A 71,080-nucleotide genomic window follows, 5' to 3' on the forward strand; every position below is an offset into this window, starting at 1 on the left:
GTGTCTGTCCCCTTGGCCATGGGAATTGTCTCTGCCACTGAGGCCCAGGAGAAGCCATGTTGTCCTCATGGCTCTGGGGCCTCGGTGCCTCCTTGCAGCCCCGTGGGGAAGCTGGAAGTTGTTGTCCCAGTGTTGTCCTTCCCTGGGCCTTGCACACCCACATCCCACGGTCCCAGGAAGAGCCCTGAGCCGTGTGTGAGGGACAGGATCCCCCTTCCCATTGCCTGCAGGTCATGGCTTCTCTTTTCTGCTTGAGAAAGCAAACCAAGGGGTTTCTCAGCATCAGAGCTGAAGAAAAGACTCAAAGGAGACCTCATGGTGGCTACAGCTTCCTCATGAGGGGAGAAGGAAGGGAAGGTACTGATCTCTTCCCTCTGGTGACCAATGACAGAACACAAGGGAATGGAAGTAAGATGTGCCAAGAGGTTTAGGTTGAACATGAGGAAAAGCTTCTTCACCCAGAGGTGCTGGACACTGAACAGGCTCCCAGGGAGGTGTCACGGCCCCAGCCTGACAGTGGGCTCCATGATCCTCGTGCGCCCCTCCCAACCCAAAAGATTTTATGATTCTATTAAATACTAGGTCAAAAGTCCATGTTTTCACTGTATGGATGAGTTGCAAACATACACATCATGTACATGTCCACTGTGTGCATGTGGTGAGATGAACCCAAGGGAGCACAAATGCTATCAGTTTTTCCTTGGGGTGCCATACAGGTCAGTGGGACAGAGATGGTGTTCAGGGGTCTCTTCCAACCTGCGATATTGTAGGATTCCATGAATCTTTTCCTTGGAGAGCTCTTTCACATCAGAATAGACAGAGGAAGAAGAGAAAAATAATAAGAGTCAGAAGCAGAGATGTAAAATGCCCCAGTGTAAATACAGCAGCTCCTCTGAGGAACGTTTCTCCACTCAAACCCTTGATAGGAAATCTATTGGATACATTTGATGAAAGCAGCTCAGTTTGATCTGCTCACACACTGGACCACAAGGAGGGTGATGTCTGGGTACGATGCCATGTGGTCACTTGTGTCTCAGGAACTCATAGTCCAGTAGGAAGCCAATGGCTGTGCAGGGCACTGTGAGGTCACTTCTGCCTCTGCAGGGGACAGGCCAACAGCAGGAACATGGCTGGGAAAGGACTGTGAGGTCACACATACCAGACGAGCAATCGGGCCCAGTCAGCATGGCTTTGTGAAAGGCAGGTCCTGCTTGACCAGCCTGATCTCCTTCTATGACAAGGTGACCCGCTGAGCAGATGAGGGAAAGTCTGTGGTGGGGAGTGAATGCGCCACACAGGCTGTGGGTGTTGTGTCCTTAGACTGCAGTAAAGCCTTTGACACCGTATCCCACAGCATCTCCTGGAGAAGCTGCAGCTCCTGGCCTGGATGGTGTAGCTGTGATGGGTAAAGAACTGGCTGGAGGGCTGGGCCCAAAGAGTTGTGGTGAATGGAGCCAAACCGAGTTGGTGGCCGGTCAGGAGTCGTATCCCCAGGACTCAGTATCGGGGACAGTTCTGTTTAATCTCTTTATCAATGATCTGGATGAGGTGATCAAGGGCAATCTCAGTAAGTTTGTAGATGACACCAAGTTGGGTTGGAATGTTAATCTGCTGGAGGTTGGGAAGGCCATACAGAGGGATCCTGGCTGACTGAGGCCAGTTGTCTGAGTTTCTATGAGGCCAAGTGCTGGGTCAGGCAGATGGGTCATAACAACCTCCTGCAACAGTACAGGCTTGGAGAAGAGCGGCTGGAAAGCTGCTGTCAGAAAAAGACGTGGGGGTGTTGATTGACAGAGCCTCTTCTGAAGAGCAGGACGCCTGAGCAGCGGTGATTGGACATGTGTAGGTGTGGGAGAGGGTCAGGGCTGACCCTGCTCTGCTCTGTTCCTCTCTCACACTGCCCACGCTTGGATGGACCTCAGATATAATCCATGAACCTGGTGGATCCATGAACCTCCTGGAGTGATGGGTATGGATCCAAATAGAGGATTCAAGCAAGTGTGGGACTGGGACATTGAGGTGATTGGTGACCATTGCCAGGTGTATGAAAGAAGCTGGATGAGTTGTGAGGAACTCACAGGCATTTGCAGCTCCACAGAAAACCAGAGCCTTGCAGTTAAAGCGACAGCACTTGACATAAAACCCAGGCCCAAAGCATGAAACACTCACACTGACCACAGGAAAAGCCTTGTAAAACATTTGAGAAAAATCTACCAGGTCTCAGGGGTCAGGGCTCACCCATTGTGATGATGAACAAGCATCAAGGGCTGACATGGCATCAGAGCCACCTCCACATGGCCCTCACCACCTTTAACCAGTGTCTCCAAGTCTTTCCTTCACCAGCCTCCAGGGACAGGGACCTGCACTGGTTGTTTCCTTCACAGCTGTGTCAGTGATGGCCCTTCATGGGGTCCCACACACCCTCAGAAACTTGGGGTTTGCTTCTGCCTTTCACTTCATCAGAGGTTTGTTCATTGTTTCAGTAGCTGCAGTTCAGGATCATGGCAGCAGAGGGCTCATTAACATTGAAAATGCTCTTACAAGCCAAGGCTCTGTGCAGCATTTTCCTATAGGCTTCAAGTCTTGTGTGGATGATTAGGGAGATTTCAGGAACAGCCAAGCAGAGAGTATTTCCACAAGAAACAGCAATAAAGCAAAATTTCTTCTATTTCCTTCCCTGCTCGCCCTTCCCTCCCTTTCCAGAACAGGTGGCATCGACAGCTTCCTGTTCATATTGATGTGGAACGTCTCAGGATAAGACTGAATGTATTGGAAACGTGGGTGCCTAAATCACCATGTGAGTGAGGAGATAGGCCAGGACACCTCAAGAGGAATCACACAACTCTGGACCAATACATGGAAGTTCTTGGGAATCTCAGGTGCCACAGCACAGTGATACTTGTGTTCAGGGAGCTGGTCAAGTGACCCATCTCCTGTTCTGTAACGGTGTCTGAGTTTGCTCAGGTCACCCCTGACTTGAGCCCCATCCACTGCTGGGTGTTCTCCAGACTCCTGCCTTCAGGAACAAAGTCCCAGGAGACCTTGCTGGTGACGATGGAGGCAAAGAAGCCATGAAGAACCTGAGTCCTGTCTGATTCTACTCTTACAAAGTTGAGCAGCAAGCCCACGTTAACCCTGTCTATTCTTTAACTGCAAATGAAGCAGTGTCAGCTCATCTTGCTGCCCTCAGCCTCCCTTGCAGGTATCAAGTCCAGGGGAACTTGGCATCATCTCTACATCCATGGACAAGGTTTCTAAATTCCTTCTTTGCAGCTTCCCCTGCTTCCACCTCCTGTGTGCTGCCTTTTTGCCCTACAGCTCCACCAGTTCAGACAAACACCCTCATGATATAAATGCTTCTTTTCATGTGTACTTGGGGAGATCATTCCTGTGCTTGGAGCAGGCTGTCCTGTAAGGCTTGTCAGATTTCCTGAGCTCCTTCACCCTTCAGACCGACTTCCACGTCGCCACATCGCCCACCATTCCCCAGTATGTGAAAGCCTTCTCCTCTGGAGCCCACCAGCCTGTGCTCTGCTGCTGGCCTTCCTCCCTCCCCTCTGCTGCCTGGGACACCACAGTTTCCTGGTCACGACAGCCAAGGTGGACACTGATGTTCACATCCCTCACCAGCTCTTCCTTGTTTCCCAGTTCCCAATCCAGGTGAGCGTCACTGTTCTTGCCCCACCAGGCAGACATGTTAATAAGTTGGCTCAACATCCTCTGGGCTGTTGGCACCTGCAGCTTTGCATGGCCAACGAATGTCAGGGCAATTACAGTTCCCCATAGGAACCCGCTCATTGTCTGGTGACTTCCTCAGGTTACTGACAGAAGATCTTTTCCAATCTTCTCCATGAGCAAGTTGTTTGTAACACCCAACAGGTTGTCATCCTGTACTGGGTTTACATGGCAAAGTCCTGGAACTGGGGGTGAGTGTGGGTGTGTTACAGTTGTCACCTCTCCGAGAAGACAACAAGAGTTTGACCAACGTCAGACAGAGACAATTTCAGCTGCTCCAAGATGGACCCACTCCTTGCCAAATCTGAGCCACTCAGTGATGCTGGCAGCACCTCTGGGATATTGTATTTGAGAAAGGGTGAAAAACGCTGCACAACAGCAGGTGGGAGAGAGGAGGGAGGAAATGTGAGAGAAAAGCACTGCAGACACCAAGGTCATATCCCATAGCACCCAAGCAGGTCCCTCAGCAGGCCAAAGCTTGCTCTCCTGAAATCCTGCTCCTTGCCTTGTGATCATCTCCCAGGAGCCTCAGCTCCACTTTCCCATCCCTGGCTGTTCCATCCTGACCAACTCTTTGTGGTTTGTAAGTGTGAAGTCCCACAGGGCACCTCACCCCACTGACTCCTCAGTCACCGGTGTCGGGAAGATGTTGTCAATGAGCTCCAGCCCCTCCTGGATGGCTGGTACCTTGCAGATATTGGGATATCTCAGGTCTGCCACGAGGACACCGCCCTGGAAACATGAGGTTTCTTTCATTTGTCTGAAGGAGGCCTCATCTTCTTCCTCTGCCTGATCAGTGAGTCAGTAGCTGATGTCCAGTCACCACAACATTGCCCATGTTGTTCTGCCCTCTCTTGCTGACTCCTCAACCTTCAGCTGACATTGTCTGTCCCCAGGCAGAGCTCCACACATTCCTGCTGCTTTTCCACATGAAGAAAAACTACCCCTTTGAATCCAGACCTCTGGTATTATAAGTACCAGACCCCCAATAGCCCACACTTTCTCCAGGAGATGGTGTTTGTAGTGCCCTGCAGCTCCTTATCCTGTTGTCTTGGGAGAGACACCCTAATCAGGTTAAACCATCTGCATGAAAACATCAATAGCTGAGTAAATGGAGCTTCAGTCCAGGGAGAGCAGCAACTTTGAGAAAATCTGGTGTTCACTCAGGTTCGGGTTTGATAAGAGGAAGTAACCAGTTCTATCCAGGGGCAGGAGAACAAACCCATCCATAAGGACAGAGCAGGACCTGACACGCTGAGCAGTGACCCTGAGGAGAAGGGCCTGGGCACTCCAAGGTCCCCACACCAGCCCGTGGTGCACGCTCACCATGAACAAGGCAGCTGCACACAGGGCTGCATGAGGAGGAGCGTGGGGACCCAGACACCCGGAGTTCTCATCCCATTCGGTTCAGCACTGGTGTGACCCCACACACACGGGGGTGTGCCAGTGTGCGGCTTCCCAGTTTGGAGAAGCAGGGAGGAACTGGAGAGTGCAGGGCTCTGCCAAGGCAGGTTCAGCACCTTGTGCACATGGTGTGGGATGCTGAGGGACCTGGGCTGCTTTGGCCCAGCAGCGCTGGGGAGGCTGCAGCAGTGCAGGAGTAGCCTGAGCGTGCTTGAAGGGTGGTTTCAGAGGTGGTGGAGGTTTTCTGCATAGTGGGAAAGAGCATGAGAAAGAAAAAATGGCCCGAAGTGCATCTGGGGAGGTCCAGGCTGGACATGAGCAACAAGGAATGTGACTGGAAGGGCAGTGCTGTGGTGGAGCAGGTCAGCAGAGGGAGTCTGCATCAGCCCAAGGCTTTGTGCTTCAAGGAACAGCTGGGGAGGATGCAGAGATCTCAGCAAAGGGAGGAAGATGCTCAGACAAGAGCAAGGTGGGGCAGCAGGGGGGATGTCTGCAGCCTGCAGGGAAAGAGGTGCAGGGGATGCCACAGCACAGGACAGGCTGTGGTGGAGATGATCACGGGACATAAAGAGGCTGAAAGCCCCACCAGACATGAGCTCCTTCTCCCCTTGGCTATGGCTGCTGTCTGCACCTCTGATGCCTGTGAGGAGACACCTTGTCCTTCCAGCACAGGGGCCTCATGGCCTCCTTGTCCCCAGCCAGGAACCTGGGAGCTGTGGGACCGTAGTCCTGTCCTTGGCCTTGCACAGCCCCACATCACACTGTCCAGGAAGGGCCATGGGCAACGTGGGAGGGACAGGATCTGCCTTCCCAGGCTGGGGGTCAGGGCTTGGTCCTTTGGTTAATGAAACACATTCAGGTTTACTGATCATCAGAGCTACTTTCCGCTTCATTACCCTTTGTTCTGCTTCAATTTTTCTGTCCCAAATGACTCTGGGGATGGTTTCTCAGTTGTATCCCTCAGTAGGATTCATTAACATTACAAGAAACTTTGAAGTTTAGATCTGAGTTTGACTTCTTCAACTTGCCCTCAGGGTCTGAGGTCCATGGACTCAGCAACAAAGCCACCAGAGGGGTCATTAAAGCGCCTTGGGCTGCTCCTGTGCTGCTGAGCTGGGCTGGGCTCCTGGGACAGAGGGAGCTCCTGGCAAGCGGCAGCGCTGCAGAGAGACAGCTCTGCCCAGGAGCAGCTCCTCTGCACACGCAGCAGGGCTGAGGGCTCTGCCTGGGGATCTCAGGGAGACGAGCAAGGCAGAGAGAGATTAAAGGTGGTCAGGACTGGGAGGATGACTGAGAGCTCACTGGAGGAGAAACCTTTGCAGCCCTTGCCATGGTAAGTCTCTGGGTGCAGGGCAATGCAGCTGTAGCTCCTGGAGGCATCTCCTAAAACTGGCACAGGCACAGCTGGTGGGATCTGTAAGGAGGGGATCTTGTCAGGCAATATTGAACAGCTGTGAAGCCAGGTGAGCACCCAGGAGTGCCCAGGGCTGTCCTGCAGAGCAGGATGTCTTAAGAGAAGGTCCACACAAGCATTACGACACAGATTTCCAGAGCCTGTCTTTTGAGTTTCCTCTCTCAAGGGGTGGGGGGTGCAAAAAAGGATAAAAGGAAAATGAGCTCTCATGCTTAAACAAGTCACTGAGACTCCTGAACTGCAACTCTGAGTGATCAGCACATCTGCCAGAAGACTCATGACATCCCTTCACCACCCCAGCCAGAGCTCCAGATGAGGGGGAGGGTGTATGAGAAATAGCTTTGATTTTGCTCAGAGAAGTCTCCCCTAACTTGTCACTGCCTTTTCTTCTTTGGTCAGTGTCCTATGTCGAGAGGCAGCAAATGTCCAACAGCAGCTCCATCACCCAGTTCCTCCTCCTGCCGTTCGCAGACACACGGGAGCTGCAGCTCTTGCACTTCTGGCTCTTCCTGGGCATCTACCTGGCTGCCCTCCTGGGCAACGGCCTCATCATCACCACCATAGCCTGGGACCAGCACCTCCACACCCCCATGTACTTCTTCCTGCTCAACCTCGCCCTCCTCGACCTGGGCTTCATCTCTACCATTGGCCCCAAGTCCATGGCCAACTCTCTGTGGGACACCAGGGCCATCTCATACACAGAATGTGCTGCCCAGATCTTTTTTTTCTTTTTCTGTGCTACAGCAGAGTATTCTCTTCTCACCATCATGTCCTACGACCGCTGCGTTGCCATCTGCAAACCCCTGCACTACGGGACCCTCCTGGGCAGCAGAGCTTGTGTCCACATGGCAGCAGCTGCCTGGGCCACTGGGTTTCTCTATGCTCTGCTGCACACGGCCAATACATTTTCACTGCCACTGTGCAAGGGCAATGCCCTGGACCAGTTCTTCTGTGAAATCCCCCAGATCCTCAAGCTCTCCTGCTCAGACACCTACCTCAGGGAACTTGGGATTCTTGTGGTCAGTTGCTGCTTAGCTTTTATGTGCTTCATTTTCATCATGGTGTCCTACGTGCAGATCTTCAGGGCCGTGCTGAGGATCCCCTCTGAGCAGGGACGGCACAAAGCCTTTTCCACCTGCCTCCCTCACCTGGCCGTGGTCTCCTTGTTTGTCAGCACTGGCATATTTGCTCACCTGAAGCCCCCCTCTGTCTCCTCCTCATCCCTGGATCTGGTGGTGTCTGTTCTGTACTCAGTGTTACCTCCAGCAGTGAACCCCCTCATCTACAGCATGAGGAACCAGGAGCTCAAGGATGCCATGTGCAAACTCGTATATAAGTGTTTTCTGGAGCAATAAACTGCCCCTCTGCTTCTGCATAGGAGTTTTAAAGTAACTTATTACAGGCTTAGCCTGTCATCTGGATTTTCTGTTTTGGTGTGTTGGTTTTTTATTGTTATAATGTTTTCATCCCCTTTCCAATTCTCTGTCTGCTTTTCTTTTATAACCACTGGCTGTATAAATGAGGAGCCGTGCTCTCCTTCTGTTTAAACAAAATAAAGGTTCTTATAGTGACTTGTTTTTCACTGTATCCCTCCTGCAAAGCTATTTTGGAGCTGCAGGGACAGTTCCTATGTGCATGGGTAGAAGGGAAAAGAGTTCAGCATGGCAGCACTGCCAGGGAGCACCAGTGCTTGTTCTTCCAGAGCTGTTCTGGTTCCACTCCCACACTCTCCTTCTCATCCCTTGTGTTGGTGCAAGGCCTGAGTGCTCTGGCAGCTTGGTCCCCGTCCTGCTGTGTGTCAGTGCTGTGAGCGCAGGCAGGGACAGGCAATGGGCACTGCTGTGACAGAGCTGGCCTCAGAACAGCCTTTCCAGATAGAAAGGTGATCTCCTCAGGGCAGGGCTTCAAGGTTTAGGTCTTTTTACAAAGGTTCTCTCAAGAACATGCCCAAGAAAGTGACCCACATATGAAACACCATTGTTCAGCTGAACAGTGTGTGCGTGCAGGGCTGGCACACAGCAGTGTCCTCTCACAGCCAGGCCTCCTGCCAGAGACCTGCAGGACCAGCAGAGCAGGGGCTGGGCTGTGCCCCTGTGCACTGGACACCCCACAGAATCTGCCCCAGGGCATCGTCATCGTCTGGCCCCGCACTGCCAGCCCTGGCCTCTCTCCCCAGCTCACAGACATTGCTCTTCCCTCCATGGATGGACACTGAATGAGTAGGTCAGAAATCCATGTCTGCATTGTAGAGATGAGATGTGAGCATGCACATCATGTACGAGAGGTGAGATGAATCCAGGTGAACACTAACGACAGCAGCTGTTCCTGGGGGTTCCATGAAGGCCTGTGGCACAGACTGTGTCTCAAGGTCACTTCACATTGGGAGTAACAGCCCAGGGGAAACAACCCACTGGGATCTTCTTCCTTGAACTGATGTCCCCGTGTCCATTCCTCATGATGTAGGACACCTCAGATGAGTGCAGAGCAGGAGGCACAGCACAGGGCTGAGGTTTCTCCCATCCCTTTGGAGTGGCAACAGGAGGCCAGAAAGAAACTGAGACTACGGCCTTTATGTGCAAAAGGGTCAGACTCTGTCTGTGAGCATCCCTGGGTGCAGAAGGAGTCCTGAGACCAACTCAGATATGGATGCCTGTTGGAACCGTGGCACTTCTGTGTGTGATTCCAGGAACAAACCTCAGTGGCCCAGTGAGGTTCATCTCAGCTGCTGGGACAGGCTCATTTCAAGTGCTCTGTCGCCCTTGCCCATGATTCTGGATTGTGCTACCAAGAGTGACAGCAGAATCAGAGAAGTTCTGAGGTCCTCAGGAAAGGAAGATGTCAAATCCATCTTCAAGAAGGGCAGGACGGAGAATTTGAAGAATGAAGGGGTGGTCAGCATACCTCTGTCCCTGGAAAGGGGATAGGTCATGTCTTCCTGCACCAGTTTCCAGGAACCTGAAGGACAAGGAAGGGATTGCTGAACAGAAATGAGCGGAAAACCCAATGAGTCCCAAGAAATGCTCTGGACCCATTCCAGAGCTTTAGACCCCCAGGAAAGAGCTCAGTGACGGTGCAGCCCATCCAGCTGCATCTGTGTCCCTCACTGAGCAGCACAACCAGTGTGCAGTCACCCCATGGTTCTGCAGGCAATCTGCTCTGCAGAGCATCACTGCCGGTTTGGGGCCCAGTGGGGAGAGTAGGATGGGACCAGGAGCACCAGAGCAGATCAGAGGAGGAATGGGGGAGGTCAGACAGGAGCTGACCTGGGCTGGAAATGGCCTTGGAGAGAAAAATGCTGGTGTTCAACTGCCCCAAGATTATACCCAGAGTTTGGGGTGCAGGGCCAGAAGTCCTTGCTGTCCTGGTGCTTCACCAGGCTTGGGAAGTAGCTGGAGAAGGATTGGTGTCCCCCACTTGCCATCTCTTAGTGCATCATCCATCATGAAGGGTGGCATGGAAAGCAAGTCTGGGACTCTGTGTCAGGACTTGCACTGAAGAAAGTATTCACCCAGGAGCCACATCATGTTGCTCTGGTACTTCAGTGCTGGTGCTCATCACATGTCCTTAAGACAAACTTATGCACCCCTCTTGTCAACCTTACCCCAAAACTCACCCCTAGACAAGGCTCCTGAGCTGGGGCTAAGCTGGAGAACTGGGGTCCAGCTGTGACCAGAGGAAGGACAAGGCCTGTCCTGGGTCCTCTAAAGGGCTGGCAGCCTCTGTGGCCTCCACCAGAAAAGGCAGCATGCAGGAAACTGTAGACCATCCCCAAGCCCTTTGGAGGCTCCTAAGAAGAGTTCTTCTCTCCAAATATCCAGCTCATCTTCTTGCTGCATGAACAACCAGGAAAAAGTGCCCAGGACCCTCATTCCAGTCCCCATCTCCTCCACCCTATACAGGAAGTGCTCTCCCTCTTGTCACTGAGGTGGTTCCAGGGACCCAAGAGACATCTGTGGGGAAGAGACGTTGGGTAGGGTTATGGTGTCCTTCAGTGCTCCTCATGGTACCTCCTGCTGGGCTTTGTGTCACTACTCACAACCCTCTGAGCCTGGATGTTCAGCCAGTTCTCAGTGCTGCTAAACAGGAATATGCCCATGAGCACACTGGGCTGCACTGGGAGGGGCGTGGCCACCCAGACAAGGGCACTTATTGTCCATTGTGACTCAGCACTGGTGTGGTCACATCTGGAGGCGTGTGTCCCAGTATGAGGTTCCCCATTCTGGAGGAACAGGGAGGAGCTGTCGTGTGTCCAGAGAAAGTCTGGGTCATGTGTGGAGATGCTGAGAGACCCAAACTTCTTTAGCCTGGTGAAGGGGAGGCTGAGGAAACGTGCTGGTTTTACTGAAATTGAGTTAATTTCCTTCATGCATTTTGAACCTCTCTCCTTCACAGCCAGTACAGTCTTTTGTTTAGATTTACTATGACAGTAAATTCCCTGGGATAGAGTTAATTCTGTCTTTCAGCAGCTTTTCAGTGTTTGCCATTTGCTATGAAAGGAATGTCAGAATTCACTGAGATCTCGGCTGTTGTCAGGGAAACCAAGGACTTCTTTGGCCATCCAGCTGGGGATGCAAATTGGCAGGAGGGGTCACAGACAGGACAGCACCGTGATTGACATCCGGGTCAATCAACGAGCTGTTCTCTACCATTAGTGTCATGCTCGGTATAAAGCTGGAGATGCCCTTTCCAGCCAGTTAGTTTTGGTTTGCCGGCTACTTTGGTTGACTCTGTTTGGAGGTTCCATTCTATTGGGAGTTCAGTGTTAGTTCAGTTTTATGGTGTTTTCCTGATTTTTATTTGGCCCTTGGGCCTCTCTGCCTTTTGCACTTTTACTTTCTCTTGCTGGGATCAGCTGTTCAGGACCAGGGTTCTCTCTTATTTGGGGCTGCCTGTTCAGCACAGCTGGAGTTATGTGGGGGATTGCACTGAGTATCATATATTTTACTTTATGTGTATTTTAGTATAAGCATATTAGAAGTAGCAATGTATTATTTTCATTTTTTTTATTATATTTTGTCTAAACCCACAAGTTTCCCCTTCCCTTTCCATTCTCTCCCTTATCCCACTTGGAGACTGGGAGCAGGATGTGAGCAGCTCTCATGGTCTTGGTTGGTGGCTGTGGTAAAACCATGACAAGAAAGTGTAGTAGTAGCTTCAGAAATGTTGAAAATCTCTTTACAAGATGGTAGAGGAAAACAGCATGAGAAAGGAAAACCATCAGAAACTGCAGCTCTGGAGGTCCAGAGTGGAGCTCAGGATAAAGAAATGTCATTCTGAGCACAGTGCTGTGGTCATTCAGAAGAACTCTGGATCAGCCATGACTTTGTGTTTCCAGGAACAGCTGGTGAGGATGGACAGACAGCAGCACAGGTGGGGACACACTGGGGTGAGAACAAGGTGAGGAATCACATGGAGTGTCTGCAGCCTGTGGGGAAACAGCCACAGGCCTGGGACAGAGTAGGATGGACTGTGGAGGACATGGCCAAGGGCACTGTCAAGGCTGGATGTCCCTGTAAGAGCCAAGGTCTTTGTCCCCTTGGCTGTGACTGATGTCCCTGGCAGCGAGGCCTAAGAGGAGACACATGGTTGTCATGGCCATAGCACCCATTGCCTCCTTGCACCCCCTGGGAGTGTCACACCATTGTCCTTCACTGGGCATCACACTCCCCACACCCCAAGAAGAGCCCTGAGCCACACATGAGGGACAGGATCTCCCTTCCTAGGGGCAGGGGCTCAAGGCTTGGCCATTGTCCTTCATCAAACAAACCAAGGGTTTTCTCAGCATCAGAGCTGCTGCACTTTGCCTTTGCCTGATGCAATCACTGCCTCCAATTATCTGCTCTAACGAGTCCCTGGGGAAGCTTTGTCAGTAACAGCCCTCAGTGGGGCCCATTAATGCTTCAAGGTACTTTGGAGTTTTCTCTGACTTGGACTTCTTGAGCAGATTCTTCAGTCTGTGCTTGGTATCTGAGGTTCATGGACTCAGCACCAAATACGCCATGGGGCTCATTAAAACACAGAAAGCCCTAATGAGCTGTGTTTCTTTCTGTAATTTCATTCAAATCTTTAAGACTTGTAGAACTAACTGGAGAGGTTTCAATGGGACACTTGCTGATGAAGATTTCAAAGATTTCATAAAGGAGGGTTTTTTCTTTCCAGTGTATTTTCTGTCATTGTTCATTGTATAGAAGAAGTGACAGCAGCATTCTACACTGGACATTGATCCCGAGGGTCTCCTGAAGACATCTGGACAGGCAGGAGAACAGTCCCTTGAGGCTGGACACTGTATGGACAACCTCGCTCCTCACCCCCACCCCCAGTCTGCAGGTTCCCTCATTGGCCACCAGACACTGCATCACTTTTCCTCGCATCAGACTTCTCCACTGAGCTCTGCAGGAGATGCTGCAGCTCCTGTGCACCAGCTCCACCTGCTCTGCTGTGCAAACACTGCACAGTTTAATAAACAGTAAAACACTTTCCTCAGCTGTGTGTGTAAGCTGGATCTGGTGAGGTCCACCATCCACAAGGGACATCCACACAAGAACTGGTTAAGACAGAGAGACAGGAGAGGATAGAAATAAACACAATGAACATGTTGTCTGCCATGTTAATTAGAGCTCTAAAGAATGGGGCAAGTTCGTAACTCCCTGAAGCTCGAAGCGGAAACCAGACAGTTGAGAGAAACTGAATGACCAAAGAGCAAGTGGAGGAGAAACCTGAGAGCACTGGGAAGGGCAAACATCCAGACAGTGCTGGAAAGTTGTGCTTTGACAGGGACATTGAATCAGGAGAGGGGGGAACTGAATGACAAGGGAGGTGAAATAATAGAGTGTTGGTAATAGAAGTACAGGGGAAGACCAATATCTCTTCTCCTGCTCTTAGTACACTTCCCATTAATTCACTTTTTGGTTTTTTTTTTCTTTGTTTGTTTTAATATGTAAAAAAATCCAAAACAAAAACCAAAAATCACACCAAAAAAACCACACACAAAAAAACTCACAAAAAACATAAAAAACCACCACCAAACAGAAACAAAAACAGAACGCACACAAACAAACAAACCCCCCAAAAACCCACCGAAAACCAAAAAAGAACAACAAAGAAGTGCACCTTTCAAGGCAGACATCAGTCATCTGTTGTCCCACCATAAACAGACAGTGCTATTTTAGGGGCCCCAATGTACCTGAGGTGCCTGCCAGGGACTGGCATCTATCACACAGGACCTGGGGAGACCAGAGCACCTTGCAATGCAGGTGGAGCCTGGGCAGAGGTTCCTGGGGCACCTACACTGGCACCAGGTGTTTGTGTCCCTGGAGCTGAAGACATTTGTGTCCTAAATCCATGCCCAGTTCTGGAAAACTCTTTCAAAGAAAAGTAACTCTCCTAGAAAGGCTCTTAAATGAATGAGTGAATGAATGAATGAATGAATGAATGAATGAATGAATAAATAAATAAATAAATAAATAAATAAATAAATAAATAAGAAGTATGTTGACATCTTCCTTTGCTTTGGATCTTTGTCTTCAGTTCTTCTTATTTTAAATTTCATTGACATTAGCTGACATACAATGAGCTTACAAGCAAGAAGCCAAGATCATTTTGTGTCTTACATAGCGCCCCATGCTCTCTGAACCTTCCCTGCTGAGGACTCCTCACACTTTGCCCAGAGCGAGTCACACTGAGGTGTTGGCTGGTTCAGTGGCTGAGATGTTGGTTTGATGGTCACCTACAGCACAGGTGGATCCTGCCCCATCATTGTCTGCTCTGCTCCAGTTAGAAACAGAGCCCAACATCACAATGGGATCATAAGAGAACTGAGGTTGAAGGGACCTCAGGAGTCTGCAGTCCAACCTGTCACCAACTGGGTCACACCAAGGTGTTCAAGCCTTGATCCAATCCGAGCTTTAGCAGGACTAAAGAAGTGATCATCCCTTTGTACTGGGCACTGGTGAGGCTGCACCTTGAATCCTGGGGTCAGTTTTAGGCCCCTCATGGCAAGGAAGACATTGAGGTGCTGGAGAGAGTTCAGAGGAGGGTGACAAGGCTGGTGAAGGGTCTGGAGCACCAGACTTATGAGGAGAGGTTGAGGGAGCTGGGGCTGTTCGGCCTTGACGAAAGGAGGCTGAGGGGAGACCTTGTCACTGTCCACAACTGCCTGAAAGGAGGTTTCATCATGGTGGGTGTTGGTCTCTTCTCCAAAGTAGCAAGTGATAGAACAAGAGGAAATAGCCTTCAGTTGCACACAGGAAGATTTAGATTGGATATTAAGAAAAAATTCTGAGGGGAAAGGATTTAGAAGCAACGGAACAGACTGCTCAGTGAGGTTGTGAAGTCATCATCACTGAAGGTGTTTAAAAGACAGATAGATGATGCTCTGAGGGACATGTTTTAGTGCCAGATTTAGGTTATGTTTGGAATGATGATCTTAAGGGTCTCTTCCAACCACAATTATTCTCTGATTCTATGACAAGTCATTTTTGATATTTTCTTTCTCAAAGGACCATGCAACCTCCCTGAGAGCCAGGACTTTTCTGAGGTGTTGGAGAGATGTCTCACGGTCACACCAGCCAGTTCCACCAGCACCTGTCTGTCCCTTCCCAGACCAAACCTTTTCTCCATATCCCAACCTTCCAGGCGAATTTCTGGGACACAGCAAATCCTGTCCAGGTCTTCTGGGCCTGTTCAGAAGAGAGCAGCAGGCCAACATGTTGATGGGCTCCCTGTGCACTTCAAAGCTTTCCTGACCATTTTTCTCAATGCTCCACTTACATGCAAACATTCTGGTCCTTGAACTGTACATGAGGGGATTGAGCAGGGATGTGGGGATGGTGCAGAAAAAAGGCTTTGTCAAACTGTCTTGGGAGGGCTGTTCTGGACATCCCACAGTCAAGGATGAGGGTGCTGGAGAAACCAGTGGCATTGGTTTGAGGCCCAGGTCGAGAAGGCCTTGTGCCTGTCTACACTGGAGGAGAGCAGTGATGCATTCATGGGATGCCCATGTGAACAGGAAGGGAACAAATGGTTCCAGGGGACAAAATGCCTTCCAACCAGTTCTTTACCCATCGCAGATACACCATCCAGGCCAGGAGCTGCAGCTTCTCCAGGAGATGCTGTGGGATACGGTGTCAAAGGCTTTACTGCAGTCTAAGGACACAACACCCACAGCCTGTGTGGCGGATTCACTCCCCACCACAGACTTTCCCTCATCTGCTCAGCCGGTCACCTTGTCATAGAAGGAGATCAGGCTGGTCAAGCAGGACCTGCCTTTCACACCCCCATGCTGACTGGGCCCGATTGCTGGTCTCGTATGTGTGACCTCACAGTCCTTTCCCAGCCATGTTCCTGCTGTTGGCCTGTCCCCTGCAGAGGCAGAAGTGACCTCACAGTCCCCTCCACAACCATTGGCTTCTACTGGACTATGAGCTCCCGAGACACAAGTGACCACATGGCATCGTACCCAGCCATCACCCTCCTTGTGGTCCAGCGTGTGAGCAGATCAAACTGAGCTGCTTTCATCAAATGTATCCAATAGATTTCCTATCAAGGGTTTGAGTGGAGAAACGTTCCTCAGAGGAGCTGCTGTATTTACTCTGGGGCATTTTATATCTCTCTTGATAGAGCTGTCCAAGGAAAAGATTCATGGAATCCTACAATACCGCAGGTTGGAAGAGACCCCTGAACACCATCTCTGTCCCACTGACCTTTATGGCACCCCAAGGAATAGCTGATAGCATTTGTGCTCCCTTGGGTGCATGTCACCACATGCACACATTGGATGTGCACATGATGTGTATGGTTACAACTCATCTGTACAATGAAAACATGGACTTTTGACCTAGCATTTCATAGAATTGTAGAATGTCCTGAGTTGGAAGGGACCCACAAGGATCATTGAATCCAACTCCTGTCCCTGCACAGGACACCCCACAGGTCACCCCGTGTGTCTGAGGACGTTGTCTAGTCTCTTCTTGAACACTGTCAGGTTGGGGCCGTGACCCCTCCCTGGGAGCCTGTTCAGTGTCCAGCACCTCTGGGTGAAGAACCTTTTCCTCATGTCCAACCTGAACCTCCCATGGCACATCTTTCTGCCCTTCCCTTGGGTTCTGTCTTTGGTCACCAGAGAGTAGAGATCAGTACCTTTCCTTCCTTCTCCCCTTGTGAGGAAGCTGTAGCCACCATGAGGTCTCCTTTTAGTCTTTTCCTCAGCAATGATGCTGAGAAATCCCTTGGTTTGCTTTCTGAAGCAGAAAGGAGAAGCCATGACCTCCAGCCAACGGGAAGGGGGATCCTGTCCCTCACACACAGCTCAGGGCTCTTCCTGGGACCGTGGGATGTGGGTGTGCAAGGCCCAGGGAAGGACAACACTGGGACAACAACTTCCAGCTTCCCCAAGGGGCTGCAAGCAGCCACCGAGGCCCCAGTGCCATGAGGACAACATGGCTTCTCCTGGGCCTCAGTGGCAGAGACAACTGCCATGGCCAAGGGGCAGAGACCTGGGTTCTGTGGGTGCCTTCCAGCCTTGCCAGCGCCCTTTGCCATCTCCACCACAGGCTCTTCTACACGGTCCTACCCCTGCCCCTCTTTCCCTGCAGGCTGCAGACACCCATCTCGCTTCCCCACCTGCTCTCACCCCAGCATTTCTGCACCTTCACTGCTGTGTCTGCACCCTCACTGGCTGCTCCTTGGAACACAAACCATGGGCTGATCCAGCTCCCTCTGGGTGACCTCTTGCACCACAGCACTGCCCTTCCACTGACATTTCTTACTCCTCATATCCAATCCTCACCTTCCAAATTGCACTTTGCATTTTTTTTTTCTCTCTTCTGCTTTTTCCAACTACCATGGAAAGCTCAGCCGCTTCAGAAACTGACCTTCATGCAGGGAACCCAACCCATTAGGCTTCTTGTCGTCTTTTACCTGAGCTCACCATGATCTTGTAAATCCCACGAGTGGTGCTGGCCATTCAGCTTCTCTGACAGACACGACCATGTTCCTGCTGCTGTCCCGTCATGTTCTCAGGTGGGATGGACATGAGAACCCATCTCCAAGGCGTCTCCTACCCATCTCCTGGGTAGGGCCTGTGGGCAATTAGGCAGAGGTTCTTTCCCAGCCATGTCCCTGCTGCTGGGCTGTCACCTCCAGAGACAGAACTGACCTCACTGTCCCCTTCACAGTCCCATGATGCTTACTGGTTTATGAGTTTCTGAGACTCAACTGACCTCATAATACCACACCCATTCATCTCCCTACTTAGCACCCAGGACCTGACCAAGACTGAAGCGTGTTCTACACAGTCCTACACCTGCCCCTCTTTCCCACAGGCTGCAGACACCCATCTCACTTCCTCACCTTGTTCAGATTTGTCAAATATATTTTCTACTAACACTGTGAGTGAAAAGCACTCCTCACTGGAACTGCTGTACTTCCAGTAACACCTTCTGTATCCCCTCTTCTGCCCTTCTTTTTTTTTTTTTTTTTTTCCCTACCTTTTCTCTCTCCAGAAACCTCTCCAAGGCAAAAATTCTGTCAAATCACAGAATAACTCAGGTTTGCAGAGAGCCCTTGTCTCACTCTCCTGCTCATGACAGGTGAACCACGTCAGGTTGCTCAAGGCCTCCACCCAGGTTTGCATCATCCTCAAAGGCACTGGGAGTTCAATCAGTTACATCATAGGAGGGGAGAATAAAGATGTTCAACAGTGTTCCCCAAGTGCTGGTCACTGAGAGATGACACCAGTAACTGGCTGCACGGAGGACTTTGGACCACTGATGATATTTGGGTTTGATGGTTCAGACAACTTCCCACCCAGCATCCACTTCTTGAGCCCCATCAGCACCACTCTGGCCAGAAGGAGACCATGGCTGAGCCTTGCAAACACCCTGTACACAACATGCCTTTCTTTTCCCTGTCTATTTGGGTTCAGCAGTCCCTTCCTTGTCCTTCACATTCCTGGCAATGGCTGCAGGAGAACATGTCCCATCCCCTTCCCAGGGAGGGAGGTAGGGTGGCCAGCCTGTTATTCTCCCCGTTCCTATTCCTGCTCTTCTTGAAGATGGATTTGAGATCTGTGTTTTCTAAGGACCCCAGAATCTTTCTGGTTTCTATGGCACTTTTGAGAGCACAATCAGGAATCACGGGCAAGGGTGACATAGCAGACAGAAGCACTTGCAATGATCCTGTCCAAGGCAGCTGAGATCAGTCTCACTGATGCATTGGGGTTTGTTCCTGGACTCACACATAGAAATATCAGGGTTCTGTCGGGTGTCCACATCTGAGCTGGCCTCATGGACTCCTTCTGCACCCAGGGATGCTCAGAGACAGAGTCTGTCCCTTTTACACACAGAGGCAGGAGTCACAGTGTCCCTCTGGCCTCCTGTTGCCACTCACAAAGGACAGGAGACATCTCAACACTGCACTGTGTCACTCTTCTCTGCACTCATCTGGGATGTCCCATGGCAGAAAGAATGGACACAGGACCTCAGCTGAAGGAAGCACATCCCAGTACTACATTCAGGCAGTTAACAATGGGATGTTACTTTCATCACGAAGTAACCTCAAGATCTTCTCTGAACCACAGGCCCTCATGGAACCCCAAAGAACAGTTGACGGTGTTTGTGCTCACTTGGGTTCATGTCACCTCACGTACATGGTGTGTGTGCTCACATCTCATTTGTACAATACAATCTCAGACTGCTGACCTTCTTATTAAGTGTCTCTCCATGGAAGGAAGAACAATCTTTGTGGGTGAGAGGCCAGTGCTGGAAATGGTGGTTGTGAGGGGACAGTGCATGGTGATTGACCTGAGGCTCCTTCCGTGTGGTTTCCAGTGCACAGGGGCACAGCCCAGCCCCTGCTCTGCTGGTCCTGCAGGTCTCTGGCAGGAGGCCTGGCTGTGAGAGGACACTGCTGTACCAGCCCTGCACACACACACTGGTCAGCTGAACAACGGTGTTTCATATGTAGGTCACTTTCTTGGGGATGTGGTTGGGAGAAACTTTGCAAGAAGACCTAAACCTTCAGTCACAGCCTTGAGGAGATCACCTTCCTATCTGGAAAGGCTGTTGTGAGGCCAGCTCTGTCACAGCAGTGCCCATTGCCTGTCCCTGCCTGCGCTCACAGCGCTGACACACAGCAGGACGGGGACCAAGCTGCCAGAGCACTCAGGCCTTGCACCAACACAAGGGATGAGAAGGAGAGTGTGGGAGTGGAACCAGAACAGCTCTGGAAGAACAAGCGCTGGTGCTCCCTGTCAGAGCTGCATTGCTGGACTCTTTTCTCTTCCATCCATGGACACAGGAACCATCCCTGCAGCTCCAGAAAGTTCTTGGAGAAAGCATGTCAACTAAAAAATTTGGTGAAGGACCCTTTATTTTGCTTAAACACAGAGAGCACAATTCCTCACTGACACAGCCACTCAGTGTGAAAAGAAAAGCAAGCGGTGAATTCCATAGGGAATTAAAATATTATCATAATAACAAAAGCACAACTAGAGACAGAAAAACCTTCACACTTGATGAATCTGCAAGGTGTTACATTATAACTCTTATATAGAAGAAGACAGAGGCAGTTTATATCTTCAAAAGAAATGCAGTCATCAGTTTCCACAGGGCATCCTTGAGCTCCTGGTTCCTCATGCTGTAGATGAGGGGGTTCACTGCTGGAGGCACCACTGAGTACAGAATGGCCATTGTCAGGTTCACGGATGGGGAGGAGATGGAGAGGGGCTTCAGGTAGGCAAACATACCAGTGCTGATGAAAAGGGAGACCACGGCCAGGTGAGGGAGGCAGGTGGAAAAGGCTTTGTGCCGTCCCTGCTCAGAGGGGATCCTCAGCACGGCCCTGAAGATCTGCACATAGGACACCACAATGAACACAAAACACCCAAATGCTGCTAATATACAAATCACAAGAAGTCCAATTTCCCTGAGATAGGAATGTGAGCAGGAGAGCTTGAGGATCTGGGGGATTTCACAGAAGAACTGGTCCAGGGCATTGCCCTTGCACAGGGGCAGTGAAAATGTATTGGCCGTGTGCAGCAGAGCACTGAGAAACCCAGTGGCCCAGGCAGCTGCTGCCATGTGGACACAAGCTCTGCTGCCCAGGAGGGTCCCGTAGTGCAGGGGTTTGCAGATGGCAACGTAGCGGTCGTAGGACATGACAGTGAGAAGATACAACTCTGCTGAAATGAAAAAGACAAAGCAAAACAGTTGGGCAGCACATCCCATATAAGAAATGGCCCTGGTGTTCCAGAGGGAATTGGCCATGGACTTGGGGAGACTGGTGGAGATGGAGCCCAGGTCAAGGAGGGCGAGGTTGAGCAGGAAGAAGTACATGGGGGTGTGGAGGTGCTGGTCCCAGGCTATGGTGGTGATGATGAGGCCGTTGCCCAGGAGGGCAGCCAGGTAGATGGCCAGGAAGAGCCAGAAGTGCAAGAGCTGCAGCTCCTGCGTGTCTGTGAACGCCAGGAGGAGGAACTGGGTGATGGAGCTGCTGTTGGACATTTGCTGTCTGTGGGCATGAGGACGTGTGCAAGGAGGAAAAGACAGTGATAGTTTAGATGAGACTCCTCTGGGAGAAACCAAAGCCATTTCCCACGGACCCTCCCACAAAGAGACCCATTTTTTTCTTTTTCCAGGAGAATGTCTTGGCTGGAGCCCTCGTCGGTCCTGGATGAGTGTGCAATGAAGAGCAGGGTCTCTGCCCAGGGGCTCTTGAGCAGTCAGCCTGACCCTGTGTGATTGGGTGGGCAGGGGCCAGTCCTGGGGTTCAGCTTTGTCAGCTGGAACCGCTCCTGGTGCAGAAGGGACTGTCAGCATCTGTACCCCCAGGCCTGAGAAACTGAGTTGGAGAGGTTTGGTGTTTGTACAGCTCCTTCTGCCCTCCCACCCTGGGGAGTGTTGTTGGGTGTCAGAAGCCCTCAGCATTTCTGGTGCACTCAGGGAGAACAGAGCGAGTCCTGTGAGACCAGAGGATGCCTGTGGGTCAGTGCAGAGTGAGGGCAGCTGCTCTGTCCCTCTGTCCTGCTCCAGCTGCCCTGGGCTGGCACCTTTCTGACATGGGGACTCATCACACTCCCATGTTACCCTGAAAAGTCAGCAGACACTGCTGAGAGCACAGGGATCCACCTCAGACCATGAAATGTCTCACCCTTTCCTAAGGTCTCAGCTCCCCACGTTTAGCCCAAGACACACACGGCTCAGTCCCCAGCCCCACAGACTGCATTGCCTACACCCCACAGGTCAGAGCAAAGCTGGGACACGTGTTCCCATGGACACACCTGCAGGAAAGGACCCACAAGATCAGACTGTGACTCTGCAGCTGAAACTGCCATCCCCAGAGAGCCTGACAGCAAGAACAAGACCCCAACAGCAGTGACCCAGAGCAGGGGAGCAAGAAGGACAATGCGGTGAGGGTGGGTGTGAGAGAGGCCAGGGCAGAGGCAGCCGGGCACTCAGACAGCGTCACCCTTCCCCAGCTGTGCAGCCACCTCCCAGACACCAACATTGCCGGGCAGCTGCTCTCAGCCCCTGTGCTCTGCAGAGGAACTGGAGCTCTGGCTGCACAGGAGCTGCTCCATGCCTTGGAGCCCCCGGCCCTGAGGGCAGAGGCTTTGCTGGGTGGGACAGGAGGCCAGGGGGCTGCTCACAGGAGGGATCTGCACTGCAGGGGATCACAGGGACTTTTCTCTGTTCTCCCTCCCATAACAATTCCAGGTTTAGTTTCCTCTCATTTCTGATCATTTCCCTGCTGTCTGGAGATTCTCCCCCTGGGAGGTGTTTCCCTGTCCATGTCTCTTCCCTGCCAGTGCTCACAGACCCCATCCCACCCTCTGTGCCCTCCCCCTGGCCCTACAGATCCTGCCTGTTCACAGGGCACTGCCTGGGGGCATCTTCCTGTTTGCAGGTTGGAAAACAGGTCAGGTCAGACTAAGGCTGAGGGGTCCAGCAAAGGTGATGCAGGTGCTGTGCACAGGCAGAGGGGTGGTGAAGGGATGTTATGAGCCTTCTGGCAGATGTACTGATTACTCAGAGTTGTGGTTCGAGAGTCTCAGTGACTTGTGAGCTCCTTTTTCATTTATCCTTTCCTCCCATCCTGCACAGTCATGGAAGAGAAAATTGAAAGGACAGACCCAGGAAAGCTCCTTATCTTTGTAGTAATACCTGTATAGATCTTCTCTTTGAAACCTCCAATTGGAAGCAGTCTGGAGGGAGCTGGATCTGTGAGCAGCCCTGACCCATGGAGAACCCAGCAGCAGAAGGACCCTGCCCTGCTGGGGCTCGTTCCTTCCCCCCAGAGTTTCTCCCCTCAGTGTTGTTGGGCTCTCCCCAGGCAGGCTGAGCACTGACCCTGGCAGGCGGCAGAGTCCCTGCCCCGGCACAGCCCTGGGGTGCAGGGACCCTGCTCTGCAGGACAGCCCTGGGCACCCCTGCCTGCACATTTACAATTACACCCCACAACCATTCTTGGGAGAACGCAGCTTTCACGTCTTGTCACTTTGACAGTGCAGAAGGCAATCCCTGCTCTGCAGCTCATCCTCCCTCTGCATCAGAGAATCTCTGAGAGTTGTACTTACATCTCTCGCAGGCTCTGCAATGTGACAGCTTTCTGAGATCCTACCAAGATTTGCAGATGCAATGCCCTGCAGCCACAGGCTTCATATCTGTGAACATTTCATTTCCAGTGATCTCTCAGCATCCTCCCACCCCAGCCTGTGTTTCCTTCTCTCTGCCTGGCTCCTGTGCCTTCGGTGCTGCAGGCAGAGCCCTCAGCCCTGCTGCGCTGTGCAGAGGAGCTGCTCCTGGGCAGAGCTGTCTCTCTGCAGCGCTGCCGCTTGCCAGGAGCTCCCTCTGTCCCAGGAGCCCAGCCCAGCTCAGCAGCACAGGAGCAGCCCATGATGTCCCTTTCTCTGTCCCCTCTGGGCTCCCTCCACATGCCTCTGGGGCTCCAGGGGAACAACTTCAAAGTTGAAGTAATCAGTGATGTTGATTCTCTCTGCTCTGAACAGACACTTCTTTACAGCACTGTATATTTAGTTTTAAAAAATAAAGCACTATGAGAATCATATTTTCTTGTCCCATCATTAGGCAGGACACCAGGAATCTTACAGCAAAGTATCTAATTCCTCAAAGCTAGAGGAGGAATATCTTCAGTTGAATGAGTTAAGGCATTGTATTCTGGTTTTATATCCTATGTCTAGAGAGACATTCATCAATCTTTGGCCATGTCATGTCTGTGCTCTGAGACAAAGCCTTTGCACACATGGACTCTTGGACACTTGGTACCAGGTTTCCTGTGGCAGGTCAGAGCTGGGCTGGTGCCACAGCTGGGGTGGTCCAGCCCAGATGTGAGGCAATGGCCTCAGCCAGGGACCTGCCTGGGGAGCTGGAGCTGTCAGTGCTGCAGACAGAGCTGTGACACGGGTGGAATGAACTGCCAGGCAGGGTGGCAGAAGTGAGCTCATCTGGTCTGCAAGGACAGCAGCCTCCAAGCACAGAACAGCCCAGATCAGAACTCAGTCTGGACCTCTAAGGCAATTCAAGGGCCCATAATGAGCTGTTACTACTGCAGGAACAGTTAAAGGAGAAAGAAACACACTTTGTAGCCACTGATTAATGCAGTAAGGGAAAGTGTATTATTTGTGTCTCTTATCCTCCATCTTCATCAGCAAGATCTCTCAGGCCTCTGTGACTGGAGACAGAACAACCAGCAGTGGATGGGATCAAGTCATGGGCCACTGGATCTAACACAATCCTTTCCAGTCTATGGGACAGCAGGGGCAGCATCCCAGGAGCTGAGACAGCAGGACGATGTCACAGGGAGGCCACTCTGCACCATCTTGGAAAGCTCATGGAGACTGGGGGGACTCCCTGACCACTGGCAGCTCTCACACAGTGTGTGCACTTTTCAAAATGGCCAATGGGTGAGCAGGGGAACTAAGGGCTGTGCCCCAGAACATGTCCACTGGGACCCCATTTCTGGGTGTCTGGAAGAGAAGGTGACGGGGTTTACCCAGGGCAGGTTCTGCCTGTCCATCCTCTTTGTTTTCTGTGAGGAAAGGACAGGGTTTGGATGTGGGCAGAGCAGGGGTGGTCTGTTACCTGGAACTCAGCAAGGCAGCCAGGCCAGTGCAGGTGATTCAGATTCCTCTAGAATTCCATATCTCAAAAATTTTTCAATTAGAGGCACTATTCCTAACCTAGCTTCTAGTTTCAGTGGGTACTGCCTCAACTGTACTGGCCTGGCATCTTCCTTTAATTCCACTTTTACGGGCTGGGCTGTTTTCGATTTCCCAGGTGTGTCAGTCGCCCATACCGTGGGGATCACCGCCTCCTCCACAGCTTGTGGTATTTCCACTACCAGGTTTTCTTTTAATAACTGGATTTGTCCTACCTTGGATTCTGGAATTTTCATTACCAGGTTTCCATTCTCGAATGTTATCACAGCATCCAATTTGGTCAATACATCCCGTCCTAGAAGGGAAACTGGACAATCTGGAACATATAAGAACTCATGGGTTAATTCCTTTTCTCCAAAACACAGATCTAAGGGTTGCAGGAATGGCCGTACTTCTTCCCTCCCTTCGGCACCAACAATCGTTGTCGTTTTATGACCTATTGTTCCCTGTAAGGAATTTAGCACAGAATAAGTAGCCCCTGTATCCACTAAAAATCTCACATCCTGGTCCCCCACGTGTATTGTCACCAGGGGCTCCTTATTCTGGGTATCTGTTCTTGTGCTGCCATATAGTCAGCTGTTATTATTATTATACTCCCCCAACACCACAGTTTGTATTGCATTCCCTGCTGCACTTGGTACCTGACTCGTGGAGCCCGGACGGTTCGGGCATTCATTTTTCCAGTGTCCTTCCTCCTTACAATAAGCACATTGATTTATACCAAGCTTTACAACAGGTCTTAAAGGAGTTCCCTGAACATTCCGAAAACCGCGCCCTCGGCCGCCTCTGGTTCCTCTACCACGGGCTTCCATTCCTATTCCCCTGCCTTGCCCTTGGAGCAGGGCCAACAAGTCTTGCTGAGAACGCCTCGACTGTTCCTTTTCTCTATTATTATAAACTTTCCAGGCTGTTTCTAACATAACATCCAGATCTCATAGTTGTGCCCCCTCCAGTTTCTGTAATTTCTTCTGAATGTCATCCTGAGACTGTCCCAAAAAGATTAAAGCCAACTGGACCCTTGCTTGTTCTGTTTCAATATCTAAATCCGTATACTTCTTTGCAGTTTCTTTTAACCTTTCTAAAAAGGTTGAAGGGGATTCGTTCTTTTCCTGCCTAACATTATACAATTTTGACCAATTCATTTGTTTTGGCATAGCAGTCTGAACACCGATCAATAACCAGTCCTGATACCTCCGGAGGCGAAGCTGACCACCCCCAGTATTATAATCCCATCGGGGTTCCTCTTTTGGGAAATTCTCATCAACATTACCGCCCACTGTTCCATTCCGAATATCCTCCCTTACTCTATCTCTTGCTACCCGTATAACCATATCCTTTTCTGTAGAATCCATCAAAGTGTCAAGAATCACTTGCAAATCATCCCAATCAGGATTCTGCGTTTTAATTATCATTTTAATTACCCTTGCAACCTTGTCTGGGTTTTCCCGGTAAGGACCAGATGATTGTTTCCAGATCACTAAATCTCCTGGCGAAAATGGGACTTTTACATAAACCGGCTTTCCCCCCACTCCTACCGCTTGTCGCAGGGGTGCTATTACATTTGATGGTCCACCCCCCTTTTGGGCTTCCTTTCCTCTGTTCCTAGTTCTGTGGGATATTGGTGTGGTTGTTACTCCTTTTACACCAGCTGCTGCCCCCACATCCCCACTGGGATCAATATCACTTTCAGTAAGACGCACAGGTGCCAGGGGTTTAAGGGGTTTAGGTGCAGAAGGTTCAGTTTCTGAAGGCGCAACATCGAGACACGGCAGATCTAATTTTAAAGCGTTACTGCTACTGTTCTCTACAGCCAAACACGTCATGCATTTCTGTTCTGCCATACAGCCCATACATTTATCATTAGTACCGCTCCTCCGCACTAACATTAACCCACATTCCTTCCTCCAGTCCTGTTTTTGTACAAGATAGAAAAAGAGATCCACGTACTGTACCTCATCCCATTTACCTTCCCTTTGACAAAACCTCATTAATTCAACAATAGTTCCAGGTTCTAAAGTACCCTCTGGCGGCCACCGCACTTCATTAGGCAAGTCATACTCAGGCCAGCAGTGAGTACAATATTCAATTAATTTCTTTTTACTCATTGATTGTCCAAATCCAGCCTCCTTCCAATGTTTCAACAAACAGTCCAATGGTGACATCTTTGTATTGCTCATATCAACACAAAAGGGTAACACACAGACGATTAACACAGAAAGGTAACACACAGATAACTTTACCAGAACAGCAGTAAAGACGGATCAAACCACCAGTTTCAACAGCAAATACAGATCAAATTGCTAAAACTGTAGACCAGGTCCTGAACAGCACAGATAACCAGATCAGGTGAGCGCAAATAACCAGACCAAACCAGGTGCCGAGCCTGTGGCTTAAATAACCAGAACCAGAACCAGATGCCGAACCTGCAGAGGTTTCCCTCTGTCTAACGGACGGCGGCCTGGGCAATACCCCGGGAGCTCCCTGCCCAACCGAGCGTGGCTTTTGCCGCGTCTGACCGGCAGGCTACCAAATGCCTGACCAGCAGGCTACAGGACCAGAACAGAACCAGACCAGATGGGTACCCAATAATCCAGGTAAAACAACAGATAAAGCACCTTCTTACCAATCAGAGGTCCGTCGTGAGCAGCGGAGAGCCGGTCGCGTCCCATGCACTCCCCAAGAATACCTCGGTGCCGGCTGGAGCAGGATCGAGACGCGATCCATCTCAGCAATGCCCGCGAGGTCCCATCTGGGTCGCCAAAATGTCAGCAATCAGGACACACAACCACGGACGTAGTTCTATGCGGTGCTTTATTTCAGCGCTGGGAAACCAGGGGTTCGCACCCAAAGCTGGCTTTGAACAGCTGATTCAGACCATACCTTGTTATACAAGTCGGTCATATACATATTCATTACACCCCTGACAACCATTAGCATACCCACACCTATAATAACACAAACTTTCTATCTAAAAGATGCTATAATTATCAGTTATTTTCTACGGTACCAACTTTAAAAGAATATATCGTAAATCTATGTCCACCTTAAGAATAAGGCTCGGTTACAGTTACCTGCCTTGTAAGAATATACCATAAATCTATGTCAGCTTTAAGAACAGAGTTTGGTTACTGATTACAAGAGTTCTATGGCTACAGGGTTGGTTGCCATCCTAATATTAATCCAACTGTAACAGATCCAGCGATATTCAGGGAAGACCCATCCTGTCCTGTTCCATGGAAAAAAAACATTTTGTAAGGTTGATTACTATCACTGGGGTTCCCGCACCCCGGCTTTTGGGATCCGGCGCTCGGACAAAACCCATCCCCACCCCTGCAGGAAACACCGAGAGCGCGGCTGCAGCACGTTAGCGCCCCAAAACCCCCAGGCTGCCCCATAGACACCCTAGAGATCCCCCCAGGGAACTGGCCATGGGCTTGGGGACAGCGAAGCGGGGACGGAAAGAGCCGAAGTAAGGACGGAAAGAGCTGAAGCCGAAGGCGCAGGGCGGAGAGAGATGAAGAGGGGACGGAAAGAGCCGAAGGCGGCGAGGCTGGAAAGAGCCGAAGCGCGTACGGAAAGAGCCGAAGGCGCAGGGCGGAGAGAGACGAAGAGGAGGCGGAAAGAGCCGAAGAGGGGACAGAAAGAGCCGAAGGCGCAGGGCGGAGAGAGACGGAGCGGGGACGGAAAGAGCCGAAGCAAGGACGGAAAGAGCCGAAGGCGCAGGGCGGAGAGAGACGAAGCGCGTACGGAAAGAGCCGAAGGCGCAGGGCGGAGAGAGACGAAGTGCGTACGGAAAGAGCCGAAGGCGGTGGAAAGAGCCGAAGGGTAACGAGCAGGGGCGGCACCACCCGAGCGTTGCCGGGGCGAGCCGAAGAGGAGGCGAGGACACCCGAGCGCTTCCGAACGGCGCCGAGGAGCGTGCGAGGACACCCGAGCGGTTCCGAACGGCACCGAAGAGGAACGGGGACACCCGAGCGCTTCCGAACGGCGCCGAAGAGGAGGCGGGGACACCCGAGCGCTTCCGAACGGCGCCGAAGAGGAGGCGGGGACAACGGCGCCATCTTGGCCGTCACGGAGCTGGAGGTCGTTAAGGAGCTAATTAGCGCTAATGAGGGGATGGGGCTGATTGAGGAGCTGGATTGAGGTTAATGAGGTCGGAAAGCAATTAATGAACATCTGGAGAAGCAGCTCATTACGGAACCCAATTAATGAACACCTAGAGAAAAGCCGCTCGTTAAGGGCTGAATTAATGAGTGGGGGAGTCTGCTCATTAATGAACCCCGTGGCTCGTTAAGGGCCAACGCTTAATTAACGTAGTTACCAATAAGCGCAATTCCTAAAGAGCGGGAGCCGCTAATTGGTGGGGTGGGGGTAATTAACCCATCGACCCCCAGAGGGGACCCAGGCGTCCGGGGCTAGGCCTGAGGGCGTCCCGCCCACCGGCCGCTGATTGGCTGAGCGATAAAGAGCGTGACTCCGCCCCCTTCTCGAGGCCCCGCCCTCTCCCGGCTCTTAAAGCGACAGTGACCCCAATAATTGATTGATTGGGGGGTTGTCCCGGAGTTCAGGAGGGACCCAGGAGTTCGGGAGGGACCCAGGAGTGCACCAAGGGACCCAGGAGTTCGGGAGGGACCGAGGAGTCGTGCGTGTGGATGAACAGAGGGGTGTCGGGGTTCTCCAGTGGGCTGGGGGAGACATAGAGTGCCCCATAGAGCCCCATAAGTGACCCATAGTGCCCCATAAGTGACCCATAGAGCCCCATCAGTGCCCCATAGAGACCCATAAGAACCCCAGAGAGCCCCATCAGTGCCCCATAGAGCCCCATAGGTGACCCATAGTGCCCCATAGGTGACCCATAGGGCCCCATCAGTGCCTCACAGAGACCCATAAGTGCCCCATAGCGTCTCCGCACTGCCCCATAGTGCCCTACGAGTGACCCATGGAGCCCCATTACTGCCCCATAGAGCCCCATAAGTGCCCCACAAATGACTCATGAGCCCCATAAGTGACTCTAGTGACCCACAAGTGCCCCCTAAGTGCCTGTTAGTGACCCCCAAGTGCCCCATGGAGCCTCATAAGTGACCTATAGTGCCCCATAAGTGACTCTTAGTGCCCCTTAAGTGCCTGTTAGTGACCCCCACGTTCCCCATAGCGACCCACAAGTTCCCCATATGTGCCCCATAGAGCCCCATAAGTGACTCATAGAGACCCATAAGTGCCCCATAGCGTCTCCCCAGTGCCCCATAGCGCCCCACGAGTGACTCATGGAGCCCCATAACTGCCCCATAGAGCCCCATAAGTGACCCATGGTGCCCCATAAATAACTCACAGAGCCCCATAAGTGACCCATATAACCCCAAAAGAGGCCTATACTGACACACAAGTGACTCATGGAGCCCCATAAGCGACTCATACAGATCCACAAGTGCCCCATAGCGTCTCCCCAGTGCCCCATAGTGCCCCACAAGTGACTCATGGAGCCCCATAAGTGCCCCATAGAGCCACATAAGTGACCTCTAGTGCCCCAAAAGTGATGCATAGAGACTGGGTCCATCCCGAATTCCTGGGTCCCTTGGGGCACTCCTGGGTCCCTCCCTGAGTCCCGGGAGATCAGGGAAGGGACCCAAAGAAAGGACCCAGGCGTCCGGGAGGGACCCAAATAGGGGACCCAGTCGTCCAGGGGGGAATCAAATCCGGGACCCGTACAGGGATCCGGGGGGCCGGAAGGGACCCAGGAGTGCCCCAAGGGACCCAGGAATGCCTCCCTGAACTCCTGAGTCCCTTGGGGTACTCCTGGGTCCCTCCCGGATGCCTGGGTCCCCTATTTGTGTCCCCCCGGATGCCTGGGTCCCCTCCCGTAACCTACAGTGCCCCCTACATGACTCATAGTGCCCCGTAAGTGCTCCATGGAGCCCCATAAGTGACTCTTAGCGACCCATAAGTGCCCCATAAGTGCCTGTTAGTGACCCCCAAGTGCCCCATAGCGACCCACAAGTTCCCCATTAGTGCCCCGTAGAGACCCATAAGTGACTCATAAGTGGCTCATAAGTGACCTAGTGCCCCATAAGTGACCATAGAGACAGGGTCCCTCCCGAACTCCTGGGTCCCTGCGGCACTCCTGGGTCCCCCCGGACGCCTGGGTCCGCTCTATGGGTCCCCCCGGACTCCTGGTTGCGGCACTTATGGGGCTCTATGAACCACCAGGTGTTCCATGTCCATAATGACCCCAGGAACGCCTGTACATGTTCATAAAGTGAGTCTCAGGTCACCATTTCCATAGCCCCTCCCTGGCCCTCCCCTGTTCGCCTGCGCAGTGGCACTGGGTGAATTTGAGGAGGGGTCCTTGGGGTCTTTGGATGAAGGCTCCTTCAGCTTCCTCACAGTGGATTTGTACCTTTGGCTCATTATGAGGAACTGGCTGGAACCCAAGTGGCCAAACCGACTGAGACCAGACTGTCACCCACTTTTTGCTGTAAATCTTGGCCATCTCGTCTCCTCAAGGTTGCAGCTGGTGCTGTGGCGATCTCGGCATTTGATGAAGTCCTGCTCTTTTTAGCACAATCGGTTACATACAGCTCTAAACTAGATATTCATTATGTGGCTTAGAATGTTAGCTTGTTAGTAGGCCCTTACTATGTAGTTGCTTAACCCTTAAAACGTTAGTTCCCTCTATCAATATAACTTCCTAAACGAGCTTCATAATATTTTACACAGAACTTAACCACCTTTTTCCTTTTTCCAGGTTCAGAGTCCGTGCCTCATTTGGTTGTATCTGTGCACTCTGAACATCTCAGCACGGATCACAACCGCACTTCCCACAAGGCCCAAGTCTCAAGGCCTCTCCAGACCCCCTCTGCTGGCAGCACAGCCACTTCCCGCACTAACGGCACCGCACTGCTGAGCGAGGGGAAACAGCTCAGGCGAGCAGGAGAGCTGGACGTGAGGAAGAGATCTTTCTCTTTCTCTTTCATCTTTCTCTTGCTCCAAGTCTGCCGGGGGCAGCAGAGTCTGCCGGGGCAGCTAGAGCTGGGTTGTGGTTGGGCTCGATGATCTTAAGGGTCGCTTCCAACCAAGAAGATTCTCTGATTCTCTGACAGACGTGGGCTACGCTCGGGGCTCTCGCCAGCTCCGTGCTCGCACCCTGTCCCGTACCGTCCTGTCGGACAGTGTGGGCTGGGCCCGCAGCGGCGCTGAGCACATGCGGGGCAGTGGGTGTCACCAAGTGACGTCACAAAGGGCCCCACTGTGACCCTGTGCCTGGGCAGGGAGGGTCAGGATGTCCCTTGGGAGGCACAGGCCAGCTCAGCCCTGGGCACCTGGCTGCTGAGTTTCCATCCCAGTTTCTAAAAGCTCCAGCACCCATTGCTCTGAGCAAAGTCTTGAACAGTCTGCTGCACCGCTCCATGTTCCCAGCGGCTGGTGCATGATGGGGGTGTCACAGACATACTCAATGCCACGCTCCTTGCTCCAGGCGCCTATGGGGATGTTGCGGAAAGGATCCCGCTATCTGGCTCTGTTCTCTCTGGGCTGCCAGGGGTGGCAGATGCACTCGATCCCCCAGTCACCCCCAGCCAAACCAGAGCAGTTTGGTCCAGGCTCCAGAGGAGGGAAGGGGCTGAGCCGTAACCAGGCCAAGAACTCCTGCCAGGAGACCCACGGGGATGCAGAAGAGCAGATGAACGCTGGTAATTTGTGAGCGCATGAGTCTCAGACACACTTTTCTTACTGTGCGTAACGTGACTGCGAGCCTATCACTTCACTCCATAAATACGACAGCCTGGATGAGCCCACTGTGAGCTCTCCCTGCTAAATAAGTGAGCTGTGTGGCAATGGTTTTGCTACTCAGAGATAAGTTTAATATTAATCATTTACCTTAAGTAGATGCACACTAAATATAATCAATTCTTTTGGGACATAAGGTGGTATGATTTTTAATATACTCTTTGCTTCGTGTTACTTGGTAAGCTGGATTTGCTAAAATTTTAGGCTGCAAAGTTCTGCTCATATCTACCAAAAGCAACTACAAACCACACTGATCGCTTACAAGACAATGCCCGTATTGCACTTCGCTGAGAAGAAAGGAATTTGCGTCCAGGCAAAACAGCACCTGCAAGGCTCTGGACAATAAACAATGTCTACAGCTCAACACAGCAAAGCCCACGTGGAATCAGAGAAGTTTGCCACTGGAGCTTTAAACAGGGACTCCAGGGCGAACGGTTATCAGGGAGAGAAGAATCCTGACCGTGTGCTCCGTGAACGGGTACAGGCACCTGCAGAGAAGGTCAGCAGCATTGGGCTTGGCGTATTTCCCCCATTCAGTGAACGATAGAGTGAACCTGCCATGGAATTCTTGAAGTTGCACTTGTCTTTAAGAAATCCAAAAGCTGTCGTGCAGTGAGCAGAACCCTAAATTGCTCCCCAGTGACACCACATCGCCACAGGACTTGCTGTTCAAGGCCCAGGACCGCGCTGCGAGTGGTTCTGTGGGGCACAGTTCATGTTTCCAGCCATCTGGTGGTGGCTTCCACCATTGTAAGCACGGAGCTCTTGCCGTGGCGGGTTTGTGGCGCTGTGATATGGACACTTCAGTCATCGCCCCACACCACACAGGCTTTGACCGCTTGTCTTGCTTGATCGTCGTGCATGTTTCACAATGGTGGGTAACCTGTGCAACAGTGTCCATGGTCGAGTCCACCCCTCAACCACGAGCCCATCCATGTGCTGCATCCCTTCCTCGATGACCTGGGGCATCGTGGGCCCAATGGGGCACCAATAATTCACCTTCATCTTGCCAGTGCAAATCTATCTCAGCCACTTCAACCTGGGCAGCTCGATCCCCCCGCTGGTTGTTCGATCGGGTTCTGCACTGGACCGACTCTCGGGCACACGGCTTCTCCGTGGCAAACTCTCACAGGCAGGTTCTCCATCTCCATGAGCAGCCCAGATGGGTTGGGCTCTGCGCGGCCAGCGGCTCCGCTTCCACTGCTGGAACCAGCGCCACGGGGCATTTCCCACCATCCGTGAGAGAGCAGAGATGGAGCTTCTCAGACGCTGGGGCCTCTTCAAGCCCTGTCAGGATGGCGGGTGCTGGGTCTGGTGGGGCCTCTGCCCCACGGCGGGGGCTGTGGCCCACGGTACAGCAGGGCCACGATGGTTGCTGGAGCTCAGGGCAGCCTGACGTGCTCCATGTCAGAGTTCTGCCTGGGCTCCCGCGGAGCCCCCTTCTGCTCTCATGACTCCTCACCACCATTGGTTGGGAGGGCTGTCAGTCTCCCACCCTGAGGTGACGCTGCCTCGGATTGGCTGCCTGGGCTGTCACTCTGCCCTGGTTTGGGGCCCACCCTGCCCTGAGGTGATGTTTCCTCTGATTGGCTGTCCAGGATTTCCCCCAGCTCCTCCCATCCAGTGATGGATAGGCCACTTGTCAATCATCCATGTGCTTCACTTCCACCACACGTGATTGGCGCAGCCAGCACAGCCCACCCCTGAACGCCGCCCAGTTTGTTCACCTCTTCCTACCTTTCCTGCAGACCTCAAAGCTTGATTGGCTGGTTACATATCAATCACTTGACTTGCCCCACCTCCTTAAATGTGATTGGCTGTCCTGGGTCCACTGACTCCCCATAGACTTCTGGGTGGTTGTTGACAGTCTCTATGGTCTCTATGGATCCCTATGGGTGTTTATGGATCTCTGTGGCCTCTATGGGTCTCTATGAGTCTCTATAGGTCTCTATGGGTCTCTATGGATCTCTATGGATCTCTATGGACCTCTATGGTCTCTATGGGTCTCTATGGTCCCTATGGGTCTCTATGGGTCTCTATGGTCTCTATGGGTCTCTATGGTCCCTATGGGTCTCTATGGGTCTCTATGGTCTCTATGAGTCTCTATGGTCCCTATGGGTCTCTATAGGTCTCTATGGGTCTCTATGGGTGTTTATGGCTCTCTGTGGCCTCTATGGGTCTTGATGAGTCTCTATAGGTCTCTATGGGTCTCTATGGATCTCTATGGGTCTCCATGGTCTCTATGGATCCCTATGGGTGTTTATGGCTCTCTGTGGCCTCTATGGGTCTCTATGGGTCTCTATGGTCCCAGTGGGTCTCTATGGGTCTCTGTGGGTCTCTAGGGTCTCTATGATCCCTGTGGGTCTCTATGGGAAAATCAACAGGGGGACCTGTGGACTTCAGCACCCCTGGGCTCCACCATGGCCCAGTTCAGCAGCCCTGGGCCGGAGGGCTCAGTGCAGGGACAGCCCCACAACCAGGGGCAGAGTGGTTCCTGCTGCTGCCCCGAGGGTCACCAGCCCCAGGCAGCCCTGAGCCAGAGTGCAGGTGCCTGAGCTGGGCTGAGCTGGAAGGGGCTGCATAACAGTTCATCAGGAGGAGGCGATGGGAGAAGGTGCTGTGTGTGTGGCATCAGGGATGAACTGACACCCTCAGTTTGGTATCTGGACCCGTGCTGGGCTTGCACATGGACTGAGCCCCAGCTCAGAGCACAAATTGCTGTTACCAACCCTGGGTGCCAAGCGCTGGTCCTGCTCTCTCCTCCCTGGTGCGACCCGAGTGCACGACTGCCCTGTGGCTTCTATGGGTCTCTATGGTCCCTATGGGTCTCTATTTGACTTTATGGTCTCCATGGGTCTCTGTGGGTCTCTATGAGTCTCTATGGGTCTCTATGGGTCCCTATGGGTCTCTATGGTCTCTATGGGTTTCTATGGTCCATACGGGTCTCTATGGTCTCCGTGGGTCTCTATGTGTCTCTATGGTCTCTGTGGGTCCCTATGGGTCTCTATGGGTCTCTATGGTCCCTATGGGTCTCTATGGGTCTCTGTGGTCTCCATGGGTCTCTATGGGTCTCTATGGGTCTCTATGGTCTCCATGGGTCCCTATGGGTCTCCATGGGTCTCTATGGGTCTCTATGGTCTCTATGGATCCCTGTCGGTCTCTATGGCCTTGGGGCTTGGGGAACTCGGGTCAAAAGGAAAGACAGACTGGTGTGGGTATGGGATCTCTTAAGTGTCCTGGGATTGCTTTGCTGATCACTCTGTAACGTTTCCTGGGCTCTTAACTCGATATGTGCCAGAGAGGCAAATATGTCCATGAACCAACTTTCCAATTAAGGTTTCCTTCTTACAAAAAACCACACTTCTATTTTCTCATCGGCAACAGACTGAAAGATGGGAGCTGAAGCAGCATCCGCCTCTTGTGAAAACAGGTAACAACAGATGGTTCCATTCAGTCGATCCTTAGTTGTTTCCTTCACAGGAAAACTGTCCGTTAATTTAATCTTTGGTGTATAGGCAGGGCCTTGCTGATGTTCCTGTGTCACAGTAAGAGTGTGGATGTCAGGCTTTCTGCAGATTTGTGACTGAGTTTTCCTGTTTTCCCGTAACCCGGACAATCTTGCTGTGAACTCCTGAAGTCTCCCATAGGCTGGTGGGTTTAGAGAAGGATGGGGAACTCCAGTGAGCTCAGGAAGGACCAGGCAGCATCACAGGCAAAGCAGACGGGAACTCGACTGGGTGAGCATTAACGGAATTTACTGATAGAAGAAACAGGAACATCTCAAATATCTTTGGGAGGTCACTGTGCACCCTGAACCGATACAGGCAGGGTGACTCCCATTGATCTCCGCTGATCCCCATTGACCTCCACTGATGCCAATTGAACCCCATTGACTGCCATTGACCCCCATTGATCCCCATTGATCCCCATTGACCCCCATTGACCCCCATTGATCCCCATTGATTCCCATTGAATCCTATTGACTCTTATTGACCCCCATTGACTCCCACTGACTCCCATTGACCCCCATTGACCCCCATTGACCGCCATTGATCTCCATTGACTCCCATTGACTCCCATTGATCTCCATTGACTCCCATTGACTCCCATTGCCCCCCATTGACCCCCATTGACTCCCATTGCCCCCAATTGACCCAAATGACCCCCATTGACTCCCATTGATCACCATATTAAGTTAGCAGGACTTATTGAGAGGCTTTGAACTAGATTTGAAGGGAGAGGGGGACGAAACCAGATGTGGCAGAGGCACAGCCAAGGGTGACATGTTGGCATCTGAGGGCAGTGCTAATGGTGCCCTTCGGTCTGCCACCCAGTGCTATCAATGGCCCAGCTGAAGTGCATCTGTACGAATGCACGCCGCACGGGCAACAAACAGGAGGAGCTGGAAGCCCTTGTGAGGCAGAGAAGCTGTGATTTAATTGTCATCGCAGAAACATGGTGGGATAACTCTCGGAGCTGGAGCACTGCAATGGATGACAGTAAACTGTTCAGAAGGGATAGGCGAGGAAGGAGAGGAGGTGGGCTGGCCATGTATGTTAGGGAGGGTTTTGATTGTCTGGAACTTTATGAGGGTGATGATAGGGTTGAGTCTCCATGGGTAAGAATTAAGGAGAAGGACAACAAGGTGGACATCCTAGGGGATGGTCTGTTACAGACCACCCAGCCAGGATGAACAGGCAGATGAAATATTCTACAGACAGCTGGGAGAAGTCTCCCGATCACCAGTCCTTGTTCTTCTGGGGGACTTCAGCCTACCAGGTGTCTGCTGGAAGTGCAACCCCACAGACAGGAAACAGTCCAGGAGGCTCCTGGAGTGTATGGAAGACAATTCCTGACCCAGCTGGTCAGTGAGCCAACCAGGGAAGGAGCCCCGCTGGATCTGTTGTTAGTCAATAGAGAAGGGCTCATTAGAAGTTGCTTTGAGTGTAGTGATCATGAAATAATTGAGTGTTCTATCCTTGGAGAAGTTAGAAGCGTGGTCATCAGAACTGCTATTTGGCCTTCAAGGGCAGACTTGGACCTGTTCAGGAGGCTGTTTGGCAGAGTCCCTTGGGAGGCAGATCTGAAGGACAACGCAGCCCAGGAAAACTGGTCTCTCTTCAGGAAGGTGATCTCAGAGGCACAGGAGCAGTTGTCCCTGTGTGCTGGAAGGTGAGCCGGTGGGGAAGAAGGCTGGCCTGGCTGAACAGAGAGCTGGGTCTGCAACTTGGGAATCAAACAGTAACTCTTGGAAGAAGGGACAGGCAACTCAAGGGAACTGCAAGCATGCTGTGAAGTTATGCAGGGAGAAAACAAGGTCTGAAGCCCAACTAGACCTGACGCCAGCTACTGCGGTAAAATACAAGACGAAATACTTCTATAAATACATCAGCAAGGAAAGGATAATTTAGGAGCATCTCCACCCTCTGGTGTGTGTGGAAAAACACAATGACAGAGATGAGGGAAAGGCTGAGGTGCTAAATGCCTTCTCTGCCTCAGTCTTTAAGAGTCCGAGCGGTTGTGCTCCAGGTACCCTGCCCCCTGAGACAGGAGACAGGGATGGGGAGCAGAATGAAGCCCCAATAGCGCAAGGGACAATGGTTGGTGACCTGCTACACCACTTGGACTCCCACAAGTCTATGGGGCCAAATGGGATGCACCCAAGGATGCTGAGGGAGCTGGCCAAGGTGATCACTGAGCCACTTTCAATTATTCAGCTGCAGCCCTGGCTAAGTGGGGAGGTCCCAATTGACCAGAAATTGGCAAATGTGGCACCCATCTACAAGAAGGGCCAGAAGGACAATCCAGGGAACTACAGACCTGTCCGTCTGCCCTCGGTGCCGGGGAAGGTCATGGAGCAGATGATCCCGAGTGACATCAGGCAGCACATACAAGACAACCAAGAGATCAGGCCCAGTCAACATGGGCCTGTGAAAGGCAGGTCCTGATTAATCAACCTATCTCCTTCTATGACAAGGTGACCGGCTGAGCAGATGAGGGAAAGTCTGTCATGGGGGAGTGAATCCACCACACAGGCTGTGGATGTTTTGTCCTTGGACTTCAGTAAAGCCTTTGACACCGTATCCCACAGCATCTCCTGGAGAAGCTGCAGCTCATGGCCTGGATGACGGATCTGCGATGGGTAAAGAACTGGCTGGAGGGCCGGGCCCAAGGAGACAAATCCAGTTGGTGGCCGGTCATGAGTGGTGTCCCCAGGTCTCAGTATTGGGGTCAATTTTGTTCAATCTCTTTATCAATGATCTGGATGAGGTGATCAAGTGCACTCTTAGCAAGTTTGCAGATGACACCAAGTTGGGTGTGAGTGTTGATGCACTGGAGGGTGGGAAGGCCATGCAGAGGGATCTGGATGAGCTGGATTGTTGGTCTGAGGCCAATTGTCTGAGATTTAACACGGCCATGCACTTCACTTGGGTCACAACAACCTCTACAGGTTCAGGAAGAGTGGCTGGAAAGCTGCCTCGCAGAGAGCGACCTGGGGGTGTTGGTTGACAGCACCTGCACGTGAGGCAACGTGTGCCCAGGTGACTGAGGGGAGACCTTATTGGTCTGTACAACTACATGAAAGGAAGTTGTAGCATGGTGGGTGTTGGTCTCTTCTCCCAAGTAGTAAGTGATAGGACAAGAGGAAATGGCCTCAAGTTGTGCCAGGGAATGTTCAGACTGGATATTAGGAGACATTTGTTCATGGAAAAGGTTGTGAAGCAGTGGAACAGGCTGCCCAGGGAAGTGGTGGAGTCACCATCCCTGTAGGGGTTTAAAGGATGTTTAGATGGATTTATTAGGGACATGGTTTAGTGCTAGAGTTGGATTATGGTTGGACTCAATGATCCTGAGGGTCTCTTAGAGCTGAAATTATTCTATAATTCTATTGACAAATGGAATTCAGGACAGTTATTCCCTTTAATATGCGTTATAGGCCTGCAGTGTTACGTGAGGTGCCAAGGCTCTCACACACCCCTACATGCATTGGGCAGGGACGGCGATGGTCCTGTCCAGGGCAGCCATCCCCATTCACAGTGAGTGTGGGACGGACACACAGACAGCACTGCAGACAAATTCGGTGCCTTTGTGCAAGAAACTCATTCCCACCTCTGAAGCATCACAAGATCTGTCCCTTCTCTATCCAGTAGATGTAGGGCAGCCCATGAATAGGAAGCGCATCACACCGGGGTGTCCATGGGTATAGCTACACTGCCAAATTTCCTTTCCCTCTTTTCACCATCTTGTTCTCATCCCCTTGATAACACAATCAAGGCACAGCCAAAGCATCGTCACACTGGGCCTGTCAGCAGCACCTTGTCATTCCTAGAGATCAGTGACACGTCTGCCCAAGTACCTCAGGGGCAGCAGAGACACCACTGACTAAACACACGTTTCCTTCCGGGTCTGTCATTCCCAGCCCTGTTTCTCCCTGTCCTTGGGGACAGCAGGGCTTGCTCACTCTCCTCTTGCCCAATTTCAGCCCTAACTTTCCATCTGCCAAGCACTGTAACATTACTCTGCTGCTTTGGCCCAGCAGTTCTGGGGAGGCTGCAGCAGTGCAGGAGTAGCCTGAGAGTGCTTGAAGGGTGGTTTCAGAGGTGGTGGAGGTTTTCTGCATAGTGGGAAAGAACATGAGAAAGAAATAATGGCACAAAGTGCAGCTGGGGAGGTCCAGGCTGGACATGAGCAGAAAGAAATGTGACTGGAGGGCAGTGCTGTGGTGGAGCAGGTCAGCAGAGGGAGTCTGCATCAGCCCAAGGCTTTGTGCTTCAAGGAACAGCTGGGGAGGATGCAGAGATCTCAGCAAAGGGAGGAAGATGCTCAGACAAGAGCAAGGTGGGGCAGCAGGGGGGATGTCTGCAGCCTGCAGGGAGAGAGGTGCAGGGGATGCCACAGCAAAGACCAGGCTGTGGTGGAGATGATCAAGGGATGTAAAGAGGCTGAAAGCCCCAACAGACATGAGCTCCTTCTCCCCTTGGCTACGGCTGTTGTCTGCACCTCTGATGCCTGTGAGGAGACACCTTGTCCTTCCAGCACAGGGGCCTCATGGCCTCCTTGTCCCCAGCCAGGAACCTGGGAGGTGTGGGACCATAGTCCTGCCCTTGGCCTTGCACAGCCCCACATCACACTGTCCAGGAAGGGCACTGGGCAATGTGGGAGGGACAGGATCTGCCTTCCCAGGGCTGGGGGTCAGGGCTTGTCCCTTTGGTTAATGAAACACATTCAGGTTTACTCAGCATCTAAGAGAACTTCACCTTGCTTTTCCTGACCTGTTGTCACTGCATCCAGTTTTCTTCTCTAACCGGACCATGGGGTCAGTTCCTCAGTAGTGTCCCTTAGTGGGACTCATTAACATTGCAAGAAACTTTGGAGTTTGAATCTGACTTCTTGAGAGGTTTCATCAGCTTCCCCTCAGGGTTTGAGGTCCATGGACTCAGCACCAAACCCACCAGAGGGGTCATTAAAGCGCCTTGGGCTGCTCCTGTGCTGCTGAGCTGGGCTGGGCTCCTGGGACACAGGGAGCTCATGGCAAGTGGCAGCGCTGCAGAGAGACAGCTCTGCCCAGGAGCAGCTCCTCTGCACAGCGCAGCAGGGCTGAGGGCTCTGCCTGGGGATCTCAGGGAGACGAGCAAGGCACTGCCCTGGCTCAGAGAGCTCCGCTGAGCCCCTGCAGAGGACGCAGAGGCCAATTCACACCTGAGGTTTACATACAGGAACACTAAACCAGCCCCCAGGAGCATCCCAAGCCTCTGGAGACACTGGTACAAGCGCAGTTTCCCCTGGCGAGTCCCTTCCCACCCGCAGCTCGTGGAAGCCTCACCCAGGGTGCTGGAGAGACCCTCGGTCGGGGCACCGAGGTCCTGGGCTGCGGTCAGCGGTGTCACAGGGTGGTTGGGCAGCTCCTGGCGGGGCTGTTCACGCCGTCTCCTCTGGTGAGCCGTGCTCAGCCGCTGCTACGCGGTCTCTGGGAGAAAGGGAGAGAGAGAAGCTGTCAGAAAAGCTTCAGGGCTTGGGCACTGTGGCCCCAGGCCCAGTGGGGAGGGTGAGGAGACACCTCCCTGATGCAGACGCTGCTGCTGCTGCTCCAGCTGCTCCTGCTGCTGCTGCGGGACCTGCTCCTCCTCTGGCCGCTTTGGGTTTAAAAGCCCAAGTCTCTTTCGCCTTGTGTTCCCGCCCCCTGAGAGGCCCCCAGTCTGGACTTTTCTTTGCTGTACGTTTTAAGTTGTATTTTGTCTTATAATTCAAGTATCTCTTTAAAATGCAAACGCCTGAGACTCTGATACAGGGAACCTGGGGACAAGAACGTTCCTGTGGCAGTTTGTGCACACGAATCCGCGTGTGGCACTGCTTTGCTGATGGAGCTGGGAAGGAAATCCTCGTCCTTCTCTGGAGCCAAAAACCACACGCGGTGGTTGGAGAAACTGCCAGTTTGACCTGGAAGGACGAAGCCAGAATTTGAGGGCAGAAATCAGTTGCCCCAGGTCCTTAGGTCTGGAGGTTGCTCTGGGATGTTCTTCTGGTTTTTAAAGGCCATGTTCCAGAACACAACGATGCCAAGTGAAGGGTCCAGGCTGTGTTTTCCTCCCCACGCATTTCCCTGTGTGATCTGCTCTGTGACCCCCCCGTGAGCAGGGGTTGGACTGGGGGTCTGCAGAGGCCCCTTCAGCCCCACCAGGCTGGGATTCTGTGGCTCTGTGACTCTGCACTGCGGTTCCCCAGCACCCCCAGGATGTTCCACAGCCCACAGGCAACTGCAGCTTTTCCTTTTCGGGCCGATTTCTGAAAAACCCCTGGCTCTTGTGCTGGGCTTAACCTCCCGCCCGGGTACCCCGGGGTGACAGCGGGGCCTCTCCGGTCCTTCCGCGGGCTCTGCCCGGTCGGAGCAGCAAGGCCGGCGATGGGGAGGGGTTCCCGGGGAGGGCAGAGCCCGTCCCGCGGGGCTGCGGGGACGTTTCTAGGCAGGCTCCGCGCTAAACAGCCCCGTTGCTAGGGCAGGGGGGCATTCCCAGCCCGGCGCTGCGGTAGACAGACCCGTTGCTACGGCTGCGGGGCCTTCCAGGCCGGACTCCGCGCGGCGCGGCCCCCGTCGCTATGGGAACGGGGCCCTTCCAGTGCGGGCGGCGCGCAGCATGGCGGTGCCCCTGCCGAGCGCGGCGCTGAGCGGCGTCCGGAGCGGGCGGGCGTTCGGCACAGCCGGTGAGTCCCGGGCCGGGGAGCCCCGGTTCCCCTGCGCGGGCAGCGGGAGCCGCTTGGGGCGTGGCGGGGAGAGCGCTCGGGCGGCTGAATTGCTGGCGTGGCCGGCTCGGGGAGGCGGGGGTGGCTCCGGCTCTTCCCGGGCTCTCTCAGCCTCGTCTCTTGCGCTCTGGAGAAAGCGGGAACTCTCTGGCAGCGAAGAGATGGAGTGAACAGCAGAGGCAATGCCGCTGTTCGGCGGCATTCTTTATTTCATCAGCGCTGGGCAGCACTGGTAGACGCTTGCACCTGGGCAGGAACAAGCCCAGGTTCCGGTCTAAGCTGGGGAAGGACCTGTTGGAGAGCAGCGAAGGGGAAAGGGACCTGGGGGTCCTGGGGACAGCAGGGTGACCATGAGCCAGCACTGGGCCCTTGTGGCCAGGAAGCCAATGGTACCTGGGGTGGGTTAGAAGGGGGTGGTCAGTAGGTCAGAGAGGCTCTCCTGCCCCTCTGCTCTGCCCCGGGGAGACCACCCCTGGAATCTTGTGTCCAGTTGTGGCCCCTCAGCTCCAGAAGGACAGGGAACTGCTGGAGAGAGTCCAGCGCAGCCACCAAGATGCTGGAGGGAGTGGAGCATCTCCCGTGTGAGGAAAGGCTGAGGGAGCTGGGGCTCTGGAGCTGGAGAAGAGGAGACTGAGGGGGGACTCATTCCTGGGGATCAATATGGAAAGGGGGGTGTCCCGGAGGCACGCCAGGTTCGTTTAAGGGACAACAGGGTCCAAAACAACTTCTGTTAAACCGGTGAGAAACAGGGTTTTAGCATCCAAAAGTGACTCGAATACAGGTTCGGATACCAGTTGAGGAAAATTATGAAGGGGCAGCAACCAATACGACAGGCGGTGCACAGAGTGCATGCACGTGGCTTCACCAAAACAGTGCCGGAGCCGTCCCTGAGTCCGGGAGGAGTCCGCACTTGCCTGAACACGGTGTGGGGTTATTTTGAAGAGATACACGTACTGTAGTGAGTACGGAAAGTGCACACTCGCGATTCTGCGAGGGTAAATTTATAATACACTCGCAATCCTGCGATGGGCAGTTTCACTCACACCCGCGGCGGCAAGGCAGCGGAGTCTCCATCCCGGGGGGGCTCTCAGCGGCAGCATCTCGCTCGTGCTGCGAGAGACCCGCGACAAATGGGCGGAGTCTTGACGAGAGTCCCATTTTTTATTGGCTGATCACATCTGACTGTGGGCATTCCAGAAGCTTCTCTGCACCCCCACTCTGGCTGTGGGTGCCCCTGAAGACTCCAAACATCCCCCACACTGGCTGCGGGCGCCCAGCGGCTCCCTGGCACCTCGGCGCTCCCTTCTCCTAACGGCCCTGGCCAGGGGCTCTGGGGCCAAACAAAAGAAGCTGTAGCAGAGAGAGAGGGAGATGTGTCTACTCCTTCCATGATGAAGGAGGGAGGGGGAGAGAGGGGGTTTGCACCCTGCCACACCCACTGTCCTGTCCTGTACCCCACTATACTGCCCCTTCACCCTGCATACCCCCTCCCTACCCCCCTGCACCCCAATGTCCTCCACGTGGTGCTGGTGGATGGATCCAGCTCAGCACAGGGTGGGGTGCCCGACTACTCTTCCTGGGCCCCCCCCAAATCCTGCTGTGAACCAGCAGGTCCCAGTACAGCCCAGCACCGCTGTGCCTGCCCAGGGGGTTGCAGCCAGTGGGGGGTGCCCAGGAGTGGGTGCTGACAGTTTGGGGGAGCACCCGCCTGGCCCCAGCCCAGGGCAGCGTGTTGGGGTGATCCTGGGTCCCCACACCATGACACCCAGCAGCAGCTACTACGTGTGTGTCACAGGGCTGTGCTTGTCCCCCTGTCCCCTGCAGGGCTGGGGACACACACACATACCCAAGCACCTCAGAGCCCCCACCACCCCCTCCCACAGGCATCCCCACTCTGATGCCTTCATCACCCTGAGCATCCTCACCTGCACCCCCATGCTCCTGGACACCAATTTAAGCCCAGCAGCCCCAGTGCTGGGATGTGTTGTGCTCAGCTCTGTTCCCTGTGCCCACTTTGGGGGTTTCCTGCTTTATCTGCCCCCACTTAGGTGTTTTATTTCCCCCTGATGGATGCTGGATGTGCAGTGGGACCTGCTGCTGCTGCCATGGTCCCCCTTTGCTGCCCAGGGTGGGGGTGCTGGGACCACCTGCAGCCCCAGCTCATTTGGGGGGTGATGACTGGCAAACCAACCTTCCCCCCACCCTGGGGGCACCCATTCTGCGCCCCTCTCTGTGCACTCTAGGTTCTCCCCATCCCTCTTCCCCTCTGCATCCTCTCTCCAGTTCCTCTGATCCCAAATATCACAGCTCCTGTGCTTCCCCCTCACACCCCCCATGCCCCAGATTCTTTCCTGGGTCTCCCCCATTCCTCTTTACCCCTCGAAATCCCCTCCAGCTCCGTTGCCCTCCGCAGGACTTTGCTCCTGTCCCCTGCTCAATCACCTCTATCCCCACCGAGCACCTTCAGCTTGGCTCTGGTCCCTGCATGCTCACTCCCACCCTGTGTGACACCCCCTGCACCATCCCATCCCTTTCCCCCTCCCCATATACACTTGGATCCTCTCTGGACCCGTCTCCAAGACCCTCCCTGGGTTTCTGTGCCCCCTGCTCTGCTCCAAGCTCCTCTGGGGCCACCCAGACCCCTCTGTCCCTTCCTCTGCTCCCCGTGCAGCAGAGCGGCCTGTGAGAGCTCGGGCAGGATGTGCTCCCCGTGTTCCCCCTGGATGGGACCCTGCCCCACGGTCTCACAGCGAATAGAGCCTGGAAAGAGGCTTTGCTGTCATCCGCTCTGGGTCGCCCATGGCATGGCTGGGCTGGGACAAGCACCAGCCGCCTCCTTCCCCAGGGGAGCTGGAGCTGGTCACATCGTTGTGCAGGTTTTGGCAGTCGTTCTCCTTGCTGGTGTTCTTCAGATGACCTGAATCCCAGAGCACAAAATCTTTCCCATTGAGATTTCTCCCAAACAGGCACGGGTGTCAGAGCCGGCGAGCTCCAGAGTGAGCGCTGTGCTGTCCCCGCGCTGTCCTTTGTCCCTGCGTGAGCAGTGAAAGCCTGGCAGCTGTGTGGGGGTGTTATTTTTCTCTGCTAAAGTGGCTGAAGCATTTCAAAGGGTTTCCCCAGGTGTTCTTGGCAGAGAGCTAAAGCCAGGCACATTTCCCTGGCCTCTGCATCACCCAAGGTCCTGCACCTGGGTCAGGGCAATACCCAGTACCAGCACAGACTGGGGGAGGATGGATGGATGGATGGATGGATGGATGGATGGATGGATGGATGGATGGATAGCAACCCTGTGGAGAAGGGCTGGTGGGTGACAAAAGGGACATAAGTCCGCAATGTGCATTTGCAGCCCAGAGAGCCAAGTGTATCCTGGGCCACATCACCAGCAGGTGGAGGGAGGGGATGCTCCCCCTCTGCTCTGCTCTCCTGGGGCCCCCCAGAGAACCGAGTCCAACTCTGGGTTGTCCGGCACAAGACAGACATGGACCCCAGGGGCTCTGTCCCTCTGTCACCAGTGCTGCCTCAGTCCCACCCTGCTCCCTCCAGCATTTTAGAACGATGCTAAAACCCAACCTGTGGCTGGTGATGCCAACCCAGGCGATGTGTGGGTCAAAAATCACCATCACATATATTAACCCTCCTAAAACCAACATGGAAATGGCAGATGTTTGTGCCTCCTTGTGTGGATGCAGCTCTGGCTGCCTCGTCCCGCATCCCACCCTTGCAGCTCCAGGACAGACCCCACACTGGTGGCCCTGCCTGCATCTCCCGTCCCAGAACAGCCAAAGGAGCCGCTTGTTTTGGCCTCCAACTGGCTGATTTAGCCTGGTTCCCTTTCTCCATGAAGGATAAAACCCGTTGCTGAGGCTCCGGTGTCAGTCCCAGCCTGTGCCTACCCTTCGTTGTGTGTCATTTCATGTGATTTTGATCACATCCTTGAAAACAAAAAGAACCTCCAACCCACTCAGTCTCAGCCCTCCCAAGGCAGAGATATTTCCGCGTGGTGAACGCTCCCATGCAAATTCTCCCATGTCCTATTTTAGGTTTCTCGCCGGCACTGGCTGCAGACAACTGCGCTGGAGCTCCTGTCAAGCCTTAGACAAGGGTCTCAGGGATATGGGTCAGTGCCAGGGGTGGGTTATGGTTGGGTTCCATGATCTTGAGGGTCTTTTCCAACCAAAATGATTAATGAGTTTTTAGGGTTTATCCCAAATGATGGGAACCCCCGGTTCCAGCTCTGCTCTTTACCACATACCTTTTAGAGGCTGAAGAGGAAGGAGACGCAACACCTCAGCATACGGGGGGTCTTCCCCAAAGCTTCCCAGTGTCCCTTCTGTCTCCTCTGCACATCAGGGCAGGGCACAAGGGACAAAGTACCACCAGCACGCTCTGAAAGGTCATCATTTCTACCAGCTGCAACCTGATCTGGGTGAAGATGTCCCTGCTCATGGCAGAGGTTGGACTGCATGAACTGTGAAGGTCCCTTCCAACCCAAACTGTTCTGTGAGTCTGATGGCTGCACTCCAGTGGCGGGGATTCAGTTCAGGAGGGACCCAGGTTTTCAGGAATGCGGACCCAGGAGTTTGGGAGAGAGGACCCAGGAGTCCTGGAGAGAGGACCCAGGCGTCCGGGAAAGGGACCCAGGAGTTCAGGCGGGGATTCAGGTCAGGAGGGACCCAGGAGTTCGGGAAAGGGACCCAGGAGTTCGGGAAAGGGACCCAGGCGTTCAGGAAAGGGGACCCAGGAGTTCGGGAAAGGGACCCAGGAGTTCGGGAGAGAGGACCCAGGAGTTCAGGTGGGGATTTAGTTCAGGAGGGACCCAGGAGTACCCCTAAGGACCCAGTAGTTGGGGAGGGACCCAGGAATTTGGGAAAGGGACCCAGGAGTCCTGGAGAGGGGACCCAGGAGTTCGGGAAAGGGGACCCAGGGGTACCCCTAAGGACCCAGTAGTTGGGGGGGGACCCAGGAGTGCCCCAAGGGACCCAGGAGTTCAGGAGAGAGGACCCAGGCGTTCGGGCGATCCCGCTGCGTGGCCACGCCCCCTCCCCATCACCCCGCCCCCCTCTCCTTGGCCCCGCCCCCTCCGCCCCTGCACCGCGCGGCCTCCCCGGAGCCGAGCGGGCTCCGTCCCTCTCCTCCCCCCCCGCCCCCCCTGTGCTCCGGGTGCCGAGTTCGAATCCCCCCGCAGCAGCCTCCTCCCCCCGCTCCCTCGGTGTGCGGGGCCTTGCGGGAGCGCTGCGTGCGGGGCAACGCGGGGCGGGAGCCCCCGGCGCCCCCGGGATGCGTGAGGGCGGCCGGCAGGGCCTGCGGCTGAGAGGAATCAACCTGACAAGAGGTTTTTTTCCATGGAACAGGACAGGATGGGTCTTCCCTGAATATCGCTGGATCTGTTACAGTTGGATTAATATTAGGATGGCAACCAACCCTGTAGCCATAGAACTCTTGTAATCAGTAACCAAACTCTGTTCTTAAAGCTGACATAGATTTATGGTATATTCTTACAAGGCAGGTAACTGTAACCGAGCCTTATTCTTAAGGTGGACATAGATTTACGATATATTCTTTTAAAGTTGGTACCGTAGAAAATAACTGATAATTGTAGCATCTTTTAGATAGGAAGTTTGTGTTATTACAGGTGTGGAATATTCTAATGGTTGTCAGGGGTGTAATGAATATGTATGTGACTGACTTGTATAATAAGGTATGGTCTGAATCAGCTGTTGGAAGCTTTGGGTGCGAACCCCGGGTTTCCCAGCGCTGGAATAAAGCACCGCATGGAACTGTGCCCGTGGTTCTGTGTCCTGATTGCTGACATTAGCACAAATCACAACTGCATTTTTCACATCCTCCTCCTCCTCCTCCTCCCGCTCCTGTCCGGGATGTGCAGCTGCAGCAGGCTCAGTGCCAGGGCCACAAGGTGCAGGGGCACCAAGAGCGGGGCTGCAGCCGAGCGGGTCCAGCAGAGCCTTGGGGAGGGCTGCCCTTGGAGCAGGGCCGGAGCTCCAGCCCTCTCCCTGCAGGCCTTTCCCTGCCCCCCCAGCGCTCACCCACTGCCCAGCGCAGCCTCACAGCCACCAAGGAAACACCCACAGCGTGAGACCCAGCGGTTTGCAGGGGGGGCTTTACTGATGGGGGCAAGAGCTGGTGCCAGCAGCCTGGCCGGCACTGGCGCTCGTCACGCCGGAGAAGGCTCTTGCTGGACGTCTCTCTCGCGAGCCTCAGCGCCTGAGACGGTCTCCTGGCACTGGCCGACGTGGAGCAGATCCGCTCTCCAGAGCTGCGGAGTTGAGTACAAAGCTCTGCAGTCTTGTATGCACAGAGGTGCAGAGCAACAAGTCTGGTCAGGACACCTGTGGTGGGATCTGCTGCTGTCTGGAGAGAGCAGGTCCAGGTCCCTGGGGTGCAGTCCCACCCTGCTGCTCTCCGTGCCCCCAGGGCTGTCAGGAAAACACCCTCTTTGCCCAGCTCTGGCCTGAAGCTGGCCCACAGCCCCTTTTTCAGAGGCGAGCACTCCAAAAGGCAAACACTCAACTGGGAATGCTCTTTCCCCAGTTGTTTTTCACGGCCTGCGGTACCTGGGCCTCCCATTGCTCTGGCTCTTTTTTCCAGGCCTTTGGCGGTGCCACTGCTGCGCTTCTGCTCTATCTTGCTGCACAAGGACTCCCAGAGCTTGCGTGTTTCCTCCTCCGTGCACACGCGGGGCTGCGCCTGCAGGACCACGGCAATGCAGCAGCAGGCAGTGTTGGTGTCCCTGGCAGGGGCTGGGGGGATTTCAGCGCCCCCCTCCCTCCTGCCCCTTCTTTTCAGCCTCTCCATCAGCCCTGCTTTGCTCACGGTCCCGACTGCAGAGCCTTTCTGCAACGACCCCTGAGCCAAGGGAGCGCGGGGCTGAAAGCAACCCGGCTGCTTGCTGTCCCAGACCAGCCTGGCCGCACCGTTGCGCCGTCGCCATTACAAACGCCACCACATCGAGCCTTGGGGACGTACCGGTCCTGCCCTCCTCTCCCCCGCCTTGGCAGGGGGTGCAGCCTGGGGTGCAGCTTCCCGCAGGTGTTGGCTGCTGCCTGCCTCTTTCCCCGACCGTTCCCAGCGCAGCACGGCCAGCTCGCTGCAGACACACAGCGGGAGGAGGCGGTGTGAGCACAGGATCGCGCTCCAGCCGGGCTCCCAGCTGGGCGCCAGCCGCGGCCGCAGGAGCGGCTCTGCCGAGAGGCCGGTGCCAGGAGAAGCGGCTCTCTCCCGCGGGGCTGCGGGGAGCAGGAGGAAGGGACTGCGGGAGAGGAAGCGCTGCCCGTGTCCGGAGAGATTTACCACTGGAGCTTGTCCTGCAGATCCAGCTGCTCATCCCTCTCCCCTCTCCTCTTGCGGGCCACCTGCCCCAGGATGCAGGTCACCACCTCCCGCAGGGCCCGGTCTGTCCGTGGGGAAAGGCTCCTGCAACAGCAAGGACAAAGTCTCCCTGACTCTGCAGCTGGGACCGTCCTGCCTCTTCCCACACTCAACCCCACAGCTATGCGGCCCCGTTCTGCCCCACAGCCCCCTGGAGGCAGGAGGGGTTTCAAGCCCCTGCTCTGGCCCCTGCCGTGGGGTCTAACCCAGCCCGTTCCCGTGGCTGCAGAAATCCCCGGGCGCCCTGTGCAGCCCCGTGGCTCGGGGGTTGGCTCCCTGTACCCACCACCTCTGGCTCACCCCCACGGCCCCAGGGCTCGGCTGGAGCGGGCACACTCGTACCGCTTCGGGGGGACGCTGTTGTCCTCAGGGACTGTGGGGGGCTCTTCTCCGGCCTCTTCCCAGTCCTCCATAATGGTCCTGATCTCCAGCAGGTCCCAGCTGGACTCGTCTGACTCCACGCTGCTCGGGGAGCTGTCTGAGGAGCACTCGGGGGAGCTGGATTCCTGCACAGGAGGAGACTCTCACACAACAGCCCCGCACCCGGAGGGTGCTGCTTCCCAGCACGCAGACCCCAGAACACTTCTGAATGGACCACAGGGGACGGGGAGAACCGGGAGAAGGAGCTCAGCAGGCCCTGGGGTGACCTCTGAGTGTCACCAGGGTTTCACTGCAACTCTGTGTCCCCCTTCTTGCTCAGGAAGGGCAGCATCACCCGCCCGGCTCTGCTGCAGCAACGCTGCTGTGACGGCTTGGGTGCCAGAGGTGCTTTGCGGTCTCAGCCGCCCCGCGGGAGAAAGTGCTCTTCTTCTGCAGGAATCCCAAGTACCTGGCTCCTCTGCATCTCCTCTGGGTTTTCTGCCTTTCCTTCCACACCGGGTGTCTCCTTTTCTGCCTCGGCCTTTGCTGTCATTGCTCCGGCTGACAGCCGTTTACTTTTTTCCCCTACCGCCGCCTCTTTTTTCTTCTTTTCCTCTCCTTCCAGGAATTTCTGGATATACTGTGGAAGCTTCTCCTCTTTCTTCTTCTGCCGTTTATTCTGGAGGCCGAATGAAATGCAATAGCAGGCAGCATCAGTCTGTCCTGCCACAGCTGAGCTGTTTCCCTCCCTTCCCTCCCTTCTCTTCTGCCTCGCTGTCCACGCTGGTTTGCTCCCAGGTTCCCGCAGGCTCCACCGAGGAGCCCGTCTGGGATGACCAGGGAGATCAGCCACCACCGGGCTACAAACCAGCCGGCAGCTGGCGAGCCCAGACAAGCCCTGCAGCCACCGGGCCGACAGAAACAGCCCCGCGTGAGGGCTCTGGGGGTGTTTCCAGGCTGCTGGAAGTGACAAGTATATTCTCAACTGACAGTGACCCGCCTCTCTCCAAGCAAACACCAAAGCAACCGGTCAGTGGTCCCGTGAACACCCAGTGAAGAATCTTGTGAGCACTGGCGTGTGTGGAGCAACGCTGCTCTACAGTCCAGTAGGATGTGCTCCTGCAGCATCCGGTGTCGGGTACCTTTTCTCTCCTCTCAATGGCTCTGGCTATGAAGTCCACTTCTCTGGGTGCAACCAGAGGTGGTAGCTTTCCTTTCTCCTCCTTTTCCTTCAAGCAGCTCCTCTGGATGACCGGTAGCTGCCTGCAGAGACACAACAGGGCGTGTTGGCAGGAGCGCAGGAGGAGCTGGTTCTGCATCCTGTGCTTCCAGGTGGCGCACCTGCTTCTGCAGCAGAACGTGCTCTGCTCACATCCTTGTGATCAAGTCCCCAGGCACAGAGAAGACCCCAAGCTGTCAGCCTCGGATGTGCCCAACAGCCCCCCTGCAACCCAGGATGCCCAGGTCTCGGCCCTCTCTTGCTGGAGCACCCAGAGGAACAGGGTCCTGTGCCCGGAGATAGCGCTACGCCCTGTACGGGCAGGGTGGGCGCTGGGGACACAGTGTCAAAGGGAGGAGGACACGACCCCACGGAAAAGCCATCCTGCCACTGAGCTCTCCGTAAGACAGGCGTCAGCGCAGAAGAGGCTCCTGGTTACTCAGGGCAATCCTCTGCAGTAACTAACTGCAGAACTCTGTTCTCAGCAAACAGAAAGGCCAGGCTCATTTCAACCTGAAGGGAAAGCCAAAATGACCTTCTGCTCCTGGAACGAGCCTTTGCACTTGGCTACTCAAGAGATCTGCACATCGGAAGGGAAGAAAGAAATGGTGGTGCCAGCAGAGTCTGCCAAGAAGCTGCAGACACTGCCATGAGCAAGAAACCGTGAGTCAGTGGGACTTGGGCAAAGCGCACGTGGGGTGTTTCCGGGAGAAACGTCTCGCTCCCACAGAGACCGGAGCAGGGGGCCACGCTCACCCGTTCATGCGAGTGTCTCACCTGGCGCGAGGCTCACTCCCCTCAGCTTTCTGACCCTGCTCCGGCGTCACAGTCAGGGCAGGTAACCGATGTGGAGGAAGCCTGGCTCGACGGAGGAGGCGCTTCCCGGCAGCATCCTCTAGAAACGGGAAAGGAGACGGTTCTTCAGAACAGCATCTCGGTGTTGTTCTGGGAACCGGGTGCCACTCGTGTGCCAGTTCCAAGGAGAGTGACGTGCGGGTCTGCTCGGGGCTGTGGTAACACTGGGGAAGGTGGTCCTTTTCATCCCTTTGGGGGAAAGCCATGTTTCCTGGGAGGTCTTAGGCCTCTTCTGACACTGTTTTTTCATCCAACGCCCCATGCCCACAGTGCACCGTTATTCCCTGGGGAAGACTGTTTGCATGGCTTTCTCTCATCCGTGTGCTGAAACGGGGGCTTCCATGGCAGATACTGGTGCTGTCCAGGAGTCATTCTGGGGAGGGGAATCATTTATCTCAAGGGAACCCGGCTCTGGGGTTTCTGCATTGGTCCCGTGCACACAGATTTGCTGCTGGGGCAGGTTCACACCACAGGCCGTCACCTTTTCCCTTCACACATCCGTTCAGGTCTATCAGCGCTGGCACTTTGGGCACGGTCTCAAGTTGGTACCTGGCAGAGGAAGAAGGCAGCAGGCTGAAGAAAGGACACCACGTTGTTTCCCACCGCAGCCCAACCCGGAGGGACGCAGCAGAAGCTCCAGTGCCGGGTGAGGCCCCGTCAGCCTGTGCCCGCGTTTCTCCATCCTTCCCTGAGAATGGCCGTCCTCCCACAAAACCCCCTTGCTGCTGCTGGGGAAATGACTCTGCTCATCGCACACATGGAGAGCAGAGTATTATCTAGTGCTCTGGTTTTCTAAGACGCCTTTGAATTCTGATCTTGCCCTCCGAGTTCCTCGTAGAGCCTTGCAGATTAACGTTTCCGGACCTAAGAGCAGTCTCTCCCAGAGAGGAAAGAAAAGGAGCAGGAGAAACGTAGCGGGAAATGTTGCCTAAATGCGTCTCTAGGCCCACAGCAGGACAGATGCAGAAGCTGTGCCACTGTCCCCCGTTCCTCCAAGTGAAGTCAAACGTACCATGGCAGGACGATAACACGTCCAGAAGAGGTCTGGGAAGCAGCGGTGTCATGGCGTGAGATGACCGAGTCCCTCATCTCCGGCATCTGCAACGAGGACAGAGGCGGATGACGGGAGGAGCAGACGCTGGGAAGGGCCAGCTGCTCGCTCCGCCTCAGCCCAGCGCCAGCAAAGAGCCAGAGCCGCCCAAGGGCTCTGGGCTCAGCAAGCCTTGCTCTGCCTGTGCCTCTGCTCCCGGCCCCCAGAGTGGGGCACGCAGCGCTCCCCGCCATCAACGCCGGCCTTTTCTCGCAAAGGGCAGCTCCTCTGGGGGTGGCTCTTGCAAAGCCGGGCCATTGCACGCCAGGGAGGTGCTCTGCAGAGAGCCTGCTGTGCTCTAGAGCTCCAGGAGCCCAGGGGCTGAACGAGGCATGGCCGGCCAGGGGAAAGCAGCCCCCAGAAAGCATTTCAGAAGCAGCAGGAGTGGCACTGGGAAAGTGAAAATCCTACCTCGAGAAGAGCTTGCAGCATCTTGCCAGCGCCATTCAGCCTTTCCAGAAAGTCTAAGTAAAATCTCATTTTCACGTCTTTTCCCTGGACAATCAGCATGCCCACGTCCCTCCAGATGATGGCAACGTTCTGCCCGTTCTCTATGCAGGCATGGAAAAGGTGCGTGGTCCTTTCCATGTAGAGCTGCACGGTGCCCTCAGAGACAGCGTTCTCTGAGGCTATCTGAGCATACGGCAGTTGCTCGAAATCTTGGTGGCCTGAAAGACGAGAGAAGAGGAACACATGAGCTTGCAGACCTGCTGGGCAGGCTACAATCAAAGGTCTGCAGCCTCCAGGCCCTCGGGCAACACTTTGGTGCTGGGCTGTCTGGCTGGGCCAGCGCCTCTGAGGAGACGCTCGGCTTGTCCCTTCCTCTTAAAGTGGACAGTGAGGTGCGGAGCAGACAGCGGTGGCTTCTCTGATACAGAAAGGGAAACAAAGAGTCTTAGGCACTTGGTGGGAAGAAGAGTGACTGCGGGACAAAGTGGGGAGATAGGCGCCAGGTCCCAGGGCAGCTGGAGGGTGCCAGCCCACACTCGGTGCTGTCTTTGTCTTTAGAGAGAAACGCACCCCAAACACAGCCCCAAGCTCCTGGTGCTCCCCGGGGTCCCACAACAGCTGCCCCAAAGGCAGCAGTGACCAGAAGGCGCAGGTGTCCCGCCAGTGGCTTTTGGAAGGAACCGTCTTTCCCCCCTGGGTTTCCCCTGCTTTTCCCCCGTGCAAGGAGGCTGAGGGAGCTGGAAGAGCCCCGGCATTTGCCTGGACGAGGTCTAGAGCAGCGGAAAGGGGGAGCAAGAGTTGAAGCATCATGGAACCAGAAGACACCACACCAAGGAAGCTGTGAGGGACCCTGTTGTTGAAGCAGGACAAAGAGAGTGCGCTCTTAGCTGCATTGTCCTCTGGTGATTCTTTAAAACAAACAGCTGGGCAGGGTCCTTCCACAGCCGGCTGGCTTTGTCGAGTGGAGCTCTTGGCAGGGCCGCGGTGGGTGGTTGGTGCTCCCCTCAGTCACCTCTGGAGAGCACAGCACCCCTCCCACCCTGCTCAAGGCCAGCGCCGCTTTCACGCTGCTCACCAGGAAAGTCTGTGCAAGCACAGCGGAGCTCACGGTCCTGCGCAACAGCCTTTTCAGGTTGGAACACGGGTCTCTCCACGATCACCAGATCCTGGTCACTGAGGGCTACTCGCTTCGTGACAACCGCAAAAGTCCCGATTCCAGGAACGCGGACAGCCTGGAACAGAGGAGATGGCGGATGGGAAGAAGCCTTGGAGGGGCAGACGGGTGACTTGTCAGAGGAGGCTGATGGTGCTTAGTGCCCTGCCCTGGCCTGAGGTACAAAGGAGCAAGATGGGCTCCTTGGGAGAACACAAACAGGGGCTGCGCTTTTCCCTCGCACCCCCCTTCAGCTACGAAGAACCAAATAGGTGAGGGAAAGCTGACAAACACCCTCTGGCTCAATCAGATAGAAGGCAGGGGGTTCCCACGCTTGGAATAAATCCAGATGTGTCCCAGGCTTCCAGGTTTTCACATGCAACTCTGACGGGGGGACCTTCTTGTACATCTGAATGGACAGAGAAGGTGTCCATGTCACGGTGTGCATTGCAGTGTTGTGCTGGGGCGTTGCTCCTGCTTTCAACAGAGGGGAAGAACAGCTGCACCCGATGGCAAAGGGCTGTCAGGACTTGATCAGCGTTCATCAGGGTGTGAGGGGAGAAGGAGGTGAGGCCCACCTGGTGGAGAGCCAGCTGCAGGCTGAGGTGATACGATGTGCTGGCCCAAATCTTAGCGAACTCTGGAAGAACAAGGGAAAGACCCGTCATGCTCTGAGGCAGCAAGCTCAAGACCATTCGGCCCACTCCTGTCCAAGGAGCGATGCATCTTCCACTCAGGCATTTCAGGTGGTCTCTCTCCAGCCCGGCAAGAACCAAGGGACACCTCATGCTGCCTCCAAGGGGCTCCTTTCCTTGCGGGTGCAGCTCTCCAGGGTGTGACCCACTCCCACGGGAAGCCGGCAGTGCTCTGCCCTGCCCGCGGGGGCACGGGGCTGCGCTCCACGCGGCTCTCGGAGGCTCAGGGCAGGCCCTGGTGTCTCCCCAGCAGGGGCCGGGTTTGCCGGGTCACATCTCTGAACACACAGAGCCCACGTGGCCCACGAGCACCTTCAGCTCTTCCATTCAGACGTGAGCTCAGCGTGGGCAATGCCCAGCGCCAGGCAAGGGCAGCCCCTTGGGGTCAGGGGCTTCTGCCTGGGCTGCCCCAGGAAGGCAGGGGCCACGTCAGGGAGGGAACCAGGAGCCCTGGCTGCCACATCAGCCCCTCAGCCCTTTGGGATGGTCAAGCAGGTCCCTCCTTGCAGTCACCACTCCTGAGCAACCACCCCCCACAGCCCTCGGGTTTCCATGCCTGATTTCAGAGATGTCCTTGACCCAGACACACATGTGAAATTGGGCCTGAAGGCCTTACCATAACGCTCCAGCTTCTCAATAGTTGGGCTCAGGTGAGGCTGCAAGAAGAGCTGTCTTGCCATCTTAGTTCCACTCCTGCTTCAAGTCAACAACTGCAGAGAGTGGCTGGACAATGGCTTTACTGCTTCTCCTTGTCCTCGTCCTTCTCCTCCTCCTTCTTCTCCTGATCCTTCTTCTCCTTCTCCTTCTCCTCCTCCTCCTTCTTTTTCTCTCCTCCTCCTCCTCCTTCTCCTTCTCCACCCTTCACACTCCTTGGTGCTGTCGTGCTCCCTCTCTCCGCCTTCTGCTCCTCACTGCAGAGCAGCTACTCCAGAGCAGAGCGGTGCGAGAGCAGCTCTCAGCACTTGGAGTCCACTCGGCCTCACCGGGTGAGTGAGGCAGACGCTGGTCACGACAGGGACAGGGGGGCTGTCACCACTGTGACGTGTGGCTGTCCCACTGTGACCCCGGACCGTGTCACAGAGGGGCTGCACACACCCTCCCCCCAGGCCCTGCCAGGGGCTCTGCAGTGGGCAGGGGCTTCCGGGAGCTGCCCCCACCCCACTGTGTCCTGAGCGGGAGGGGTTTCCCCAGGCCACCCCTGCCATGTCCCCACATGGGGACACCGGGCTGCAAGCGCCGATGGGCTTCCTTCCACCCTTCCCCGCTTCTTCCTGCCCCTCTCACCCAACGTGTCTGCAGCGGGGAGCGCGGCTGCCCTGCCTGGCGCAGCTTGGGCAGGCGATGGCTGCTCACACCGGCTTTGGAGCCGGCTGCACCCCTCTCCCACCGGTCCCGGCAGCACCGGACCTGCTCCCACACGGGTCCCGCTGCAGCTCCCGCTGCTCACGGTTCCCAGTGCCATGGAGAGGACTGCTCTGATTTGCTGAAGGTGCTGAGGGGGGTGCCGTTGCCAAACTCGGGGAGGGGGTTCAGGCTGCCGAACCAAACAGGGTGGTGATGGATGGCCGCTGCTCCCTTGGTGTTCCCAGGAGAGAGGCCTGGTCCATGCAGCAGCACTCGCGGTGCCCTAGGGCTCATTAACGCTCCGTGCCACAGGTCGCCCGGCTCCAGGCCGCCCGCCTGGTCCCACGGGCCGTCGAAGGGCTCAGGGTCGATAACTCTTGCGGGAATGGCAGGGTGTGCGGTTCCAGCTAAAGGGCCTTGGACAGATTACACAGAAGTATGTTTTCTATGGGTGTAAGACGTGATGGCCCAGACCGGTGAGAACAATATCGGGTCAGAAAACCACCCCCGTGTGTGCGATGTGTGAATGTTGGGCCTGGGCGTGTGAACGAGTGGGTCGGAACGCCGCCCACAAGATACGCATGGGAACGTGACTGAAACCAGTCACAATAGGAGTGTGGTGTGTTTAGAATAACAATTATTGAACAAAGTCATTTGTCTAACCTCTTAGCCCAAGCTCATCCCTGTAAATCTATAAATGGAGAACCGTTAATAAAAGAGAGCTCAGCTCTGCCCGGCTCTGCTCTTGCTGCCAACAAGAACCCTGTGCCTGTGCGCCCCGTCTGCGCCTGTGTGAATCGTTCCTCATCGCACAACGCTGACAATCCTTTCCTCAGAACCCTCCGGGTCCCAGCACCCTCCTGTCTTGTCCTCCCTAACAATGATTCAGTCCCCATTCTTCCCCGTCTGCACAAAAACATGGTTTGCAGGTCACCAAGCTGGGGACCCATCCCTGGGGCCACACAGGCAGTGCCCCGGCCTTTCTGCCTTGTGGACCTGTGGATTTTCTTGAAGAATTCCTTGCCAGATTCAGGCAAGCGTATATCCGTAAGATATTTTCTCTCTAAACACGTGGGTGTATTTTTCCTGGGGTTAGGGACTGTAATAGACTTAACGATATATTTGTTAATCAAACCGGTCTAAATGGATATGTTATCAGTGGCTGTGAAACCTGAGCATATAATATTAGTATATGCTGCCATTAAACAATGCAACCTGTACGTAGTCTTTGTAAAAAACTTGTTCCACAGATACGTGTAAAAACCTAATTTAGCGTACCCTGCAGAACATTCAGGAAGAGACTGACAGAGAGAAGGGCCCAGTTGCATCCTTGTGTGAACGGGATAACGGGGTCTTCAGCACAAAGCGGGAGGAAAACCAGCTCAAGGCCTTGGAGCCCTGGCCAAACCCAGCGTGCTAGGCCAAAGATAAGAAATGCACAAAAGAACGGACCGCAGCCTTCATCCAAAAGACCCCCGCCCGTGACCACCCGCAGACACTGCGCAGGCGCAACAGGAAAGAGCCAGAGCTGAAGACTATAGATATAATTCCTTGGAACTCATTTTAATAAGAACGGCCTTGTTGAGGAAAAGTTATGAATGTGTATAGGCGTTCCTGGAATAACCATGAATACGTAATCCTTTGCCACATGTAACCAAGCTGGCCGCTCCTGGAAAGGCGCCGTGGTGCAGCGCAGGCTCCCCGGCCGCCCAGCGCTCTTTTGCCCGCTTGCTGCAATAAATTCTAAGCAATTTATTCCGACGGGTGCGTGCTGTTTATCGTGATCGTCTGTAACACCGTGCACGTTTGCACGCGTACTTTCCGTGCTTAATACAAGCACGTGTATCAATTATTTCCCCGCACAATCGCGGGTGTATTTTCCTCCCCTGCTTCCGCACAAGCACGTGTAACTTTCCGTGCACATCTGCACGTGTATTAACCCTCGCAGGATTGCGAGTGTATTGTAAATTTACCCTCGCAGAATCGCGAGTGTGCACTTTCCGTACTCACTACAGCACGTGTATCTCTTCAAAATAACCCCACACCGTGTTCAGGCAAGTGCGGACTCCTCCCGGACTCAGGGACGGCTCCGGCACTGTTTTGGTGAAGCCACGTGCACGCACTCTGTGCACCGCCTGTCGTATTGGTTGCTGCCCCTTCATCATTTTCCTCAACTGGTATCCGAACCTGTATTCGAGTCACTTTTGGATGCTAAAACCCTGTTTCTCACCGGTTTAACAGAAGTTGTTTTGGACCCTGTTGTCCCTTAAACGAACCTGGCGTGCCTCCGGGACACCCCCCTTTCCATATTGATCCCCAGGAATGAGTCCCCCCTCAGTCTCCTCTTCTCCAGCTCCAGAGCCCCAGCTCCCTCAGCCTTTCCTCACACGGGAGATGCTCCACTCCCTCCAGCATCTTGGTGGCTGCGCTGGGCTCTCTGCAGCAGTTCCCTGTCCTTCTGGAGCTGAGGGAGAACTGGACACAACATTCCAGGGGTGGTCTCCCCAGGGCAGAGCAGGGGGGCAGGAGAACCTCTCTCATCATCTTGCACAATAACGCCCCCAAACTGAGTAGTTTTGCCAAAAAGAAATTGCAAATCTTCCAAACTCTTGCAAATAAATTTGTAATTTAACCAAAAAATGCGCAAATCTTGCCTCAAAATACTAATTTCCCCCCCAATTGCAAATCTTGCCCCAAAACCTTGCAATTTTGAGCCAAAATCTACAAATCTTGACAAGAAAATCCGTAATTTTGCCCAAACTTGGCAAATTTGCAAAAAAATTTATAACCTTTTTGGGGGAAACACTCATTTTTTGATCCATTTTTTCAGAGGAAACACATTTTTTTTATTAGAAACAAGTGCATATTTTGGAGAAAACCCCAATTTTAGGGCCATATTTGGGGAGAAACACCCATCTTTGGACCCATTTTTGGAGGGTGCACACAGTTTTGGGTGCACTCATTTTTTTGGGGGGGGAAAAACAACTTTTGGGCCCACATTTTGTGGGCAAACACCATTTTTTGGACACATTTTTGGAATGAAACACCCATTTTCAGTCCCATTTTTCGTGGGGTAGTACCCATTCTGGAGGGAACAAGACCCATTGTTTTGGGAAAAAACCAATACTTCCAATACTTGAGGTCCATTTTTGGGGGAAAACACTCAGTTTTGCGGGGAACCCATTTTTATGGGGAAAAAGCATTTTTGGGGCCCATTTTTTGGGCAAAGTACACAATTTGGGGGTGTCCCGGTTTTGTCACAAACCAGACCGGGTCTCTTTCAGTGATTTTCTCTCAGCTAAGCTCTTCTCGGTCGCTGTACCTTTCTGGGTCAGCCTGCATATTTTTCCCAGGATGCCCGTGGCACCGAACTGGAACTCGCCTCCAACCCTCGCCATCTTTTCGGTCCCCTAGCGGTGCCCGATAGCGACAGGGCAGGGGCTGTCTCAGGTCCTCCCCCTCTGCCCAACAGGGCAGGGCTCCATCGCCTTTGGGGGTGTCCCCTGGAGCCTCTCCGAGTGGCGCCAGCAGCTCCGCGCTCAGCACCAGCGGGTGCGGCCCCTCCTGAGGGGATGGGGGATGAGGGGGCGGGGCCACCGGCCGGCGGCGCGCGGGGCTGAGGCGGCGAGTTGCGATTGGCCGGCCGGGCCGCAGCGGCCGTTCCCGCCTGAGCCTTGGGGCGGAGCCAGAGCGGGAGTGCGGGGGGCGGCCGGGCCAGGAGCCGCCCGCAGAGCGCCCGGAGAGCGGGCTTCGGGGACTCTGCCCGGGAACGAGCGGCAGGAGGAGAGGAGACGGCCCCAGCGGTACCGGGTGAGCTTCTGGCTGGAGCCTGGGAGCTGTTCCTCCCAGCGAGGGCTGCCGGGCACTGAACGGGCTGCCCAGGGCAGGGCTGGAGCCGCCATCCCTGGAGGGGTTTCCACAGGAGCTCCTGAGGGCCGTGGGCAGTGCCGGGGGGTTGTGCTTGGACTCCAGCACCTTCAAGGTGTTTGACACCCAAAGGGATTCTGTGGCACACTCAATTTTCACATTGCCATGGAGCCCGGAGGTCCCAGCGGGGTTTGGATCAGCGTGTTCTGGAACATTCTCAGTGGTGGGGTCTGTGTGCAGAGTGTGGTGGAAACGAGAAGAGAGGAGATGGAGAGAACAGTGGGGAGGTGGAGGAGCAGGAGTGGAGGTGAATACCAGAGAGAGCGAGTGTGTGCGGATCAGCAGTGATCACCCCAAACCTGCCCCGCAAACACGGCACCCAAAATCCTGCACCCCAAAATACTCTTCCCAAACCTGCACCCCAGATCCTGACCCCAAGCCCTGCACCAAAACCCTGCCCCTCAATCCTGCACCCCCAAATCCTCCACCCCGATCCTGTCTTCCCAAACCCTGCACCCCAAACCCTGCACCCCCAAATTCGGCCCTACCAAACTCTGCACCCCTAAACCCTACAACTGAAACCTTGCACCCCCTAATCCTGCCCTCCCTACCTTCCTGAACCCCGAAACCTGCACCCCAAACCCTGCATTCCCAAATCCATCCGTCCTATACCCTCCACCCCTAAACCTGCCCCCAAACCCTGCACCCCAAAGAATTCCCTCCCAAACCCTGCATCTCCAAATCCTGCACCTCAAAGGCTTGGAAACCCAAACCCTTCAACCCCATCTCTGCAACACCAAATCCTGTACCCCAGACCCAGCACCCCAGAATCCTGCACCCCAAATCCTGCCTGCCAAACCTTTCACTGCAAACCCCTGCACCCCAAGATTGTGCTGCCCTAAACACTGAACCCCCAAATCCTGCAGACCCGGATCCTTGCCTCCCAAGACTCTGCACCCCCAAATCCTGCACCCAAATCTCTCACCCCCACCACCCTGCACTCCCAACCCCTGCACCCCAAAACTCCACACCTCCAAATCCTGAACCCTGAAACCCCGCACCCCCAAATCCTGTGCCCCAGTCCTGTGCACCCCACACTCTGCAACCTTAAATTTCCCCCCAAGCCCCTGCACCCCAAACGCTGCACTCTTAGACCTGACTTCTAAACCCTGCACCCCCAAACAGTGCACCCCCAAATCCTGAAGCCCCAGATCCTTCCCTCCCATACTGTGCACCCCCAAATCCTGAACCCCCAGATCCTGAATTCCAGGATCTTGCACCCCCAGACCCTGCACCCCCAAATCAGACACACGAAAACTCTGCACCCCCAAATCTTGCACCTCTAAGCCTCCACCCCTTAACACTGCATCCCCAAATCTTTCACCCCAAAACCTCAACCCAGAACCCTTTACCCCAAAACCCTACACCTCCAAATCCTGAACCCTTAAACCCTGCACCCCCAGATCCTCCCCCCAAATGAATGAACCCCCAAAACCTACACCCCCAGATGCTGCTGCCCCATACCCCGCACCCCAAACTCTGCACCCAGAAATCCTGCACTCTCATAACCCTGCACCTCAAATAATTCCCTCGACCCTGCACCCCCAGAACCTGTAACCCCAAACGCTGCACCCCCAGGTCCTGTCCCCAAACTCTGCACTGCCAGATCCTGCCCCCCTAAACCCTTAAAGCCCAAATATTGTACCCTCAGATCCTTCCTCAACACCCTGCACCCCCAAATTCCCCACCGAAAACCTGCACCCCCAGATCCTGCACCACCAAGTTCTGTACCCTGAAACCCTGCACTGAAAATCCTGCCCCCTAACTCTGCACTTCCAAATCCTGCACCCCCAAATCCGGCATCCCTAAACCCTGCACCCCCAAATCCTTCAACCCCCAAAGCCAATGCACTGCCAAACCCTGGACCCCCAGATACTGCACCCCAGAACCCTGCACGTTGAAATCCTGCACCCCCAAACCCTGCAGCCCAGAACCCTGTACCCGATATCCTGCTGCCCCACAACTTGCACCCCCAAACCTGCAACCCCAAATACTGCACCCCAAATCCTGCATCTTGAAACCCTGCACCCCTAAATCCTTCCTCCCAAGCCATGATTCCCCAAAACCTGTAATACCAAATCCTGCACCCCTAAATTCAGCCCTACCATACTTTGCACCCCTATAATTCAGCCCTACCATACTTTGCACCCCTAAACCCTGAAATCTTACACCCCCTGATCCTGCCCTCCCAAATCCTGAGCCCTGCACCCCCAAAGCCTGCATTCCCAAACGCAGCACCCCCAGGTCCTGAACACCCAAACACTGCACCCCCAAATTAGGCAGCCCCAAACCCAGCACCCCAAAATCCTCCATTCACAAACTCTGCATCCCCCAAACCTGGACCCCCACATGTGCACCCCCAAAACCATGCCCCCCTGAAACGCTGCACTTCAAAACCCTGCACCCCTAAATCCTTCCCCCAAAACCCTGCCCCCCCAAACCCTACACCCCAAGGTCCTTCCCCCACCTCCTGGAACCCCAAACCCTGCACCCCAAAGAATTCCCTCCCAAACCTTGCACCTCAAAGGCCTGGAAACCCAAGCCCTTCAACCCCATCCCTGCAACACCAAATCCTGTACCCCAAACCCAGCACCCCAGAATCCTGCACCCCAAATCCTGCCTACCAAACCTTTCACTGCAAACCCCTGCACCCCGAGGTTGTGCTGCCCTAAACACTGAACCCCCAAATCCTGCAGCCCCAGATCCTTGCCTCCCAAAACTCTGCACCCCCACATCCTGCACCCCAAATCTCTCACCCCCAAATCCTCCCCCCACCACCCTGCAGCCTCAAATCCTTCACCCCCAGTCCCTGCACCCCAAAACTCCACACCTCCAAATCTTGAACCCTGAAACCCTGCACCCCCAAATCCTGTGCCCCAGTCCTATGCACCCCACACTCTGCAACCTTAAATTTCCCCCCAAGCCCCTGCACCCCAAACGCTGCACTCTTAGACCTGACTTCTAAACCCTGCACCCCCAAACAGTGCACCCCCAAATCCTGCACCCCTAATCCTCCACCCTTTTAACACTGCACCCCCAAAACCTGAACCACCAAATCTTTCACCCCCAAAACCTCCCTCCTCCAAACCCTGCACTTCAAAATGCTGCACCCCCAAATCCTTCTCCCCAACACCCTGCACCCCCAGATCCTGACCCCAAAACCCTGCACCCCAAATCCTGTACCCCAAAGCCCTGCACTCTCAAATCATACATGCCCAGAACGTGCACCCTAATCTGTGCACCCCAAAATCCTAAACCCCTTAACCCTGCACCCCCAAATCCTCCAGACCCATGTGCCGAACCCAGCACCCCAAAATCTACCCCCCAAAACCTACATCCCCAAATCCTGCACCCCCAGGTCCTGAACAGCCAAAATCTGCACCCCCAATTCTGCCTCCCCAAGACCTGCACCCCCAATTCTGCCTCCCCAAGACCTTCACCCCCAGTCCCTGCTCCACTAAATCCTACACCCCAAACCCTGCACCCCCAACCTCCTGGACCCCAAATCCTGCCCCCACAAGTTGCACCCCAAAACCCTGCTACCCCACATCTTGTACCCCCAGATCCTTCCCCCAACACCCTGCAATCCCAAACCCTGCACCCCCAATTCTGGCGCTAAACCCTGCACCCCCAGAACCCTGCACCACTGAACCTTGCACCCTGAAACCCTGCTCCCCCAATCCCCCCCCCCAAAACTCTGCACCCCAAAACCCTATACCCAAAACCCTGCACCCCACAAGTTGCACCCCATATCCCTGCACCCCCAAATCCCTGCACCCCCAAATCCTCCAACCCTCAGGTCCTGCACCCCCAGGTGCTGAACACCTGAACCCCTCACCCCAGACCCCTCACCCCAAAGCCCTGCACCCCCAAATCCTGCCTCTAAACGCTGAACTACAAGGTTCTGTACCCCAACAGCCTGCTCACCCAGATCCTGCACCCCAGAACCCTGCACCCCCATATTCTGATCCCTACAGCCTGCACCCCCAGCTCCTGCACCCCCAAAACCTGTACCCCTAAATCCTGCACCCTTCAACCCTGCAGCCCACAACGCTGCACCCCCAACCTCTGCAGCCCCAGTTCCTTAACGCGTGAAACCTGCGCCCCCAAGTCCTGCACCTCAAAACCTTACACCCGGAATCCTGCCCCCCAAACCATGCACCCCAAAATCAAGGCCCCTCAAACTTGCACTCAAAAGTCCGCACCAAGAAACCCTCCCCGCCCAGTTCCTAAAGACATGGAACCTGCACCCCCAAATCCCGCACCCCAAAACCCTGCAGCCCAGTACCCCAGACCACCAAATCTTGCACCTCCAAATCCTGCCCCTATTAGCCCTGCACTTCAAACCCTGCACCCCAAATCCTGCAACCAAACCCTGCACCCCAAATCCTGCAACCAGCCCTTGTACCCCTAAATCCTTGACCTCCACATCCCGAATCTCCAAACGCAGCAACCCCAAAACCCTACACCCCCAATCCCTGCACCCCCAAATCATTGTCCTTCAAATCCCACACCCAACGCTCGTACACCCCAAGATCTTGCACCCCCACACACTGCACCCCAAATCCTGCATCCCCAAATCCTCCAGCCCCATGTCTCAAACCCCCAAACCCTGCACCCTCAAGTCTTGCACCCCCAAACCATTCTCCCCGAAATCCTGCAACCCCAAACCCCACACCTCCTGCACCCCAAAATTCGACACCTCCAATTCTAAACCCTTAAACCCTGCATCTCGCAAATCCTTCCCCCCAAAACAGTGCCCCCCAAACCCTGCACCCCAGATCCTGCAGCCCCTAACTCTGCACCCCAAACGCTGCACCCTCAGATCCTGCGTCCCCCAACCCTGCACCCCAAATCCTTTACCGCAAAATTCCCCAAACCTGCAAACCCAAATTCTGCACCCCCAGTTCCTAAACATGCGAACCCTGCACCCCCAAACATTCAGCCCAAAGCCCTGCACCCCCAAATCCTGCCGTACACAACCCTTCCCCCCAAACCTCTTCAACCCAAGGTACTGAAACCCTAAGCCCTGCACCCCAAACCTACATCCCCAAATCCTGCACCCCCAGGTCCTGAACACCCAAAATCTGCACCCCCAAATCCCTGAACTCTAAAAACCTGAACCCCCAATTCTGCCTCCCCAAGACCTGCACCCCCAAACCCTACACCACTAAACCCTGCACCCCCAAACCCTGTACCCCAAATCCTGACCCCCACAAGTTGCACTCTGGGGACAATGGGGGGTGCCCAGGATGTGAGAATGAGTCCTGAGGACAAGGGGAGCCTGACAGGGCCCGAGCAAACCCGACAGGGCCCGAGCGAATCTGACAGGGCCCGAGCAAACCCGACAGGCCCCGAGCGAATCTGACAGGGCCCGACGGAGCCCGACAGGGCCTGAGCAAACCCGACAGGGCCTGACAAAACCCGACAGGGCCTGAGCAAACCCGACAGGACCCGACAAAGCCTGACAGGGTCCGATGGAGCCCGACAGGGCCCGAGCAAACCCGACAGGGCTCGATGGAGCCCGACAGGGCCCGAGGAAACCCGACAGGGCGCGACGGAGCCTGACAGGGCCCGAGCAAACCCGACAGGGCTCGACGGAGCCCGACAGGGCCTGAGGAAACCAGACAGGGCCCGACGGAGCCCGACAGGGCCCTAGCAAACCCGACAGGGCCTGAGCAAACCCGACAGGGCCCGACGGAGCCCGACAGGGCCTGAGGAAACCAGACAGGGCCCGACGGAGCCTGACAGGGCTCGATGGAGCCCGACAGGGCCCGAGGAAACCCGACAGGGCCCGACGGAGCCCGATAGGGCCCGAGCGAACCCGACAGGGCCTGACGAAGCCCGACAGGGCCCGAGCAAACCCGCAAGGGCCCGACGAAGCCTGACAGGGCTCGATGGAGCCCGACAGGGCCCGGGCAAACCCGACAGGGCACGCTGGAGCCCGACAGAGCCCGAGCAAACCCGATAGGGCCCGACAAGGCCCGACAGGGCCCGAGCAAACCTGACAGGACCTGACAAAGCCTGACAGGGCCCGACGGAGCCCGACAGGGCCTGAGCAAACCCGAAAGAGACCGACGGAGCCTGACAGGGCTCGATAGAGTCCGACAGGGCCCGAGGAAACCCGACAGGGCCCGACGGAACCCGAGAGGGCCCGAGGAAATCCGACAGGGCCCGACGGAGCCTGACAGGGCCCGAGCAAACCCGACAGGGCCCGACAGAACCCGACAGGACCCGAGCAAACCCAACAGGGCCTGAGCAAACCCGACAGGGTTCAACAAAGCCTGACAGGGCTCGATGGAGCGCGACAGGGCCCGAGGAAACCCGACAGGGCCCGACGGAGCCTGACAGGGCCCGAGCAAACCCGACAGGGCCCGAGCAAACCTGACAGGGCTCGACGGAGCCTGACATGGCCCGAGCAAACCCGACAGGGCCCGAGCAAACCTGACAGGGCACGAAGGAGTCCGACAGGGCTTGAGCAAACCCGACAGGGCCCAACGGATCCCGACAGGGCCTGAGCAAACCTGACAGGGCCCGACGGAGCCTGACAGGGCCCGAGCAAACCCGACAGGGCCTGACGGAGCCTGACAGGGCCCGAGCAAACCCGACAGGGCCCGAGCGAATCTGACAGGGCCCGACGGAGCCCGACAGGGCCTGAGCAAACCCGACAGGGCCTGACAAGGCCCGACAGGGCCTGAGCAAACCCGACAGGACCCGACAAAGCCTGACAGGGTCCGATGGAGCCCGACAGGGCCCGAGCAAACCCGACAGGGCGCGACGGAGCCTGACAGGGCCCGAGCAAACCCGACAGGGATCGACGGAGTCCGACAGGGCCTGAGGAAACCAGACAGGGCCCGACGGAGCCCGACAGGGCCCTAGCAAACCCGACAGGGCTTGACAAAGCCTGACAGGGCCCGAGCAAACCCGACAGGGCCCGAGCAAACCCGACAGGGCCCGACGGAGTCCGACAGGGCCCAAGCAAACCTGAAAGGGCCCGACGGAGCCTGACAGGGCTCGATGGAGCCCGACAGGGCCCGAGGAAACCCGACAGGGCCCGACGGAGCCCGATAGGGCCCGAGCGAACCCGACAGGGCCTGACGGAGCCCGACAGGGCCCGAGCAAACCCGCAAGGGCCCGACGAAGCCTGACAGGGCTCGATGGAGACCGACAGGGCCCGGGCAAACCCGACAGAGCACGCTGGAGCCCGACAGAGCCCGAGCAAACCCGACAGGGCGCGACGGAGCCCGACAGGGCACGAGCATATCCGACAGGGCCTGACGGAGCCTGACAGGGCCCGAGCAAACCCGACAGGGCCCGAGCGAACCTGACTGGGCTTGACAAAGCCCGACAGGACGCGGGCAAACCCGACAGGGCCCGAGCAAACCTGACAGAACCCAACAAAGCCTGACAGGGTCCGATGGAGCCTGACAGGGCCCGAGCAAACCGGACAGGGCCCGAGCAAACCTGACAGGGCTCGATGGAGCCCGACAGGGCCCGAGGAAACCCGACAGGGCGCGACGGAGCCTGACAGGGCCCGAGCAAACCCGACAGGGCTCGACGGAGCCCGACAGGGCCCGAGCAAACCCGACAGGGCCCGACGAAGCCCAACAGGGCTTCAGCAAACCCGACAGGGCCCGAGCAAACCCGACAGGGTCCGACGGAGCCCGACAGGGCCCGAGGAAACCAGACAGGGCCCAACGGAGCCCAACAGGGCCCTAGCAAACCCGACAGGGCCTGAGCAAACCCGACAGGGCCCGAGCAAACCCGACAGGGACCGACAGAGCCCGACAGGGCCCGAGCAAACCTGACAGGGCCCGACGGAGCCCGACAGGGCCCGAGCAAACCTGACAGGGGTCGACGGCGCCTGACAGGGCCTGAGCAAACCCGACAGGGCCCGAGCAAATCTGACAGGGGTCGACGGAGCCTGACAGGGCCCGAGCAAACCCGACAGGGCCCGAGCAAACCTGACAGGGCACGAAGGAGTCCGACAGGGCTTGAGCAAACCCGACAGGGCCCAACGGATCCCGACAGGGCCTGAGCAAACCTGACAGGGCCCGACGGAGCCTGACAGGGCCCGAGCAAACCCGACAGGGCCTGACGGAGCCTGACAGGGCCCGAGCAAACCCGACAGGGCCCGAGCGAATCTGACAGGGCCCGACGGAGCCCGACAGGGCCTGAGCAAACCCGACAGGGCCTGACAAGGCCCGACAGGGCCTGAGCAAACCCGACAGGACCCAACAAAGCCTGACAGGGTCCGATGGAGCCCGACAGGGCCCGAGCAAACCCGACAGGGCGCGACGGAGCCTGACAGGGCCCGAGCAAACCCGACAGGGATCGACGGAGTCCGACAGGGCCTGAGGAAACCAGACAGGGCCCGACGGAGCACGACAGGGCCCTAGCAAACCCGACAGGGCTTGACAAAGCCTGACAGGGCCCGAGCAAACCCGACAGGGCCCGAGCAAACCCGACAGGGCCCGACGGAGCCCGACAGGGCCCAAGCAAACCTGAAAGGGCCCGACGGAGCCTGACAGGGCTCGATGGAGCCCGACAGGGCCCGAGGAAACCCGACAGGGCCCGACGGAGCCCGATAGGGCCCGAGCGAACCCGACAGGGCCTGACGGAGCCCGACAGGGCCCGAGCAAACCCGCAAGGGCCCGACGAAGCCTGACAGGGCTCGATGGAGACCGACAGGGCCCGGGCAAACCCGACAGAGCACGCTGGAGCCCGACAGAGCCCGAGCAAACCCGACAGGGCGCGACGGAGCCCGACAGGGCACGAGCATACCCGACAGGGCCTGACGGAGCCTGACAGGGCCCGAGCAAAGCCGACATGGCTCGACGGAGTTCGACAGGGCCCAAGCAAATCCGACAGGGCCCGAGCAAACCGGACAGGGCCCGACGGAGCCCGACACGGCCCTAGCAAACCCGACAGGGTCCGACGAAGCCTGACAGGGCTTCAGCAAACCCGACAGGGCCCGAGCCAACCCGACAGGGCCTGACGGAGCCTGACAGGGCCCGAGGAAACCCGACAGAGCCCGACGGAGCCCGAGAGGGCCCGAGCAAACCCGACATGGCCCGAGCAAACCTGACAGGGCTTGTCGGAGCCTGACAGGGCCTGAGTAAAACCGAAAGGGCCCGAACAAACCCGACAAAGCTCGACGGAGCCCGACAGGGCCCGAGCAAACCCGACAGGGCCCGACGGAGCCCGACAGGGCCCCAGCAAACCCGTCAGAGCCCGAGCAAACCCGACAGGGCCTGACGGAGCCTGACAGGGCCTGAGCAAACCCGACAGGGCTCGACGGAGCCTGACAGGGCCTGAGCAAACCCGACAGGGCCCGAGCAAACCTGATAGGGCCCGACGGAGCCCGACAGGGCCCGAGCAAACCTGACAGGGCCCGACGGAGCCTGACAGGGCTTGATGGAGACCGACAGAGCCCGAGGAAACCCGACAGGGCCCGACGGAGCTCGATAGGGCCCGAGCAAACCCGACAGGGCCTGACGGAGCCTGACAGGGCCCGAGCAAACCCGAAAGGGCCCGACGAAGCCTGACAGGGCTCGATGGAGCCTGACAGGGCCCGAGGAAACCCAACAGGGCCCGACGGAGCCCGATAGGGCCCGAGCAAACCTGACAGGGCCCGATGGAGCCCGACAAGGCTCGAGCAAACCGACAGGGCCTGAGCAAGTCCAACAGGGCCTGACGGAGCCCGACAGGGCCCGAGCAAACCCGAAAGGGCCCGACGGAGCCTGACAGGGCTCGATGGAGCCCGACAGGGCCCGAGGAAACCCGACAGGGCCCCACGGAGCCCGATAGGGCACGAGCAAACCCGACAGGGCCTGACGGAGCCTGACAGGG

General features: G+C 55.3%; 1 protein-coding gene across 1 annotated transcript; it reads right to left on the reverse strand.

Moving 5' to 3' along the window:
* Nucleotides 1-20,121: 20,121 nt before the first annotated feature.
* LOC136111116 (olfactory receptor 14A16-like) lies at nt 20,122-21,054 on the reverse strand. The gene has a single exon (XM_065855021.1). The coding sequence runs from the start codon at nt 21,052-21,054 to the stop codon at nt 20,122-20,124; it is 933 nt and encodes a 310-aa protein (XP_065711093.1).
* Between the last annotated feature and the right edge of the window lie 50,026 nt (nt 21,055-71,080).

The sequence above is a fragment of the Patagioenas fasciata genome, chromosome 23 (assembly GCF_037038585.1).
Source record: "Patagioenas fasciata isolate bPatFas1 chromosome 23, bPatFas1.hap1, whole genome shotgun sequence".
Taxonomy (NCBI): Eukaryota; Metazoa; Chordata; class Aves; order Columbiformes; family Columbidae; genus Patagioenas; species Patagioenas fasciata.

What these genes read in the sequence shown, in the direction of transcription:
- LOC136111116 (XM_065855021.1), bottom strand. Translation starts at nt 21,054, where the DNA reads ATGTCCAACAGCAGCTCCATCACCCAGTTCCTCCTCCTGGCGTTCACA.